Genomic DNA, 72,089 nt, shown 5'->3' with positions numbered 1-72,089 from the left:
GAATTTGAAGAAACCTATCCCGGGGCCGTGGAATACACCCCTGAGCGTGCTGAGATGAGAAGTACATGAAAAGAGCTGATGGTGTCTGGTCAGGATCTCATGCTATGTGTTGGCGTTCTTGTATGTCCTGCTCGGGTATCATCAGGTGACAGCAAAAAGCAGGTGAGGGGTGGGAAAACAGAGTTATTCAGAAAGGGGACTGATGACTGGAGCTAACACCATACTGAATACCAAAGATTTGCCAAGACAGTAGATTTCAGGTGCTGGCCTCACCAAAAAAAAAAAAAAAAAAAAACAAAAAAAAAAAAAAAAGGTAACTGTATGAGGAGATGATATGTTAATTTCTTTGTAGTAATCATTTCAATACATATATGTATATTAAATGACCACACTGTATACCTTTAATATAAACAATTGCTTTTTTTAAAAAAATAAAAGGAAAAAGGATGGAAAGGAAGCAGTCAGAGGACAAACGTGTCTTCCAGCCCCCTCTGCTGCTGACTATCTGAGAGGCTCTGCCAGGGCCCTTCCCAATGTTTTCTGTTAAATAAAGGGCAGTGGGCAGCATGGGGAGGGGAGAGCCCTGAGGAAGAGGAAGGGGAGGGGAGAGGGAGGAGAGGGAGAGCAGAAGCTAGAGGAGAGGGAGAGAAGAGGGAGAGGAGAGGAAGAAGAAAGGGAGAGAAGAGGGAAAGGAGGGGAGCAGAAGGGAGAGGAGAGGGAGGGGAGGGGTAGCGGGAGGGAGAGGCGAGGGAGAGGAGAGGGAGAGGAGAGGGAGAGGAGAGGGAGAGGAGAGGGAGAGGAGAGGGAGCTGCTAGATGCTTTCAGCTCAGAGTCTCAAGTCAAATATTTGCAGTATTCTCTCAAACACGGCTGAGAATTCAAGAAGGATATCACCTAAAAAGGATTCATTCTTCAAAAACTGTTGGCAATTTAGTCTTCTGAAAGGCAGTCTTTTTAGTATGAAAAAACATTCAAGCTCACAGCCTCCACAGCTTACCGGGAAGGAAACTTTTCATCATGCTCTTTCTGCTCTTAATTGATTTAAGCATCTGTCTGTTGTCTTCAGAAAATCGTCTTCTGGGAAAGCAAGAAAGTTGATATTTTTAAGCCCAATTTTTCACCTCAAATCACCTGGAAGATCATAACAGGAAAAAAGAGCTGGCCATGTTCTGGAACAGCTAGTTCAGGGGGATAGAGCATAGGATGGGAAGGGGACAGCAGAAGCCAGGCAAGGGTTAAGAGAAGGTCAGAGTCTGAACTCTCTGGGCCACAGTCATGCACGAAGCCAAAGCAGTGGAGCTTTTTAAGAAAGGGGACAACCGGTAGAGGTTTGAGCAGGGTAAATCCAAATAAGGACGTCAGAGGCACACACTCTGAACACTAACAAATAGCCAGACACAAGAGTTCCCGCACCCCACCCTGGCCTTGGTGGTGGATCCCTTTCCAGATGCCACAGCCAAGAAGGAGGCTGGAGCAGGTGTGGGAACCCCCCTCTCGGCCAGGATGAGAACAAAGGCAAAGAGGCATGCTCTGTGCATGGGGTACAGAGAGGACTCCAGCTCATGCCCTGACCTTTTCCACCTCTGCATTTCTTGTGTAGAGCCATTAATACAGCTTTTAGTGTTCGTGTTCTAGAAGGACTTCTCAGCCTCAGCACTATTGACATTTTGGGTCAGATGACTCTTGGTTGTGGGGCTGTTCCGTGCACTGTAGGATATATAGCAGTATCCCTGGCCTCTACCTAATAGATTCCAAGAGCACCCCTCCCTCCCGGTTATAACAACCCAAAATGCCTCCAGATATTACTGATATCCCCTAGTCAAGAATCACTGCTAGGGGCACCTGGAAGGCTCAGTCGGTTAAGCATCTGACTTCAGCTCAAGTTATGACCTTGCCGTTCATGAGTTCGAGCTCTGCATTGGGCTCTGTGCTGATAGCTCGGAGCCTGGAGCCTGCTTCAGATTCTGTGTCTCCCTCTCTTTCTGCCCCTCGTCCGCTCGCTCTCTCTCTCGCTCTCTCTCTCTCAAAAATAAATAAACTTTTTTTAAAAATTAAAAAAAAAAGACTGCTAGAGATTATGTGGGTCACCTAGCCTCTCAATTAAGAAGTAGAATTCCTAGGAGCAACAACCACAGCCATTTCTCCTTTATCGCTCCTACTCCCTTAAAAACCTAGTTTTGAGTCTCAGATCTGCCACTAAGCCTCCACTCTATCATTTGATTATAAATATAAAAGAAGAATAGCATTTCGATATGTTTTCATACAATTTTATAGGTTCTATACTAATATACCAATTACTGGCAGTCAAAAAGTATGGAGAATCAAAAGAAAAAAAGCATTAAGAATCTCATGCTTGGAATTTATGATAACTGATGTGAGACTGAGAGCTACAGAGGTTGTTACCAACCAGGGATCTCACGTAATTAACTGCAGGCCCTGTCACTAAGCAGCTGTGTGGGCTTGGACACGTTGTTTGGCATCTCTGAGCCTCCGTGACCTCATTTTTGACCTGAATTATTTAAGGACCATAATCTCGAACTTTCTACAGTCTGTTAACGAAATCATAGTCAAGCTGCATGACATTCTCAGTGAATGTTACCTGGAGCCCCTCCAATCTTACTTCTGGCTGAGGCCCCCAGACAGTGAATGCCAACTACACCCGCAGGGCATGGTGAGGTAGAAGACTGGGCTAACTACCCACGCCAGCCATATTGGACGTTAGATAAAGGACGGGGAACACTAGAGAGAGGATTTGGGACAGGACATCAGTGTTCGATAGTTCTTCCTCCTCCCAAATTCCAAGCCTGTAACAGGGGCTTCAAGACCACCGGGAGAGCTTGTCCCACATCCCCAGAGTTTGTGGGACACAACACACTCATGCCTGAGAAATCTGAAAGTCAAGGGCACTGTGGCTGACACCTGCCCACAGGACAACCTAGCAAAGAGAAGCTGTGGCCCAGAACCAGAAGAAATCCCCACGACACAAGGTGTGTGACTAGATGGGAACACCATGAGAGAAAACTGGCTGGGAGTTATCCTAGAGCCTGCCCAAAAAGACCTCTTAAAAACCCAAGGATACCTCAGCCAGAAAAATCGTAGACATGTATCCCCGAATGGCCAGGATCTTCACCACTGGTATCAAGAGCCAACCAGAGAAGGGGGCCGGAGGTCAGTGCTGGCTCCACAGTGTGGAAAGAGTTGGCTTCTTTCCTGTCACACTCCACATGGCCCATCGGTTACACGGGTAGTCTGCACCCAGACATTACTGTCCTCCTGGACTGCAGCCTTCACAACCAGCAAATGGACGTCCTCTACACTCAAAACAGCCTCCACATCCTAGCCTATACCCCACTCGTCTCAAATAATTAGACTCTTAACTCACTAGTGCCTGGTCACATTTTTTTAAAATTTTTCTTTACGTAAGTAATACATGAATATATCTACTTGTTAAAAATTCGGACAAAGCTTATTAAGAAAAATACTCTAGGGCCCGGTGAAACCAGCCCTTCCTCAGGGAAAACACTATTACCAATTTGGTTGTTTTCATTCAGCTTTTCCCCCTGGCCAATCACATGCACAGAAACAGAAACAGAGAGTATGGTTTTCTCGTCGTTGTTGTTGTTGTTTTTAGCATAAATGATACATTGCTCTACATTTTACTTTTTCACTTAATAACATTAGTCCAAGATCTTCCCACGTCAGCATGTATGGATTAATTCATTCTTTTAAAAAAAAAAAATCTATCTGTAGTATTTCATAGTATGGTTGTACCAGCATTCCCCGGCTGATGAGTATTTAGGCTGGTGTTTGTTTGTTTTCTTCCAGGTTTTCACTCATAAACAATGCTGCAATGAAAACTCTTGCAAATGTTTACAAGAGTTTATAGATAATTTACGTGTTTAAATGTTTCCTTAGAGCAAATACCCGAGAGGTTGAATTGCTGCATTAAACGCGCATACGTATTTTAAATTTAGGTAGAAGTTGTGAAATTGCTCTCCAAGAATTCAATTCATACTCCCACCAACAATAAATGAAAGGAGTTGCTTTTCTGTGCCCTTTCTAATATCTGAAGTACCAATATTTGGGCTTCAATACGTTGTATTTTTTTCTAATGACATCTCATTTTTGTTTTAATTTGCATGTTCTTGGCTACCGATGACCTCAAGTCCTATTCACGTTTGCATCCCTAATACCTAGCAGAGTCACGGACATGCAATCAATACCGGTAAGCATTTTTATAAGGTTTTCCAAATGCAATAGCAATGGCAAAAACCACTTACTATATGATATGTTAGGAGGTATGCTAGGCACTTTATATGAATTCCTCATTAATTCCCTCAACTCAATTATTTTTCCTTCCTATTTTATAATGAAAAAAACTGAAGCCCTGCAAAATTAAATACATTTCACAAGGTCAAGATAATCAGACACTACAAATTCCAGCCCAGGTTGGACTCCAGAAACTGAGTCACATTTCACCTCATCACCCCCAAATCTTGGTTGAGCACCTGCTCTCTGCAAGAAGCTGCGGGGGGGAGGGGGGCCTCAGTTCATTAATGCTGTGCCCACTCCAAGCATAACTAGAAGGGCCTGGCGTAAGTACTGAGCATCAGCATACAGTGGAAGTTACCACACAGCAGAGAGCTCACAGCCACCAAATGCTCTCTCCCCATGCACACTTGCTACTCACTGTAATTCCTGACGATGAGAAGGCAGCGCTCCATCCCTATCTGACAGATGTCTGAGTCTCAGAGAGGTTGTGAGCTGTCCAAGAACAGTAGTAGGAGATGCCAACTGTCTGTGGAGCGGCCTAGGGCGGGAAAACATTTGGAGTAGCTGAGGGAGGTCCCTGTAGGCTGAGCAAGCAAGGAAGGTTCTGGAAGAACTTGACAGAGGCCTAGAATACGGGTAGGCTTATGAGGGGACATGGAACACAAAGAATCAGTTTGAGGCTTCCAAATGCCAACATCAAAAAGGCAGGAGTATTGGTTCAGATTCATGAAGGTGCTTTGTTCTTCTCTATGGTAGGAGCTATAATCCCTCTTTCCTCCACTACCACTAAAGTCTCTGGACACGTCCTGAGATCTTGCCCTCAAGAACCCTCATTGATTTATTTATAATATAATATAATATAATATAATATAATATAATATAATATAATATAAATTTTTTGTCAAATTGGCTTCCATACAACACCCAGTGCTCATCCCAACATGTGCCCTCCCCAATGCCTGTCACCCATTTTCCCTCTCGCCCACTCCCCCCATCCACCCTCAGTGTGTTCTCTGTATTTAAGAGTCTCTTGTGGTTTGCCTCCCTCCCTCTCTGCTTGTATCAATTTTTCCCCTTCTCTTCCCCCATGGACTTCTGTTCAGTTTCTCAAGATCCACATAGGAGTGAAAACATATGATACTTGTCCTTCTCTGACTGACTTATTTCACTCAGCATAATATCCTCCAGTTCCATCCATGTTGCTGCAAATGGCATGATTTCATTCTTTCTCATTGCCAAGTAGTAGCCCATTGTGTATATAAACCACATCTTCTTTATCCATTCATCCGTTGATGGACAGTTAGGCTCTGTCCATAATTTGGCTATTGTTGAAAGCACTGCTGTAAACATTGGGGTACAAGTGCCCCTATGCATCAGCACTCCTGTATCCCTTGGGTAAATTCCTAGCCGTGCTATTACTGGGTCATAGGGTAGATCTATTTTTAGTTTTTTGAGGAAACTCCACACTGTTTTCCAGAGAAGAACCCTTATTTTAAAAGGTTGGCATTTGGGCCATAAGAGGGCAACATGGGACCTGAGGCATACTGCTTTGGCTCTGCTTTGGCTTTGGGTCTCTTTCTCTGATGACACTAATCATGGAGTCTCACTGGGGCCTGTCACCCCCCTTTATAAATTCCATCAGAGTAGGGACCAAATATTCTTCGTACCTCCCCACCCCATCCTGACTCTCTCTGCCTACAGGATCCAGCATCACTGCTACCAACACATGCACAGCACTGCATAGTCACAGGCTTGCTCTCTAGCCAGGAGTGGATATTATTTACCTGATACCGGGAACTTTTACCATATGAGGGACCAGCTACTAAAAAATTAGTATAGAGTAACTCACAAAAACGAGGTGAAAATGAATAATGATTCGGAATTGGAAATAAATTATTCCAAATTGCCAAGTTTTACAAGCAGACGAATACGATAACTATCACAAGATCTAGAAAGCAACATAACCATCTGCCTGATACACCCCAACAATCTTTTTTTCTACATTTTGTGGCTGCATGCTGTCTGATCCTCCTTTCTTTTGACAATGGTTGGCTACACCTATTCATATAAAGACCAAAAAAAAGCTAATGCAATCTCTCTTCCAGCAGGGTTAATTAATTTTTTTATTAGTAGTAGTTGGGGCGCATAGAACATGGGACTTTATACACAGACATACTTGCTGATTTGATATTCCTGCAGATTAGTATTCTACAAATACAGTTATTCTGTGAAATTCCACTTCACGTGATTCTCATCAAAGTAGAGTGAATTTAAAATTAGACTATATTCTCAACAGGAAAACTTCCCATTTGGTCACTGAATGAAAACCGGACATCCCACTTAGAGTTTTACACATCTCATGACTGGAAGAATTTCCCACAGCTTCCAGCTCTTTCCATTTCATGTCTGGTTTCTCCTGTGCCACTCACACAGGTCTGATGCCTGCTGCCACGGAATGTGTTCATACTGCATTATGACCTCTGACCCCACACCTTTGTGTTCTGATCCCAGTTGAGTCAGCATGGGAACCCAAGGAGGGTCACTGGAAGCCCTGACCACCCCCCCCAGGGCAAGCAGCAGTAATTTATCCCTGAAAGTGACCAGGATCATGTCAATATATCCCACTGAGCACAGCAAAAGCATCCCCCAAATCAGTCTACTTTGGCCAATCCCACAAAAGCCTGCCGCCACTCCATCCCCGCTCCCGACCTGAGGAGAAGAGATGAAACGGAAACCAGGGTGGAGTAAAATGATGGGCTTAACCAGTTACAGGTATAATATCTTACTTTTGCAAACTTTACAGAAAGACCTGATCATGTGACCATAGGGTGAGGGGCCCTGAAGCTTCCTCTTCATTGGCCTCTTGGTAAACCCACCTCTGCTATGGCACCTGGTTCCACGGAAAACGTGAGTAAACCTTTGTAGTAATAACCGACCTCTTGTGAAAACAGAAATAGTGGAAGCAGAAGACCTAAATTTGAATACAGACCCTGACTCTGACTAGCCAGGTGTCTGCCTTAGCCAGGGCAGGCGACTTATCTTTGTTGAAACTTAAGTTTCCTAATCTATAAAATGGGAACAATAGTACCAGTCCAAGGAGCCCTTGCACAGCGCAATGAGAGAGCCAAGCACACAGTGGGCATGCTCACTTTGCAATAGTTGCATATTGAACGAACAGGTTGAAAAGGGACAATCAGGAGGCAAGTCTCGGCTTCCTGTGCTAACAACCTCTTAAGTGCCTTCAGCTCAGAAGCGTTCTATGATTCAAAATCCCCATAGAAATAAGCCGGGGAAGGATTTAAAGAAATGGTTACATATGATTTTTCACAGGCTAATCTGTGGCTCCATGTGGGTCAAAGAAGATTAAGGGCTCCTGGAAATTCAAAGGCTGATTACTTCAAATCCCATCCCAGGAGTCAAGGGGATGCAGTCCAGCTCAATATTCTGTGCACAAGCCAGAATTTTTAAGAGAAGCATTTCAGGGGAAGCTAACATAAGGTGAAGGGTTTCCAGAAAGCTGTGACTTTAAAAAAAAAAAAAAAAAAAAAAAAAAAACCTCCACTGAAGCAGAGAGCTGCTCACGGCCTCCACACCACACCCAATCAATCGGTTCCCTCTCTGAGCCTGTGGCCAGGTCCCAACTCCAGCTCAGGTGCCCCTGCTACTGAAAACCAATCTCTCCCTGCAGCCTCTGAGGCCCCAGGGAAGGCAGAAAGGGCCACCCTGGAAGCCAATCATGTCCTGACTTCGTCACTTCCTACCCAGCTCCTCCTCTAAGCTCTGCCAAAGGTGAGGAGGTAAGGATGTGCTGCCCGTAGAATGGGGAACAAATTAAATGGCAGTTTCAATCTTGTAATGGTCAGGCAGGTGGTGACGTGAGTAATGCCTCGTCAAGAAGGTGATCCACCTTCTCTGTCTCTGGGGAGGAGGGTAGATCCACAGAGAGGGACAGAGGGGAGTGGTGAACAAGCAATCAGGGAGGGCCTAACCAGCGGGTAGGCATCACTCAGCTGCCCTGCAGGCTGGCCCACCTCAAGGCTTCTGGAAGACTCCCTGGAGCTTGAAGTACCTATAAGGAGAGAAATCTGATAGCCGAGAGGGGGCTCGACAACTCCTTCCCCAGGGCACAGTTCTACTCATCACCAGCATTTCCTGCTGGCCCACCGTGAGTCGGACACATTCCTTATCTCACTGAATCCTCAACGCAGTCCAACAAGCATGACCACAGGTGGGAAAATGGAGGCTCAAAGAAGATAGCAAGACTGGTCCAGAGCTCCACAGAGCCCAAATTCACAATCAGGAAAGGATCTCTGATGGGTCTAAGGTGGCAAATTGGCTTGTTTGGTTAAGCAAGTCTTTGCCCAGTCTTAAGCATGCGCCCATGTATGGCCTTGAACCCTAAGAGGCTCTGAGGAAGGGCAAAACTTCTTGGAAAATTGGTCAGAACCAGCAAAAAACAGCGTGATGGTGAAGTTGTGCTGGCCAGACTCAGCAAACAGACCTGTACTCACAACAACCAGCCAATCTTCAACTATCACCTGAAGGTTTGTATAAACCCACCATCCACGCTTCCTTCTCAAGCTCTGAGTTGCTGCCTTTATAAGCCCCACCTTTGCCTTTGACCTGGGAGACTGTCCACAGGGCCACTCCCCGCCAGACCTCCTCTCTACTAATCAGTCCTAGGTCTCACAGCTGTCCCTGGTCATTCTTTGAGGTTGAGTCCAAAGATCTCTATCCCGTGGTGCCTCATCCCTCTGAGGGTGATGCTGGTCTGCTTTGCCTGGAGGTAAATTCAGCTTAATACTCACAGGTCTCAAATTCTGCTTCTCTTTCATCAGTGGGTTTTCCTTGAACTACTGCCTAATTAAGCTTTCCTCTCCAGGCTTAATCCCCTCCAATCTAACCTACGATCCCTGGCAGATTAAATGTACCAAAGCTTAGCTTTGATCGTGTCAGCTTCTCCCCAGAACCCTTCCACGGAAGTCCCCTTTGAATCAGGTCGGACTCCCAAAATCAGTATTCACATCACTGTGTTCAAGCAGAGCGGAACTGCCTAATGTTCCTTGAGCAGAGAGCATACCTCACGCTGTTGAGATGCTCTGCTCCACACACGTGGTCTCGCCATGATGGCACTCCAGGCCTGGGTGAAGCTAGAGAGGCCTTTCTGGAGGAAGGCATTGCCGAGTCTCCGTGGTAGGAGTTTCAGGAACCTCCTCAGGAATCAAAGAAGTAGACGGGTACCAATGCGGACATCTGGGTCTGTCTCTGGGGGAAGCAGAAACCACATACAGGGCAAATAACTGAGATCCAGGAGCATTCTTGCTCTCCCACATTTGTTCTCTGTGTCTGTGCTCTTTTCCCGTAAAAACCCTTTCAACAAAAGTAGCGACAGGGCAGGGGGGCCAGAGGGATGATGTGTCAGTATCCCCCTTGTAGGAGGTGGAGGAATCCCCAAGGGAGGCGGTGGTGTTAGGGGAGATCATCATGAAGATGTGCCTGCTGGTCCACCCATGAGGTGGACCTAGGCCATCGGAGGCTCCTCATCTCCCCTATCCTCAAGGCTGTACCAAGGACATAGCCTTGAGAGAGTGATGTGGTGCTGAGACCATCTAGGTGACATACATGACTGAACCCAGCTAAAGTCTTGATATAAACTGCTAGGCTTTGGTGGGCAGGTGCACAACCCTACTCACCTTACAGCGCCCAAGCCAAGCCTCAAATATAAGTTCCCTTGCTTCTTAAATCTGACCCCTCCCCATCTGGAGTGGCCACCTCCTTCTTTCTTCTCTCTGCTCTCAGAGCCCTCAGGCGGGTTACAGGTTATTCCTGGGAAGCTCCCAAAACCGACAAGTAGCTGTTGAAAGAGGAATAAACCAGGGTGAATGGCTTGGGTGAGCCAGAAGGGAAGGCGTCTGGGACAGGGAGATGTCCTAGTGGCTGAGACATGGGAGGGGCGTCCGGATCTGGTAATTCGTTCAGGACAGCAGCAGTCAGTATTCTTTGACTGTACACCAGATGAAGGAACAACTGAATCGTGACCAGAGGAAGAAATCCTCTGCTGCCCAGCACCTGCCCAATGGTAGACCTGTGCAAACAATGAGCGTGGCACATTGGTGCCCTTGGTGCCCCTGCACCATCATGATGGTGAGAAACATTGATGACATTTCTTCCAAGGGCGCTACCAGCATCAATGTGCTATACCTTTTTCTTTCTTTCTTTCTTTCTTTCTTTCTTTCTTTCTTTCTTTCTTCCTTGGACTATCTCACCATATGCACAGATTTCTTTCTTTCTTTCTTTCTTTCTTTCTTTCTTTCTTTCTTCCTTCCTTCCTTCCTTCCTTCCTTCCTTCCTTCCTTCCTTCAGTACTAAATAGAAATAAGCCCTGGGAAGGTGGGATCATTTTCAGGGCTGAAAGCACACGTTGCAAAGTAGGCTTTGAAACAGACTCTATTTTAGTGACTGAAAGTGAAGTGAGAAACGAAGGTGATTTGTGTTTGTGCTTCGTATGTTTCTCTATTTGCTTTAAACATGGACAGTATTTAATAGCACATGCAGCTTCTAAATCCTCCTGATATTTTTGGAGCTGAGAATTGCTGGAGGCCTAAGCATAAAAACTTTGTCCAAATTGGTTCCTTTGGTAAGAAGAGGAATAACAAGGAAGGGAGGGGACCCTCAGAGGCTGGTGGCCTTTTCTCTGCATTCTTGTTGGTCTCGAAACAGGTAATTACCATCCTCAGGGTGAGAAAAGGCAGAAGAGACAACGTCATGCACCAGCTGGAGCTGAGTGCAGCATTAGTGACCGCTGGGCAGTTTGGTTCCTCTCTATGATTACACAGGGTGTTGATGAGAATAGAAGAAAGCAGAGTGTGCGGAGAGAGGAGCAGAGAAACAAAATCACTCCAGGAAATCGGGAGAAATAAGTGACATGAGCAGCAATCAGGCTAATGACCAGGGAAAAAAGGAGAAGGAAGGAAGTACAACTTTCACAGGGAAGCTGTTGGCACTGGTCTCATTTGCGTCTCTTCCGAAGGGATGACCCAGGATGAAACCAACTTAACGCCACTCACCAATGCGCTGCGTGTTCTCCAAGGAGAGGAGCCCCGAGGGGCTGTGACCTTGACCGCACCCCCTGCCTCACCAGAAGTCATCCCACACCAGGTCCAAGAGAAGCCAGATACCCACAGGAACTCTGGCCTCCTGCCTGATAGCAGTCAAATCAGTAAGTGGAAGAGATTCTGGAATCTTCCTGTGTCAATTAATAATTAAATTTGGCAAACCATAACCGAAGGCTTAACCCAGAAGCCAGAAGTCTTTGTCAGAAAAGGGCCAGAGAGTAAATATTTCAAGGCCACACGGTTTCTGTGTCAGCTGCTCAACTCTGCCATCATGGCATGAAAGCAGCCAAGACAATACATAAACAAACAGGTGTGGCTGTGTTCCAATAAAACTTTATTTACAAAAACAGGCGGCAAGCCAGATGTGATCCACAAGCTGTCGTTTGCCAACCCCTGAGTTCAGTGATAATAACGAATCCTATTTGACAGCACTTTACCATCTAGGCAGTGTCCTTGCCTCCTCACTGGCTCATCTCGGTAAGTTGTAAAGAGGCAGAGTAGGGATTGCTAGACTCATCTGACACACAAGGAGCTTGAGGTTCACAGAAACCAGTGCAGGGCACAAGGTCCCACAGTCTAGAGCTTTCTCAAAGTCAGATGTTAGCATAGCACGCACTGCCAAGGGCCTATGACCTACAGGATAAGTCCTACCTTTCTTGGCTCAGGCCACAGGGGTCCCCCGGCTCTGGCCTCTGCCTCTCCATCCTCCACCCTTTGTTGAGATCTCCTAAACCCCAGCAACTTCAAACAGTATGGCATGCCCCCAAGTCATCGCCCTGTGGCAGTCCCCTGGGCCTTTGCACATCCTGCCCCTGACACATGAAAGCCCAGCTCCACTCTCCACCCCTTACTCCAGGAGTTCTTAGGCAGGCCGATGTGCTATCTAGAGAGGACCCAAGAATTCCCCCAAGAGTGACAAAACCTGGCTTCTCATTCTAGTTCTGCAAGGGGGTACATGGCCCTCTACTGGTGAGCCAGCCCTCCAGCACTCAGCTCAAGGTCTCTGCCAGAGGATGCCTCTGACCCCATCCCACAGGGCACCAGGGCTCCTGCTCACATCTGGGTGATGATCAAAGCCCTCTGCACCCCCAAGTGTCAAGTCTTACTGTTCATCACCTGCAAACTTGGGTGTTCAGGCAGAGACCCCCATGTCCACCTGTGTCCCCAGCACAAGGCTGAGGGTCTGGGACGGAGCCAACCATAGTGAATGGTGGTTGACTGGATGGATAGAAGAATGAACCAGAGGACAAGGGTCACAGATGAGGAAATGGAAAAATTCTCACACAGACCATTTCTAATAAAGGGTGAGGCTGAACAGAGGGAAAAATTTTAAATTTCCGGAGTACTTGGGTGTCCTGGTTGGATGAGCAAATGACTCTTGATTTCGGCTCAGGTCATGATCTCACTGTTCGTGAGATGGAACCCTGTGTCGAGCTATGCGCTGACAGCAAAGGAGGCTGCTTGGGCTTCTCTTTCTCCCCCTCTCTCTGCCCCTCTCCTGTTTGCGTGCATGTGCTCTCTTTCTCTCAAAATAAAAAAACATTTAAAAAAATTAAAAATTTCCTTTGCTACGACATAAAATTTAGACAATTCCCCAGTGGTGTTTCCGATGACTTAGATTCCAAATAATAAAATGAGCATTCTATGAGACTGCCTGTTAATATGCTCATGTTGCATGATTTGTAGATAAGGAAGGGGGAGGGGGGAAGGTCTGTGCATGGTTGAGTCCCCACATTGATGAAGAATCGGTGACAGCTGACTTGACAATAAACTCCCGCTCCGAACCCCCGCAGTCCAATTATTTCAGCTATATTCAAGCCTATTGGTGCTACACATGCAGAAGAATGAACAGCAAAACTGTATTAATGAGGTTCTTCATAAGATAGAAAAATAAATGCAATGTGCAGCAAAACATACTAACAGGGGGCTCAGTGGAGTATAGAATTAAGATTTCACAAAATAACTACAAAGGCAGGGTTCATTTCTGGTGTGGCCAGGGAGAATATGGAGGGGAAAAAAATTAACCTAGGAGTCAGAGCACAAGCCTTTGTCCTGACTCCCCATCTCTAGCAAATGACTTTACTTACATAAGACTCAGATTTCTTCATCTGCACAATGTGGGTAATGATCAATGCCCTGCTCACCTCAGAGAGTTGTGAGGGTTTTAACAAGATGACCTCATTTTCTGAACTACAGATAGCTATAAAGAGGCAAGGTGTTACCCAATGGCCCAGGCTTGCTTCTATTCAACCTAGCAATTACCTTCACTGAAGGACAGCAGGATGCTTCCCGTACGAGAAGAATTTGGCCCATGTTTTGCTTTCAACACTGAGACTTCTGTTGGAAATGAAACCTAAATGCACTGGCTAGCACCAAAACATAATTGGGGAAAGGCTAGCATGCCACAGTGAAATGCCACATGTTAACAGGAGCTCCCAAAAGGATGATGTATCGAAATCAGATTTCAAAAGAAAGAACCCATTCTGCTCAGTTAGCAAAGACTGATCAATTCCTAAATATGATCTCCCAAAATAAATATCAAAATCTCAACCATGTATTTTCCAGCTTTCCAGAAGCATTCCAATTAGACAAATCGATCCAGGCAGCGTTAATTGACCAGCCCCACTGGGTCAGACCCTGTGCTGAGACTTGAAAATACAATATGCTCCACTCTTGAGCTCCTAGGCGAACAGCAAACCGGTCAGGAAGAGAAAGTATTCTGGAATGGCGTGACAGGAGCTAATGCTGAGGAAGCACAGAGAGGGAACCCATTCTCTGCACATGTGTGGGCAGTCATCCTAACCACCAGGAACACCGATCCACTGGAGTGTCCCCACTGTGCTTTGTTTATCTGAGATCATGGAAAGGTGCTACCCACACCCCCACTCAAAAATGCCCTTCCTGGCATCAGATGCAAGGGCCTAAAACCCATTACTGGATTTCAGATAAAAAATATTGCCATTTCTAATCTTTTCAAATCCCTGCTGGTCTTGGGCTGGGGAAGAGAGGATTGTTTCTCTTTTTTGTAACGTGAATTCTAGTTAGTTAATATACAGTGCCATATTGGTTTCAGGAGTAGAATTCAGTGATTCATCATGTACTGTTTCAAGAGAACTCCAAGTGCATAATCTCAGCCAATCCTCATTGCATTAGAGTGGGATAGGCTACATTAATCCAGTTAGAGAGGAAGGCACTGAAGCTCAGAAGCGTTAAGCAGCTTTCCCAATGTGGCACAGCCAGCAAATCCTGAATCCTCCCCTCTCGAGTCTCTTCAAATACTGCACACCTCAAGCATCACAGATTCCATTCCATCCTGGGATCCCCCCCACCACCACCACCACTCTTTAGGGTGAAGGAAGTACAGGTGAAGCAAGTGCCCTTCTATTCCTAAACTGCTGATGTTTATGTCAGAAGTAGGTGTTAAGTTTTGCCAAATGCTTTTCATGTCTCTGTTTATATGATCATATATTTTTTCTTCTGTCATCTCTTAGTAAATTAGTCGGACTCGAAGTGTTAAGCCAACTTTGCATTCTTGACACGATTTCCACTTGGTGGAAGACTGATTTACTAAAATTTTCTTGAGGGCTGTTGCATCTATGTTCACAAGGATTATTGGTTCTATTTTCCTGCAATGTCTTTGGCTTTAGTAGTAGAGTGATGCTGACAAGGAGCTCGGCGGAGTATAGAATAGAAGACAAAGTCCCTTCTATTTTCTGGAAGAATTTGTAGAGAACTGACATTATTTCTTCCTTGAACGTTTGGTATCATTCACTAGTGAAACCATTTGGACCTTTAGCATATTAATCATAGTTCTCCCTACAATTCCTCATCAAATAGTCTCTCCTTCTGTGCGGTATCTGTGTTGGATTCTGATGGTTGCTCTGTTTCTTGGGAGCATGTTGCTTTTTCTTGCCTTCTCTTGCCTTTTCACATACCTCATGATCCTTTGTTGAAACCAAGATATGAGCGCAGGACAGGACAGACTGAGGTAAATCATTGTACGTCTAGAAAAGGACACACCTTTCCTTTGGCTGGGGCTCTCATGTGAGGGTTTGCGTTAATCCAGTCAGGTGCCGGGCTGGGCTGGAGCTTTGTCATTGCGTCTGTCTTGATGCTGAGTTTTGGTCTCCCCGTTATGCTGTGTTTCAGAAAGCCTCTCTTTCCATACTCTTGGTCCTCTCCTGTCCCTCCCCAACAGTACCCTGCTGTCATTTGTTACTGAAATCTTAGGTTGGTGGGAGGGATGGGGGTGGGCAGACCCATCTCTGTAGTTCTGATTAGCCTGTACTCAGGCCTGGGTTCCTGGAGTGTGGCCTTCCAGGAGCCCCTGCCTCCTCCCTTCTGCAGTTGTGGGCTCCACACTGGATCCTTCCCTTCCCTGAGGACGAGCAGAATGGCCTTGCTTGGGGCCCCAGATTAGGGCTGTGACTCTGCAGCAGACATGGAGGGAAGGGTGGGGCCCAGTTCCTGGCCCCTCCCACATGGCTGCCGTTTCTTTCCTTCACACCTTGTGCCCGAGTCCCTCATACAATAGTCGGGGTTCATAGGGCTGTGGGAAAAGCCTGCAAGTGGGTCTAGACCCCTAGTGTCAGCAGCCTCAGAGGCTTGGCTCTGTCCCTCCAGGGCATGCCCAGCCCTCACCAGTGTGTCCGCTGCTCTTGGCCAGCTCATCTTGCTCATGGGGTGCCTGCCCCACGGGGGATATGTTCTCACACCTCCCCCCGCCCCTGAGGCACAGCCTCTTCTTGGATTTCCCCCAAGTCGCTACCCCCCCATGACCTCGGTCAGCTCTCCACTGGGTTCAAAAGCAGTCATGAGTTTGAAGGAGGCCCAGCTGTCTCTCACTGCAAGGGCGGTAGCAATACTCTGCCCCCTCTCTCCATCCTGGGATAGAGGCCAGATTCAGTATCCTTCTACGGCTAATCTTTATTTTAGTTCTAAGGTTTAATTTGAATGAGCTGAAAACCTACCTTCACTGAAATGTCTTATTCCAGTTCACACAAATCGTAAAACTTAAAAAAAAAAAAAAAAAAACTTTAAAAACTATCATCATATGTCTAACTCAGAGAAATATCTTTTAAGCACGGTACTCACATAATTACAGAACTGGGGGGGGGGGGGGGGTGGATGATCACTTAGACCCAAAAAAAAAAATCTGAACATTCTGTATTCTTTAGGCTCCTGAAGCAATTAAAATGAGAATCATTTGAAGGCGGACAGAAAGCAAGTTTCCTTTCTGGAATAACAAGAAGGTGGTGCTCCTGCGTGGAAATAGAAAAAGCGTTCTATTTTTATTTATTTTATTGTTTGCCCCTCTAATACTGGCAGTGGCTTTATTTTTAGTTCACTCCTAATTAGTCGTGCAGAAGAAGTCAGACTCAGTCCAAGGCGGAGAAAAGAGTGATTCTAGGCAACTCCACACTCACGATAACCTGGACGGTACTGAGCGAGAGATCTAACTCCCAGTTTGCTCAACGCCAGGACATCGGTGAGGGGTCGCCAAGGAGGTGACTGGGCCCTGAAGGGTTGGGTGCTGAGAGGCAACGTGAAGGCAGGGCAGAGGCCCAGGATCACAGTAAAGGGTTCCAGAAAGACCCATGAATCAGTGAGGTGGGTGTCGGCGGGGGCAGAAGAGAAAGCCAGGGGTCCGCAGGCGGGCGGTGTGGGGAGTGTGCATTCCGTCTGCCGGGTGCTCTAAGGGGCTGAATCTGTTGAGCAGGATGGATGCTCAAGGGGCGAGGCTGGCGGTGAAGCAATCAGGGTCTCCCCTCAGTGCTGGCAGGACGATTGGGAGAAAGGTTGGAGAGCGATGACACAGGCAGAGGAGCAAGAATGGCTCGCGCCTGAACGGGGTGAGCAAGGAAAGGAGGAGTCAACAGCGGCTGAGGTTCTGGGCCTCACATCCGCCTTAGCAAAGATGTGGTGCTAATGGGGGACAGGTGGCTGAGGCAGGCCAGGCGGCGGCTGAAAGGGCTGGGCACGGGCCGGCGAGGCGGATGCTGTGCCCTGGGAGGGAGCGCACGCCCTGCAAGCAAGAGACCTGGGCTACAGCCTCAGCTCTGCCCCTTACCAGCTATGTGACGTCGGGCAAGTTACCCTACCTCTCTGTCCTAGCTTCCTCATCTGCAACATGGGGATACTGGTCTCTGAGCATTCTGTATAGCCGAAATTAGAAAACTGCTAGAAGAGGGGCTCCTGGGTGGCTCAGGAGGTTCAGCGTCCGACTTCAGCTCAGGTCATGATCTCACGGTTCGTGGGTTCGAGCCCCGGGTCAGGCTCTGTGCTGACAGGTCAGAGCCTGGAGCCTGCTTCGGATTCTGTGTCTCCCTCTCTCTGTGTCCCACCCCCGCTCCCACTCTGTCTCTGTGTCTCTCAAAAATAAATAAACATTTAAAAAAAAAAACTGCTAGAAAAGGCTTAGCGTGGTGCCTGGTCCAGAGCAAACAGAGATTGTTCTTTAATCCCGTGCCCTGAAAATGTCTATGGAAATCTTCCATGTGGCCAGTACTCTGCCCAGCAGTGGGGCCACGGCAGGGAGGAGGACAGTCATTGTCCCCGCTCTCCGGAGCTCGAAGGCCCCCAGAACTGTCGGTGCAGGGAGAGCTCTGGGACTGGGAAGGAGTAAGCTGGTGCACAGAACAAAACCACCCCTGCAGCGGGGAGAGGAGGCAGAGGAGGCGAGAGAGCAAAGCAGCCTGGGCGGCGGGTGACGTGTCCCCTCCGTCCACGCCTGACGCTGCCTCCCTGCCCTTGAAGGCCCTTGTGCAGGGCAGGCCCAGACCCTCGTGAGAAGCAGCCCCATCTCTCTCCACCCACCTCCGAGCACAGGCTACCTTCTCCATCAGCCTTCTCTCCGAGGCCAGAAGCGCCAACCGCAGCAGGCTTTCCAGCATCAGGAAGCAGGATGGATCAGCTTCAGGCTCCGCCTGGTACTGACTTTGGCTCCCTTACTTCTCCCTCTCTGACGGCCACTTGCAGCCTCAATCCTACATCAAGTGCTAACTCCTGTTCAGTCCCAGGTCAGACTGAAGGGAGCCCGGCTCAAAATCCAGAGACCACCACCATTTCGAGGCCGTGGCCCCCGCTCTGCCTGGAACTCGGTTCAACACCACAGCTACTCCCTTCATCCTAAGACCAGCAGCTCGGCCCTGCCCTACGCTGGGCTCTTTGCTGGGCATATATCCCGAGTCTTACACAGACTGGGCGGTGTCCTCATGCTAGGGCTCAGCCAGATAAGACACTGCCTCCCACCACGAGCTCTGTCTGGGACGATAACAGGCCACCAGAAGGCACTGTGGTCAATGTGCAGCAGAGAGAAGGAAGTGCTGGGGGACACAGAGGACAGGCTCCCAGCCCAGCCAGGGGAAGGGCCTGGCAGGCAGGGAAAGAAGCCGAGAGGACGGAGGATGGGTATTTAAGGAATTGCACCCTTCTCAGTGCAGCTGAGCCTTTCTCCAAAACCTGGAACGTCGCCTCGAACGCCAGTTCCATCCGGGACTCATCGTCTGTGCCCACGGCTCCCAGATGCCAGTCGTCTGCCTGCCAAGAGCTCAGGTGTCACCTGCTCTCAGACTTGCCACCATGCGTCAGCCACCTGCAGGGGCCACTCTGCTCCCCCGCCCCAGGCTCTCCCAGGCCACCACCTGCTTGGGCGGCCTTGTCTCACCTCGTTTGTCACAGTGCTCTCTGGGGCACTGCCTCTGGGGCTTTCCTGTCTCCTGCAGACAGGAGGACCCCTGCCACTCAGTGGCTCTCAGCTCAGCGCACCAGAACCCAGTGGACCTGTCCGCTCTGTGCCGGCCCCCAGGACATGGCCCCCTGAGCTGCGACTAGGAAAGGTCTGCCAGCTACGGGTGCCTCCCGGAGGTGGGGGGTGGCTGGAAACAACCCTCCTCCCAGCACTTCGGCACCTCGGGCCTGTGGACCTAAAACAAGAACCCCTAAGCCATTTGCTCTCCAAAATGGTGCTGAACTCTCCCGGTGGAGAACCTGCAGAGACACATGTCCTCCTCCGGGGCTGCCATCGGGCAAGGGACATAAGTGCCCACTGCCTCGCCACACGGGACTGCAAGGCTGGCCATGCATCCAGCTGGGGGGGGGGGTGCAGGTGAGAGGGGTGTGCAGACAAGCTGGTGACAGAGCCCAGAAGCCAGCAGATACCTGGGGAGCCAACAAAGAGGGACACACAGAAGCTGGAAGAAACCTTTGTCCATGTGTGTGTGTCAATACCAGAGGCGCTGGGGACGCCCTCCCAGCTGCCTGCTCCTGGCAGCCCCAGCCCCAGCCGCAGGGCTGGACGCCTCAGGTGCCCTGGCCTGGAGCCCCCACACTGGATTTTGCCTCCTCAACTGAGACTCTAATCGATGTTCCCTCTCCCTGCACCTCGGCTGTGTCATCCATGAATAACCCAAGGCTTCAGCTCTTTCCACAACATGAGGTCTCCGTGACATGCTTTCCACTTCACACACGTCACTTCTCTTCACTAGTGCTGTCCCGTCACCAGCCCCAGCATAACCCCCCACAACACTCCCTCTGAATGCCTACTGAGTTTGATACGTGCTTCCTAAAAATCTTTCTTTCTCTCTCTCTTTCTTTTTTATGACTAGGCTTGATCTCTGCTATAGGTCTACAATCCTTTCTCTGAAACCCGAGGGGGCTTCAAAATTCAGAGTTTTCCACATTTCAGAAAGGGGCAGAATGAACATCATGTCTACAGTATGCGTGGCACCAGCTACGTTTTAGGAGGCGCCTGGCCACTCAGCATTAGCGACTCCGCAGCAAAGCATACACATGGGAACCTGCACCCAGAATGGGATCAGGGTGACTCAGCTCAGCTCAGAGCAAACACCAGGACTGCTGCTACAGGGTTGAGAGGCTGCGGTAGGCGGTGTGGGTCACGGCAACACGGGGTGGGCCACACAGCCCCCTGGAGCCCTAGAGGGCTACAGGCCAGTGGCACAGAGAGTTTGTACAAACGGGGCTGCTGGTGACGGGGCTGCTGGACAGAGCCCAGCCCGGGCATCCGGATTGGGCTCCGCTAGGGTTTTCGCCTGCCCCGTGAGGATGTGGGCAAGTTCTGTATCCTGAGCCTCGTTCTTACGTTCATCAAGAGACCACGATACTGCCCACGGGCTCATAATGACAGGAACGAAGGAGGCCGAGAGCGACAGAAATCTAAGGAATGGTGGGAGGGTCCTCTGGGCCTGCCCAGCCCTGGTTTTCTCCACTGGATCATGTTAAGTGAGGGTCTGCTTGTCCCCTCCTAGGTAAGCCCCTCAGGGCATGTGTTGAGCTTTTTCCATCCCTATTTCCAGTACCTAGAAGAGAGCTTTGCAACAAATGAGGATTCCATAAATGTTTGTTGAATGGATGAATGATAGAATGAGTCATGGAGGATGTACTCAAGGGTTATTTGGTGGCTGAACAATGAACACATCCCACATCCTCTTGTCCCCCTCGTGTTCCACCGTCCTCTGAGCAGCCACCCTTGGCCAGTGACAACCACCGTGTCAACACCTGCAGAACTGACTGTGCATCAGTCAGCAACCTCAGCAGAACTGGGTGATGGGCACCCTGCCAGGTGAAACAGGTGCAGAACGTAGAGCCACAATGGGATTTCATGGAGACATGAGAGAGAAGAAAGCCAGTTACAGACTGCGGCAGGAACACTGATTCTGAGTTGGACGCACCTGCTTGTAAATTCCAACTCAGCCCCTGGCCAGCTGTGGTCCTGGGGCAGGAGCCCTGATCCTTGAAGGGCCTCAGTTTCCTCTTTTCAGTGAAAATAATAACGAAACCTGCCTCCCAGAGTTGTTGTGCATATTAAAGGCACAAAATAAGCAGCCAGAAGGAAGGTGTTATTATTTTACACTGCAGACAACTGCTCTTTAGAGTGAGATGCAGTCTCATACCATCACCATAATTAGGTTAATTGCTCTAATATATATTGCAATTAAGGCACCATATTTGTCTCCGGCATTTTATCACATATCAGTTGATGCCATTCTGAATGTCACAGAGGGACTTTGATCAAGTCAGTGATTGACAGATGGCAAACATCAATTAAGGAGCAACCAGATTTATTTTGTCCTCCTTGCCTCCTTCTAGAAATACTTTTCGAACCCTTGCAGACTGTTCAACCCCTACCCACTTTTTCAAGGGCCAATTAAAATGAAACATGCCCTAGGAAAACTTTCTTTCTTGTCCCCCAGCTGTAAATACTCTCTCAGCCCCATGCACCTCCCGTAAGGCCCCATCACTGTATTACAGTGACCGTGGACTTCTCTCATCCCCCTTCTTGATGTGGGGCATCTGGAGGCCAAAGGCCAGGTTTGACTCATCTTTGTCTCCCTGGTGCTCAACACAGAGACTGGCTCTTAAAATACCCCCAGCAACTGAGCAACCCCATTATATGAAGCTGGGAGAAGAAAGAAAATTTCCAGATCCTGAGTTGGGGAAAGCAAACTAACTAAAGCAAACTAAACACATCGCCTCTCAACGAGAGAGAATGAAATCTGGCCACTTGCAGCAACGTGGATGGAACTGGAGGGTATGATGCTGAGTGATAAAGTCAGTCAGGGAAGGACAGGTATCGTATGTTTTCACTCCTATGTGGATCTTGAGAAACTGAACAGAAGTCCGTGGGGGAAGAGAAGGGGAAAAATTGATACAAGCAGAGAGGGAGGGAGGCAAACCACAAGAGACTCTTAAATACAGAGAACAAACTAAGAGTGGATGGGGGGGTGGGGGAAAGGGAAAGTCGGTGATGGGCATCGAGGAGGGCACCTGCTGGGATGAGCACTGGGTGTTGTACATAAGCCAATTTGAAAATAAATTAAAGAAAGAAAAAAAGAAAGAAAGAAAGAAAGAAAGAAAGAAAGAAAGAAAGAAAGAAAGAAAGAAAGAAAGAAAAATTTAAAAATAAACATATTGCCTCTGTCTTCAGTGGGACACCTAGGACCTAGCCTGTGCCCATGTGCTCACCTTGACGGCCATAGTTTCTGAGTCAGGTGCGATGGCCCTGGAGATGCTGGGGACTTTCCACAAAACCCCAGGACATGGAGAATGTTGACACAATCAACTTCTCAATCCTGGACTTTTAAATACTCTTTCCTCCAGTCCGACCTAAGAGAACAGTTGTGGTAGAGGCTGGCTTCGCGGTGCCTCTCTCTACCTCCCCTTTCATGGGCACCCTTCTCCCACCTCCCACCATGCAAGAGAAAGATACACCTCTTCCCCACCTGAAACCCTCCCAGACTGTGCTACCTTGAAGCACGGAACGAGGAGAGTGGAAGCTCCCCGAGTTCAGAGCCTCCTCGGGCATGGGACAACAACCACCTGATCCATCTCGCAAAGACATAGCTTCCAACAGAGTTTACTTTTTATGTTTAGTTAGTAAGTATAAACATTTGTAAGATGCAGCTATATATAAATGGCAAATTAAAATTATTGTAATAGTAATCCAGGGCAGAAGAAAATGTTGACACTTAAGAGCCTTAATAATTAAGGGAATTTATAAATTATATTTCAAAGCATGTACATATCTTTGTGGCAGAGATGTACGGTAGGGTGATTAATAAAAGACTTTAGGTGTAAAAATATATACTATGTTCACTTAAAACCCTGAAGGGGAAAAGGAGTGGAAATTCAATATCAAGGATAAAAAGGAACAGTATAAATCTGCAGCCGTTAAAAAATAGTTTACTTGTGTTGTAGTTTTAAAGATGAATAATGGTGAGTTAGAATCACTACGGTTTTTATATTCCGTTAAATACATTAAAAGAAGGGATGGGACATTTTTATTATAAAATGTCAATAGTTTACAGTAAGCCTGAAAATTACATCATTTGTAGCTCTTTATAAGTATGATTAAAATGTTTAGATATATACATTGATTTTAAAATTGTTTTAGGGCTATGGCATGTTTCTCTGATCTGGATTTCTACATTTTAACAAATAACTCTGTTGAAATCTGAGAAAGCAAAGGTGAAATGAGGAAAATACTTCAATAGGCGATGTCCCACCCCACCCCCTAGATTTATATGTTGAAGCCTAACCCCCAATGTGATGATACTTGGGAAGGGGGGGCCTGTGGGAGGCAACTAGGTCATGAGAGTGGAGCCCTTACAAATGGGGCTGGTGCCCTTATGAAAGAGATCCCAGAGAGCTCCCTCCTCCCTTCCACCTTCTGCCACCCCTGCCACTATGTCCCTGAGGACAAAGTGAGAAGGTGGCCATCTGCGAATCAGGAAACTGATCCTTACCAAACACTACCTCTGCCGGTGCCCGAATCTTAAACCTTAAATTTCCAGCCTCCAGACTGCGAGAAATAAGTGTTTGTTGTTTAAGCCCCCCATTGTTTTTTTTTACTGTTTACTTATTTGAGAGAGAGAGAGAGAGAGCATTCATGTGCACAGGAAAGAGGCAGAGAGAAAGAGGGAGAGAGAGAATCCCAAGCAGGGTCCATGCTGTCAGCACAGAGCCCGACAGGGGGCTCGATCTCACAACCATGAGATCGTGACCTGAGCTGAAATCAAGAGTCAGATGCTCAACCCACTGAGCCACCCGGGCACCCCTGGGCCCTGCATTCTGTAACATTCCATCACAGGAGCCTGAACGTACTAAGATAATACCCATGAAATTAGAAAGTCAAAGAAGTTAATATGGCATGTGTAGGGGCCGGCCCCAGATTCTTACCCTGGCGAACACCTCCAAGTCACCGTGTGACCTTGAACACCTCCCTTCCCTTCTCTGAGCCTCTGTTCACCCATAAAATGGGAGAAGTAGACAGGAAGTTCTATAAAGCTCTTTGAAGGTTTAAAATACTTCATCACCTAATTTCCTAGAAAGCAGGCCCAGCTCAGAGAGGTAGAATAAAGCCTCAACAGATTTAGTTTGAATTCAACTCCTCGGAAACAACTCTCCCCAGTCCTGGGTCCTCTGAAGGAGACCTGGTGTCCTTCCTCCTCATGGTGTGGGGCCATCTCGAGGTCTAGTGACCAAGAGGAAGGAGGCTGGGGTGCATGTGATGTCCTCCAAGCCTTCCCAGGCGGCACATTTGCCTCAAGACCAATTAGCAAATGAAAGGGAGAGAAAGAGCAGAAAGAATGGACCTCTCTTCTTTCTGAGCCCAACTTCAAATCCAAAGCAACAAATGAGGCCGATTTACCTGTCTCCTCACAGTTAAAAAAAAAAAAAAGCTAGCTGCTGGAGTTTGGAGGCCTTATGGTGCAGTGGCTGAGTGATGTCCCCAAACCAGCCGAGACAATGGCTGTGTCCTGGGGGTCAGTCCCCTTAACACTGGACTCTTCAACGTATGCACTCTTTAGAAGCCTTCTGCTCGATATTTACTGATTCTACAAGCTCAGCCTCTGCGCTGAGCTCTTTACACAACTTCTCTTTCCATCATTTCAGCAAAGCTTGAGACAGGTGTTGTCTCTCCATTGCACAGATGAGGAAATGTTTGTTCAGAGAGGCTAGGAAAGGTGCCCCAGGGGGTCAGCTCCTGCAACCTGCAGTGTTGAGGCCACATCTGCTGGTTGCTGAAACCTGGGTTCGAGTGCAGTTCCACGATTGGCCACTTGGGGACGCACTGACACTCCCAGAGCCCCATCTCCCTGGAAAAGAGGGTAGGCGGCCACCGCAGCTGCCTGTGGCAGAGGGGTGTTCTTTTCCAGTAATGAGAGGATAACACACATAACGGAGTTCTTGTCTCCCATCCGCCTTTGGAGTAGGAATTTTCTCCTGTGCACTTTCCAGGTAGGGAAACTGAGGCTAGGGGCGCAGAAGTAACTTGCGCGTACACAGCAAGGGGCCTAACCTGACCTTGAATCCTGCACAGCTGTTATGATAGATGTGTGGGGTGCCCAGTTTAAGGGAACAGATGTGAATTTCACATCGGCATCTCCGCATCATTCAGACGGACAGATGCACACTTCTGATCCTTCTTCTAAGGAACCTCCAGATGGTCCAGCTGAGTATGACATGTCAAGTGCGCTCCCGGATACGTCTTCCAGAGCACCCATTAAACAATGCTTGAAAGCAGCAATTTCTATGCTGAGCTCCACTAACCGCCAATGTGTTTACAAAATGTTAAAACTGACTCCAAAAGGAAAAACAAAGGAAAATGTGGTAGAAATCAAATAAACGTGGGACCGGGATTATCACCCTCGAAGATTCACAGTGTCCATTAAGATGTTCAGAGGCTTTTTAAAGCCCTGTAGCAAAGGGATTTGTTTAACTGAGATACTGCCTCTGGCTTTGGCCTATGTCATTCATTATGTCCGGCGTTTGGTAAATGACATTGGTCGATGGCTACCTGTGTGATCTTGGGGTGAGATCGCCTGAAACACTGATATAAAAGGAAAAGAGAGAGACACTACGGATGGATCATAAGCAATCAGCAATGTTCTAGGGGAGAGCAGAGAAAAAGACCAGTCAAAAGTTTAAGAACCTAGTGGAGATATGATAGAAGAAATAAATACTAAGAGAGAGTGGAGGTTTATGAATCAAAGGAGAGAGTTTCAGGAAAGATGCATTAGCACGGTATCTGCCATTGAAGGATGGAACGTCAGACGGACATGGGAACACCAGTGGCTCCCCAGACAATGGGGGTGAGATACAATCTCACCAGCTCTTCCTCTGCCTTCTCCTGCTCCTCTTCCTCTCCTCTTCCCTTCCTGAACAATTCAGTCCTACAGCCATTGGGTGGAACTGAGCCAGGTGCTGGTGGGGGGGGGGGGGAGGAGCCACTGTTCCCAGTGAGGGGCACAGGAGCCAGAGAAGGAGGAAGAAGCTTCCGTGAGCCTGGGACCGGGTGGGAAGGGATGCCCGGAGCAGGGAGTCGGAGCCTGAACCTGGGCAGCAGCACAGGCTGGGATGCCGAAGTCTGGACAGGTGGGGGGACTGTGTGTGTGGTAGACACAGGTGCAAGGCTGGTTACCCACGGGGCAAAGATGAAAAAAGATAGTCCATTACGAGAGTGGGAGTCAGATTTCTCACTTTCAGGGAAGGGAGTTACAAATACGGAAAGGATGAAAACCAGAATGAACTTTCTGTCTTAGACTGAATTACACCTGTTATGTGAATTTATGGTTTTCAATATCCAGCATGTCCCGAAATATAGGTATAGTTTTAAGCTTTGATAACTTCAGACTATAAATACTGCAAAGTTACAGAACACAGCATTTGAAAGATTAATCATTTACGTTTCTTTTTTTTTTAATTTTTTTTTAACGTTTTTATTTATTTTTGAGACAGAGAGAGACAGAGCATGAATGGGGGAGGGGCAGAGAGAGAGGGAGACACAGAATCGGAAGCAGGCTCCAGGCTCTGAGCCATCAGCCCAGAGCCCGATGCGGGGCTCGAACTCACAGACTGTGAGATGGTGACCTGAGCCGAAGTCGGACGCTTAACCGACTGAGCCACCCAGGCGCCCCATCATTTATGTTTCTTTTACACGTATTTAGTTTGTGAATTTTGAGCTACAAAGCGTCCGTTTTCTCAGTCCTTCTGAAGATGCAAAGCAAAATTTTATAACGTATTCAAAATTTTCATAATTAAAAGAGTGTGATGGAAAGTTAAAGAATTAAACTTTCAAATATTGGTTTTTTGTGTGTGTTTGTAGTCTTTATGCTTCTGACATTATTAAACCTTAAAATGCCACTAAAATCATGGCACACTATATACAAATGCTATTGGGGTGATACAGAGCTAAGGAATGTGCACGTGTATATGTGTATTTATAAATACACATATACTATTATACTATACATGTTTGTATTTTTCATCTGCAGATATCAGTGTTCTACATGGCAGAGATGAACACCACTAACACCCAAATCTTGGTTTGTAAATACCATTCTCCATTAAAAGGAACACTATGTATACATAAGATGCTTGAATAAATTAGCCTTAGAAAAACACAGCTTCACCTCTACTATATTCTTGCCAAAGATGCATAACCTGAACATAATCAATCGCCAGAGAACATTAGAAAAACCTCAACTGAGGGACAGTCGCCAAAATAACTGGCCTGAAATCTTCAAAAGTATCATAGTCACAAAAGTCAAGAAAAAGTGAGGAAGTGTTCCAGACGGAAGGAGACTAAGGAGACAGGACACGAGACATACGAAGCAGCCCTAAAAACAAGGCATCTGCTCTTAAAGACATCAGTGGAGCTACTGGCAAAATGTAAAAGGGATCAAGGGTTGGCGACTTTTTCCAGTCTTTTTCAAGTTTAATTCAAGTTTCAAGTTAATCGATGTTAATTTCATGGTTTTGTGTGTATGTTGCGGTTATGTGCAAGACTGTCCTTGTCTGTAGGTGTGACAGGGCACTAGGCGGGCAACCTCCCCTCAAATGATTCTGGAAAACAGAAGTGATCTGCACTGCACTTACAACTTGTCCATAAGTTCAAGGCTGACTTAAAGGTTTTCCCAGTGAAATGAAAAGGAAATATTGATTCTGAAGACACTCCATTTATTCACCTGCCAAATGAAGTGTTGGTGGCTGCCGAGGCTTAGTGAGAAGACGATAATGTGCTTACGTTTTTCTGTTGCCTAGGAAAACACCTTGCAGACATTCAATATGAAGTACAGAATGACTGGAGGGACAGTGGAATACAAAGAAGCCTTGGGGAAGGTTGGATGAGCCAACAGCAAGAAGGAGGAAACAGCAAACCAGTTCTGGAGCAAGAAAGACCTCACGGAATTTGAAGGCAAGGGACTAAGGATGCTGCACTCACTTCCCCATTTTGCTGGCATTTGCCAATATCGGCAAGGCCAATGTAGAATAGTTTCCCCCCTACCTTGTGAATGGCAGGCCCCTTGGGCAACCAAAGAGAAACCACTCACCTTTCTGCCTCCTTCCTTCCCTTTAGGTTCCCATATGCAAGGTCAGTGTGCATTCAGAAATGAACAGTGTACCTTTGTTGTAAACACCCAAAATACCAAGTTAAAAAAAAAATTGGTTGAGGGCTGCCTCAATGGCTCAGTTGGTTAAGGGTCGGACTCTTGGTTTTGGCTCAAGTCCTGATCTCATGGTTCATGAGTTTGAGCCCTGCATCAGGCTCTGTGCTGGCAGTGAGGAATCTGCTTGGAATTCTTTCTCTCTCTCTCTCTTCCTTCTCTGCCCTCTCCCACTCACGCTGTCTCTGTCTCTTTCAAAATAAATAAATAAACTTAAAAACAAGTGATGGGGAGCTGAGTGGTTGGGCAGAAGAGGAAGAGAGACTATTCTTATACCCTTTGTTATCTTTTCAATGGAAGATCATGTCAGTAGATCAGTGATTCTCAATGGAGGGGGTAGCAGGCAATGTTGCCCCCTATAGAACATTTGGCAATGCCTGGATTCATTTGGATTGTCACAACTGGGGAGCAGGGGTGGGAAAGAGAGGGCATGGCTGTTACCAGAATCCAGTGGGTAGAGGTCAGGGGTACTGCTAAACAGCCTACAAGGCACAGGACAAGCCACAACAAAGAATTATCCAGTCCAGAGTGTCAATAGTGTGAAGTTTGAGGAACCCTAGAAATATACACAAATTAAAAAAAACAAAAAACAAAAAACAAAAAACAAAAAATTTTGGGTACTGCTTTGAAAAAAAAGTTTTTTAATGTTTATTTTTGAGAGAGAGAGACAGACAGAGCATGAGCAGGGGAGGGGCAGAGAGATTAAGAGACACAGAATCCGAAGCAGGCTCCCGGCTCCTAGCTGTCAGCACAGAGCCTGACACGAGTCTCAAACCCACGAGCAGCGTGATCATGACCTGAGCCGAAGGCAGACGCTCAACTGACTGAGCCCACCCAGACTCCCTGGCTGCTACTCTGAATAAAAATAAACATACCAGAGATCACTGAGCAGATGGCTATTGACGTTTTAATGGGCTGAACCGTAGAGAAGACAGAGGATGTAAGTTCCTATTCACAAGGCGGGCATGACAGGGTACTTATTGTACATACAGCCACTTATTCTAACCTAGGCCATTGTGGTTGGGAGGCAAGATGAAGTCCTTGAGGCACAAATGGCACTGGGTAAAAGGAAGCGGCTGGGATTAAGGGGTCAGAGGCCAAAACTTAATTTGGGTTCTATTGATTACTACTTTCACAGCCAGCCAGGAACTTCCACCTTTCCCCATCTGTAAAAGGCAGCTAATATCCTCACGCGGTCATCCGCTGAAGCCTGGATTCCGGTGGCCCTCACTCCACACACAGGCACCACATAAAAGCAGACCTGGAAGGCTGGCATTTGTGTTAAGCGGCAGCCCACATCCCCCAGGATTCCTTCGCTCTTGTTCCTAACAGCTCCCATTCTCCAAGTCCTTGCTTCAAAGACCAGCTGAAGTGTCTGCTGCGGGCCTGTGTGCCTGAGCAACGTTCTAGCCTCCCTGCGGGCCTCCGAAGCCTGTTTCAAACTCTCCGTGCTTGACCCTGTTTTGGAGCATCCCCCGATCTTTCTGAGCCCCAGCCCTTGCAAAATCTGTCACGAGACTGGGGTCGGTGCTGGTTGCACTAATACATCGTGTTGAGGTGCAAGAGTCACTATGACATGACGGAAATGGAAAGAATCTGTAGACTCAAATATGCTCCACATGTGGGGAAGTTATTCTTGTTAAGACAACCTCTCACTGTGTCCCTCACATCCTTAGAGACCGGCACAAACCGATGCACAACTGATGTTCAGTAAATGCTTCCTGTTGGTGAAGGTCATGGGTGCAGGGTGGGGAAGGAGGGGAGAAGTTGAAACACAATGGCCAACCCCTCAAAGCTTACACACAGTGAGGAAGGAAGACAGAAGGCTCCAGAACCAGCAGAGAACCCTAACTGGAAATGGACAGGTGGGACAGGTGGACATGTCCCCTTCAGAGACTGTGTCCCTGAGAGTGCCAGCGGCCCCAACATAACCAGCAGAGTCCTCCCTGTGCACGGACCTGATTAGATCCACCCTGGAGTACTGAATTTGTATTTCTCATGATACACATATCCAGAAATCATCCAAAGAAGGCAAACAGGGCTGAGATACTCTGGACTTCTTCCTAGAAGAACAGACTGAAGAAACCAAAGATGGTGGCCCTAGAGAAGAGAGGCATGGACTAGAAACATTCCGTGCAACCCTGGGGCCTGAATTGGAATGATGGGGAGGATTTCAGCTCAACGTCAAGAATTTTCCAGTAATTAGAGTCTGTCCGCAGCAAGAAGGCTGGGCTACGGGGAAGTAGGTACTCTTAGATGTGGAGGATTTCAGCTCAACGTCAAGAACTTTCCAGTTCCTCAAAAAATTAAAAATAGAACTACCTTATGACCCAGCAATAACACTACTAGGAATTTATCCAAAGGATACAGGAGTGCTTATTCGTAGGGGCACACATACCCCAATGTTTACAGCAGCGACTTCAACAATGGCCAAATCATGGAAAGAGCCCAAATGTCCATCAGTTGATAAATGGATAAAAAAGATGTGGTTTATACATACAATGGAGTACTACTTGGCAGTGAGAAAGAATGAAATCATGCCATCTGCAGCAACATGGATAGAACTGGAGGGTATTATGCTAAGTGAAATAAGTCAGTCAGAGAAAGACAGATATCATATGTTTTCACTCATAGGTGGATCTTGAGAAACTGAACAGAAGACCATGGGGGAAGGGAGGGGGAAAAAATAGTTTCAAACAGAGAGGGAGGCAAACCCATAAGAGACCCTTAAATACAGAGAACAAACTGAGGGTTGAAGGCAGTGGGGGGTTGCAGGGGTGGGGAAAATGGGTGATGGGCATTGAGGAGGGCACTTGTTGGGATGAGCACTGGGTGTTGCATGTAGGTGATGAATCACAGGAATCTACCCTCAAAACCAAGAGCACATGGTATACACTGTATGTTAGCTTGACAATAAATTATATTAAAAATAATAATAAAATAAAATAAAATAAAGCAGGGGCGCCTGGGTGGCGCAGTCGGTTGAGCGTCCGACTTCAGCCAGGTCACGATCTCGCGGTCCGTGAGTTCGAGCCCCGCGTCAGGCTCTGGGCTGATGGCTCGGAGCCTGGAGCCTGTTTCCGATTCTGTGTCTCCCTCTCTCTCTGCCCCTCCCCCGTTCATGCTCTGTCTCTCTCTGTCCCAAAAATAAATAAAAAATGTTGAAAAAAAAAATTTTTAAATAAAATAAAGCAAAGTAAAGTAACTTTCCAGTAATTAGTGTCTGTCCGCAGCAAGAAGGCTGAGCCACGGGGAAGTATGTACTATTAGACGTGAACAATGATAATGGAGAAGGACGATGGAGCCGCTTCAGAGGTCCATGCAGAGGCTGGTCACTTAACACATCAGACAAAGGCCTAATCACGGGTAGGTCCCCAGGACCCCACGCTTGCTGAGTGATGCTCAGTGAACCACCTAATGCCCCGGGGCTCTGCTCCATCCTCCATGAAAGAAGGATAATTGTATCTGTAAGCATCAAAGTGAAAGATCTGCAAGTTCGCTCGCCCTGCACAGGGTGTGGACTTGGGTTGCAAGTCTCCCTCCCCCATGAGATGTTCTCCGGAATGCAGCTCTGCCCCACCAGTGTCCCTGGGGGCTCACATCTCAGGGCCACCATCTGTGCAGAAGTGAAATTTTCTGCGGTGAAAACAACACAGAGAGAGCCCTGGATTTAATGAACTCAGTGGACTCCCCGGGCTGTCTGCATGAAGATCAGATTTTATTGAAAAGAGGGACATAGTATAGGGCCTGCAGAGCCCTTGAGCCCTGCTCTGACGTGGGCATTCACAAGGCAGGTGGCTTCCTTCCCGCTCAGGGGGTCTGCAGCCATCCCAGCCTTCCAGGACCGGCTGCAGGTCAGGGAGCACGTCCAGCCAGGTGGGGTGGCGGAAGGAGGACAGCCTTCCAAGTCAGGGGTCCCAGGGACCCTCTCTGAGGCTCAGTGTTTCACCTGTCAAACTAGGGAGAGCATCATAATCCTCTTTGAGGCTACAGGGAGGGTTACGGGAGACAGTGCCGGGCACGGAGGCACGTGCCCACTCCCCCTGACTGCCCAGAGACAAAAACAGTGTAGCTGTGCCACATGGGACAGGAGCCTCAAAAGTATAAGACATCGGCTACATGTCACGTAAATCAGGTTCAATTATTCATGTCACGTAAATCAGGTTCAATTATTCATTCAATTATTGTACCAGTGTAACAAAAATTACAATTATTTCACCTATACAGAACCCTGAGTACTCGCTTCTGAGAGAGGCTGAAGAGGACAGATATGAGGACAGAGAGGGATATGGTGATAAAACTGTGTCCTAGGGGATTTGGAACCAGAGACACAGAGCTTGCTCCCCTGGTATAAAACCCTGCCTAGGTATAGGTACTTGAAAACACACATATGGGCACAGACACCCACACATGCACACTCACACACACTTGAACCCAAATAGATCTAAAATGTTCACTGAGAGGCAGCCTGGTGTGGAGAAAAAGCAAAAGCTTTGGAGTCCAAACTACACCCTGGGTTTGGAGTTTTCTTATTAGTTTTATGACTTTGGGCAAGTTTACTCCTCCAATCTTCATGATAACTAATTTTCAAAGTCATAGAGAGTAAATTAAATCATATAGGTAAATCGCCCAGCCTAACATGTGATTCGTAGTATTTGGTAAGTGGTAGTTTTGGGTGGTAGTCCTTTATTAATGCATGTGATTGCATTAAATGCACTGTGTGTTGAAGAGCCCCCCACTTGGGCGGACAGCTCCGAGGTCACATGGGACACAGTGGTTGGAGTAAGAACCCATAGGTCCCGCTCCCAGTCCTGAGCTCCACCCACCTGCTCCTCTGTGAGTGTGGCTCCGCGGGAGACCCACCAAGTGAGAGGAGCCCTATCAGTCTTCCAGCTCCCTCCAAGTTATTTGCGCAGAGACAATCCAGCAGGAAGCAATCTCAAATGTTTGTTTATGGAAACCATTTGTTTGCAAAATTCCTTTTTGTGTACATCACTAAAACTCTTCATTTGTAATTCCCCATCTGTGGCTTCCAGAAAAGCAAACCTTAAGGAAACCTTAAAGAAAAGTGTCACATGAGTAAACCTGCAGAAATATACATGAATCAAGAGGGCCTGGCAGGGAGGAAGAAGAAATCCAGGGGCCCAAGCGAGACAGGGTCCACCAGCACCCCCTAGGATGGACAGCGGAGACCCCAGGAAGCCCCTCCAGACCTCTGCAGCGAGAACAGAAGGTACCATCTGCTGGGCGTTAGCGGGGCCATCCACGGTTCTGGCTACCACTGCTGTCACCAGTAGGGATAGAATGGGTCCTCCGGGGACTCACTGTAGAAGAACAAACCTGTATTGTTGCTGTCCCAGCTGCTGGCACCTTTAGCATTTCCCCAAGACTCAGGTTTTGCAATCTCACCTGCCACAGCTTTGAACCAGAGAGAGTATCTTCGCCATTGAGCTTGAAGGCTACCTCTCAGACTATCACCTATTATCCCGTGTTATCACTACACAGACTATCACCTATTATCCCGTGTTATCACTACACAGAAAATGGACTCAGTCAAACCACACAGAGCAATGAGACACAGGGGCTGCCAGTGGGGCTGTTTATACTGGAAGAAGGATATTTGAAAACCCATCTCAGAATGTAACCCAGCATGATCCTTTTATATGCAATTATCCCCCAGTTTGGCATGAAATTCAAATAAATGTTTAGAAATGCTCCAACCTCCGGATGAAAGCTATAATTAATGTATCAATGATTTTTTTTTCTAAAGGGCATGCAATCAAAAAGAGGAGCCAGCATATTAGAGCAATTAATGGAAATTATACAGAGTTGTGAGGACAATGGGTTTGCATTCTGGTTTTAAACATTTTCAGGATTTAGACACTGTCAGGTCAAAATCTGTTGTGGCTGGAACCCAAACTCTGATTAATGTCTGTGGCTTATGAAGGGCAAATGGCACAGGCAGGGTGAACTTTACAAATAGTAAAAAACAAAAGACAAGGTCCTGCCACATGGAACTCAAAATCTGAACAATACGTAAACTAAACAGCAGATGGAAGCTGAGTTTTCAATCAAAATAGTGTGGACAGAGAAAGGACACTAAGTCTAGGCAGGGGTGGGGAGCTTCTGGAAGGACCTAAATGGAGCCAAGGTTATCAGCACAAACAACACCTTGTTGCCAACATTGGGTCCCTGAGCCACACGTCTTTGCTGTTCCCCAGCAGCCAACTTCCGATGGCTGAGCTGTGCCACAAACATTCCTGTTTATTATATTATCAATGCTCGAACTGCTCTAAAATCACCCTTCTCCTGCCCTGCAGGCAACTCAAGGGCAAATGCCTGACTTTGTATTGTATCCCTCAGCTCAATGCCTGGCAGAGTAGATTCCCAGGAAATGCTTATGAAATCACATTAGATTGAGTGCTCACTTCTCACATCTATTTAATTTTTAGGCAGGGTCTTCTCTTGGGGCTTCTAGAAATGTACATGCATCTTCCAAGACTCCCTGTATGTTGCCTCCTCCCAGATGCCTTCCTGAACTGCCATAGCCCATGGTAACTTGACCCACGTCTTAGCTCCAAAATAATTCATCATCTCTATATTTCTTTAGGTATCTCTATCTGACCTGAAAGCTCCTGGCAGATGAAGAGAATGTCTTTTTCATCTTTGCATCTTTCACAACTGATTTTTTAAAATATATTAGATGTTATGGACTGAAGTGTGTCCCCCCAAATTGACATGTTGAAGTGCTAAGCCCTATACATCTCAGAACGCGTATTTGGAGGTGGGGTCTTCAAAGAGGTCATTAAATGAGGGTCTTGAAATGAGATCATATGGGTGGAGCCCTAATCCAACAGGACCGTGTCCTTAGAAGAAGAGGGAGAGACACAGGACTGTGTGCACAGAGTAACGGCCACGTGAGGTCACAGCAAAGACATGCCTGTCTGCAAGTCCAGGAGAGAAGCCTCCAAAGAAATCAACCCTGCCGGCACCTTGATCTTGAACCTCCAGCCTCCAGAACTATGGGAAAATAAACTTCTATTGTTTAAGCAAAGGGAGATCAGAGAAAGAGGGATAGATTCAGCCTCCAACTTCTGAATTTGACAAGCACATCGATAATTTCCAGAATACTCCTAGAATCATGGATATGCATAAGTTAACTGTGAACACCAATTTAGGACAAGGCAGAAATGACTTAAAGTTGACAGACTTTGGAAGGAAGAGAACTGGGGTTGAAGTGTAGCTCTGTCCTTTATAGGTCATGTGTCATTTCAAGTCCCAGGACCTTTGTTTGCTGATATTTTTTTCCTCAGGTTTGAAAAATCGCGTCTAGTGTAAGCCCGGGACTGCTGTGAGCATTACTGAGTTAATGTGGGTAACATTCCAGACGCTGAATTAAATAGCAGCCATAATTAAGAAGGCACCCAAGGTGGGAAGGAAAACAGAAATTCTGGAGACACCGAGGATGATACGTGCTCAGTATATGCTTCCTTGGAAGGTTCTGGGCCCACATCTCTACTGAGAGCCTTCACTCACGCTGGAGTAAGAGGCAGAAGTGATGAGTCCTGACGAGGACTCTCCTTGGCCAAACTTTTGCCAGGCTCCTCCAAGACCTTGATCCCCCAGGCCCCATCCTGGGACCTTGTCCTCAAGAGCAAGAATCCTGCTACATCAGTGCGGTGAGATTCTCCTACCCTCAATATCTAGTCATCCTTGATATTTGGCCAAATTCCTCCTTTCCCTTTATCCCCCCTAAGTGACATCCTATCACTCTGGCCTGGCTTCAGCAAGAATCCAGTATGGTCAGTTTAGCAAGAGTTCCCCTACCTTCCTGGTAATTTTCCATCCACTGACCCCCCTCAACTCCATCCCTTGGCTATAAATCCCTTACTTTATGCAGAGGGGAGCCCCATCTCTCTCCCCTATTTATAAAAACTCCATGGCAGCGGTCCTTCCAATAAAATCTTCCTCACTGTCTTTAACAAGGGTCAGAATAATATTTTCTAACAGTCCAAAGCTCACTGTGTGGGCTTGAATACAGTCTCCTCTGGGGGGCAGAAATAGCATCCTAATCATCATTTGAACCCCTGTAACTATCACATGGCAGTTCTGATAAACTATACTCATAATAGTAGCAGTTGGTAAGAATAGGAAGAGAAATCGTCATTCCTACTCAGATTCGCTTTTCTAAACAGCATGCTGAATTGTTCTGACCGCCCCAGCCAGAAACCACCCCTCAGGAAGGTGCCTGCCCCTGGCTCCTGTCGATTCTGGATACATCCCCGTATCTCCCAATGAGAGAAGAATGTGAGGACACACACACTTCGCCTCTTTCTGTCTGGCTTGTCAAAACTCTTGCAGCAGAATGCTCAGGCCTCCCTAAAATAGCTCCTGATTACCATGCCCAGCAGAAAAGCTGCTCTGGAAATTGTCGGGTGGCCCAGAGAAGCGATTCCATCGGTCATGACAAAAGCCTATGTTGTCCCTCAACACTCCAGCTTGAAATGGTTACCTTCAGAGCCTCCTGCGTCACGCTAATGAGTTCTTTCTCTGAAAGATCTCCATCTTTCACACCACCAAGCTTGGAAGTCATGCTCACGGTGGGAACTACAGCTCTTATGGTTTCGTGAGGCTCAAGAAAAAAAAAAAAAAAAGCAGATGTGGGAAAGAATTAGGGAAGATGGCAAATGTCACCATTGACACCGTTTTCCAAATTCTGAAGGATTAAAAGCCAGGAGGCTTTTCTCACCTCATCTCTGTAAAATCTCCAGTCATGCTCAGGGAGAAAGATAAATAATAACTTTTCAAGGCTGTTTTTCCTCAGCACCTACATACAACTTGGATCCAAGCGCAAAGACAGACCAATGCTTGACTGAAAGTAGAGAAGCATTATGACAGAGAACCAGGGGTGATGCATGGAGCGGGAGTTGGAGTTACCTGGTTCTTGATCCAGATACACCTGGGACCCCTTGGATGACATCGGCGAGGAAAAGCGCTCCTGACCCAGGTGCACCACCTTTGGTGAAGACCTCCACCATGAGGGGTCAGAACTCTTTATTTAAAAAATGAATTCACTTGGAGCAGTGGCTGGCTCAGTTGGTTAAATGACTTCGGCTCAGGTCATGATCTCGCAGTCTGTGAGTTCGAGCCCCGCGTCGGGCTCTGTGCTGACAGCTCGCAGCCTGGAGCCTGCTTCGGATTCTGTGTCTCCCTCTCTCTCAGCCTCTCCCCTGCTCATGCTCTGTCTCCCTCTCTCTCTGCCACTCCCTTGATTGCTCTCTCTCAAAAACAAATACACATTAAAAAATTTTTTTAGTGCATTCAGTTTTTAAAGTGGAACTCGATGGTCTGTTGAATTGCTATCCCCCATGGGCCTGCTAGCAGTGCAGTGTCCTGGTTTTTTCTGTAGGTTTCCCATTTGAGGGAAACCAAGGACCGGGAAGAATGGTTCCACAGCCCATCTCACTGGTGCCCCACATCCCGCCCCCAACAGACCCAGTTCTTCCCTCAGATGTCCACCGCTGAGGCCCCTAATCAGGCCTTGGTTGGCTCTTTTTGTGTGCCTAGGCTCCATCCTGGCCCCTCTTGTAGCATGGATAAAGCTCAAATGCATCCACATTTAGACTAGAGGACTCCACAGTGGCTGCACCTGCTGTTGGCTCCTTGCTGCTCTACCAGCTTCATGTGTCAGCTCCTCAACAAGAGCAGGCACATTCTATGGCTCCCCTGGGCCTCCCAGCCAAAGGCCAATCAATCTTCCTGCCCTAGGTAACGGCTCTGTACCAGGACCACCAATCCCCTGCCGTGGAAAACTCCATCCCCCCTCACACCAGGGTGTGCCCTTGTCTTCAAGGCCCGCGCCGCCATCACAGAATAGGCACCTTAGCACATTTCTCAGGGCACCGGTTCATCACACCTCTGCTCCATTACACCATGACAACATTTCTTTGGAAGACCACAATGGAAAACAGATCAAGTGAAGCTCCTTTGGGAAAAGAAAAAACGGTACCTTCCTAGCCTGCTCCTTTATCTTGCAGCAGCCCACACAGGGCCTCTGATGAGCAATTTAAAAGCCAACGAATCTAGCTCTAATTCTTCACTTTGGCAGAAGGAGAAACGGAGCCTCAGGAAACAACATGACTGGCACGAGAACACACAGTGGGTTAGTAGTGAAGTGGGTGTGGCCACAGCATCCAAAGTCGCCCACTCCAGTGTAAACCCACCCCGCATGCTCTTCTGATGACGTAAGATCAACACACCTCCACTGAGAAGAAGGATTTCTGTTCCCAACCCAGAGGAAGAGGAGACAGACATTCCTAGTAAGACTAACTCTTTAAACCAGAGGCAATTTGCCCCTCCCCCAGGGGCAAATGTCTAGAGACATTTTTGTCACGACTATTCTCCACTGGCATTTTGCGGGTAGAGGCCAGGGATGCTGCTCTCCACCCTGCAACATACAAGACAGCCCCCATCACAAAGGATTGTCCAGCCCCAGACGTCAACAGTGCTGAGGTCGAGAAACCCTGCTTCAAGCCATGGCAGAAAAACACCAACCAGAAGAAGGAAGACACATGGCTTCACGGCACACTAGAGGGAGAATGTGGATTGGTCCCGTCTAAGAGGACAGTACAATACACATCTACACGGTGTCTTCGTCAGCTGGCAGTGAGGGAGAGAGCAACAAAGATCTAATGAAAACATTATCAAGGACAAAAATGAAGTGTACTGATTAAATCTTTGTAATCTAAGAGTTTGTAGAGTAAATAGACACACAAGCAAGGATGGATATACATACGAATGAACATTTGCATTTTTCTGCCTCATTTTTCAGATGGATCTCTAGAAGAGATTCCTGTTTCTAAGGTCCTGGCAATATTTCCTCATTACTTTCCAAAAGTGTCCCCAGATAAAACCCCCACCAGCAGTGTATGAGAGTAGCCACCTCATGGCCCTTGCCAATATTTTTTTGCCTTATACTTAATCTTTGTTTATATAGCAAGTTAAACGGTCACCTTGTTGTGTTGTTTTCATTAACGTTAGTAATGCTAAGATTGCTTTACTTGTTTATTGGCCATTTGCATTTATTCTTCAGTGTATTTCCTGTTCAAGTCTTTTGCTCATTGTGTTCATTAGAGTTTTAGCGTTTTCTCATTGATCAGTATAAATATTTTTATATATAAATGTATGAATCCTTTACCGTGACCGTAAATGTTCTTCTAATTTCTCATTTGCCTTTTCAATTGTCTTAGTAGTAATGAAGCTTCTTAAAATTTGTTATTTAGTCAAACCATTTAATTCTTTACCATTTAATTCTTCTAGAGAGAGGACTGCCTCTTTTAACAGTCCTTAACTGCCTCTTTTAACAATCAGGTAAATAGTTTCCTATTTCAACCCTGGTGTTGTCTTTATAGTTTTACAAATATTTAATTATAAATATTTAAAATTCTCAATAGGAAGCAATAAGGGGAATGGTAACTATATTGCCAATTGGAAGTCACAGAGAACTGAAAATATGATATTGATGTTCCTCATCTACAAATGAGTATGTCTTGGGGAGCCTGGGTGGCTCAGTCAGTTGAGCATCTGACTCTTGATTTCAGCTCAAAGTCATGGGATCAAGCCCCCCATCAGGCTCTGTGCTCAGTGTAGAGCCTGCTTAAGACACTTCCTCACTCTGTCTCTATCTTTCTGCCCATTCCTTGCATACACATGTTCTCTCGAAAAAAAAAATTAATTTTAAAAATTAAAAATTAAATAAAATAATAAAAATAAAAATGAGTATGACTTCCCATTGTATTTATGACTTATTTTACATACTCAATAGACCTTTTTAATTAAAATAGAATTGTAAACATCTAAGACATATAAAAATGTATAAAGAATAATATAACAAAGTCTCCTGTATCTCAGCTTTAGGAAATAAAACCATATCAATAGACAGGGGAAGGCACTGGAGTCTGCCCCCAGCCATACCCCCTCCCTGCCACACTACAAGTAACCATAATCCTGAACTTGTGTTTATCATTTCCATGCATTTCCTTTCACTTTTATTGCTTAAAAAGTAACAGACAAATCAACAGAATAGTTCAAAGAACTCAAAAATAAATCCAAGTTCCTATGAAAATTTGTGCAATGTCATAAGAGACATTTTAAACCAATGATAAAAACAATGATTTAATAAAAAATGTTGGGATGACTGGCCAGCTATTTAATAAAACTAGGCTGGATTTCTATCTCATTCCAATATAAAAATTAGTTTCATTTGGATTAATAATATAAACATGAAAGAAAAAGAAGGAAAGAAAGGAAAAGAAAGAAAGAAAGAAAGAAAGAAAGAAAGAAAGAAGGAAAGAAGGAAGGAAGGAAGACAGGCGCTGAGTGGCTCCATTGGTTAAGCGTCCAACTTCTGGCTCAGGTCATGATCTCATGGTTCACGAGTTCAAGCCCCACGTCAGGCTCTGTGATAACAGCTTTGGATTCTATGTCGCCTCTCTCTCTGCCCCACCCCCGCTCACACTCTGCGTGTGTGTCTCTCTCTCTCTTTCAAAAATAAATAAACATTAAAAAAAATAAAAAGAAAGAAAGAAACAAAGATGAAAGAAAGAAAGAAAGAAAGAAAGAAAGAAAGAAAGAAAGAAGAAAATATAGAAGAAAGAATATGTGTATAATCTCAGAATGAAGAAAATCTTTTTAAGAAAGCTATGACCACAAAAAATTGTAAGGAAAAATACCAACAAATTATATTTTGTTAAACAAATAATTTTAAAGAATCCATGGGGGTGGGAGAACCATAAAGTCAAAGACAAAGATCTGTGGAGGGAAAGATCTACAACTCGTGACAGATACAGGGCAAATTTCCATAATAAATGAAGAGCTCTTACAAGCTACTATGGAAAACCTGAAACCCACAACAAAAAAACAAGTAACAGATTTCAAGGAGTGTGCTCACACACACACACACACATATACACACACACACACACAATCAATGGATATATAAACAGGGTCAATAGAACTCACAGTGAAAGAATCCAGTATATCTCTTTTTACCTACGATAATGGCAAAGATTAAAGGATGGACAATACCCAGTGTTGGAGAGGGTGTGCCACCTCTGTTAGACCCAGGGCCCTCGGAGTCCAAGCCTGTAAGTCTTTCCCCTCCATTCCACGCCAACAGCAAAGGCCAATGTGCCTTCTCTCTCCTGATGATATACCATTTCACCCATGCTAATGTGGAGGAGGCTGAATGGTAGAAAATATAAAGAAAATGTCTGTGAAAATGTCTTCCAGCATCAGACTTGGATGGGACCTCCATACCTGAGGTGACTGCCATTGTACTGTGGCATCAGGTTCCCGGATACCTTCACCACTGTTGGCCAAGTTCTCAGTTGAGCTGTCCCCAATGGATTCCTTCAAAATGGCTGTCGCCATGAAGCAGGCTAGTGGAACACTCGTGGCTGTCCGTCAGCACTGATTTAGAGGGCCAGTGCTTGTGCACCCATTCGTACATTTGGATGTCCTACCCATGATTCCATACTTTGTTAGTCCCTGTTTCACGAAGAAACAGAGCAATATTTCACAACTGCTCAGAGCTTTTAATAGGAGCTGGTAGGATTGCTGTATCATAATTTAAACAATCAAGAATGAAATTAACAACCTTATTTATGCTATACAATCAAATCACAAATTACATAGAGAAATTCTGTATTTTTCAGTCAAGATGTCTCTCTTTTCTATATGTTATTTCACAAGGCTTACACCACTAGACCCTGATGTTTTTCCAACATGTATGTGGTCCAAGCATTTAGTCCAACAAACTTCTTTCTGTGTCAGTCATTTGCTAGGCCCTGGGATACAGTGATATGAATAGGACACCACCCCTTCCTTCAAAGGTGTTTCATGTAATAATGGGAGCATGGATGAGGTGCTGATATGGTCCTGAAGTGTGTGATGCCTTTGGGAGGAGAGAGAGGGGCAGGAAGGTCATGGAGGAAGTCTCTGGATCATGACTTTGAAAATTGCATGGGAGTTTTCAAGATGTACAGAAAGAGAAAAGGCATTTTGGACATTGGGCCAAGCATGTGCAAAGGCCCTGAGATATAGTTGGACTCTCAGAGGCCTAGTGCTCAGAGTAGATTGTCAGTAAATCATCTGACAGAATCAAAGTTTATCTTGCAGGCAATAGGGAACCCTGAAAAAGTTTCCAACAGGGAGTAACAAGGTCAGATGAGTAGTTTCCCTATGGTGGCTGGGACAGGAACAGAGCTAGCAGGGGTAACACAGTATTACTATTATGAACAATAATGGGAATATCAATGAAGCTAGCATAACACATTCTCTCTCAGGGCACCTTCTTTTACGGCTAGAAATAAATAACCCTCTGTCCTACATTGGGTCTTTCTTTTAGGAAGTTCAAAGAAACTTGTTGACTTTGCCTCTTTAATCTTTTCCAAACTCTCTGAGAGATAGGATGAGGAAAATAACACTTCGATTCAGGCACCCACAAAGACTTTTTGAGTCTAGTGTGTGTGAACTACACACATGAAGGGCTTTGATCTCTTTCAATATCACCCCACCCTCTTCAGGGGAAGAGGCCCTAATCCCTGGACCTTTCGGGTGAGGACAGAACTTGCAGACTCTAGATCTGACTGCAGTAACTTTCCCAAAGCTTTTCCTTGTAAAAATTTGAGACCCCAGAGAAAAAAGAAATGAAAATCACAGACACAAAAATCAGTAGTTATTCCATAACCCAAAGATGATTACTTTTCACATTTGGATGTATTTCCTTCTGGTCGTCTTGGCCACATAAGAAAATCAGGGAGGATCCAGAAGAATACGTAATTTTGTACCCTAATAAATTTAGATGTTACACAAAGTAGAGTGGGACACAAGAAAATGTGCATTATATAGGGAGGAAAAAGAGGAAAATGTACTGTAGTTTAAGATGACCCAGCCCTGCCAGACAGGAAACTGCACACAAGTGAAGGTCACATCCACAGTAGCTTTGCTAGACTGCTCTCAGCTAGGAAAAGTGCAATGAAGTTTTAAGTTACAGGGGACTAACGAGGTGGCCTCAGAATCCCCTCCAAATCCTGGATAATCTGACTATGAAACCGTGAAATGACAAAGTACCAGATTAATCTCAGAGGCTTTAACCCTGATTAAGTTTGATTCTTCTGAAAACAGGAAATGTGAAATTTTGAATCAAACCAGGGTGAAATGAACTAATTCAGCCGCTTAACCAATGACCTTGATCAAAACACTGAGCTTCTCTAACCCTCAGTCTCCTCGTCCATAAAGTGGGAATGATACTTCCTTCCTCATGAATGTTTAGGAATTTAAAAGAGAGAATACTTAGGCACGCAGTAAGCACTCAATAAAGATACTCCTCACCATCCTGTCACTTTCTGGTCCCTAAGAAACCAATCAGAAGCCACCACCCACTTTTGAGTCCTCTGGTGGGGGTCTATTGGGTCCACCACCTTCATTCCTCCTTTCCACACACATTCCCAAGGACGCAGGACCTTCACGTGCCCACTACTCACCTGGATCCCTCCCTGTCACCCCTGCCACCACCTCTGGAGCAGCAGAGCCTGAATTATGCCATGTTCACTTTCTGAAGCTCTTTTCAGGAAGACCTCCATTGCGCTTCCATCTGAGTGCCCAATCCATTCCCAAGAAGTTCTTGGCAGATGTTGCCATCCTCCCCTGGGCTTCTGCTGTCCTCGGCATGGTCCCCCACGTAGCACACACTGCTCATGTTGCAATTCTCCTATTTCTCAGCCCTCCGACAGACAGTGAGCTCTTCGAGGGCAGAGCTGTGTCTTTGTCATCTCTGTAGAGAGCTGGTCCCCATCTCCAAGGGCCAGACACAGAGTAGATGGCCAATACCTGCTTACAGAAGGAGTGATGCTTATAATCACTCAATCTGTATGGCATGACTTTTTACATCAGCAAAGTAACAGCCCTTCTCTTTCCATGTTTGACTTTGATATAGAATAAAGGAATAGAAGAACTCAAGCCTACCCTAGAGGTTCATAGTAGATGAGGGGACCAAGGAGCACAAGCCAGATCCTCTGCCCCAGAAGCCAGTCCTGTCACACCACAGACATGCTGGCAATGCTCCAGGCAAGCAAGCAAATAGGTCTTCTCATGCAGCACTAGTGGATTAGCAGGCTCTTAGCTGGAAGAGGACAGCACATTCTCCTCCAGAAGACCTGAACCATCATGGTTAATGCCATCTTCTTTAAGCCCAAAGGGCTCCCATACACCTAGACATGTTTTATTAGATCTGAGCTGGTGAGAATAAGGCCTGGGTCCACACAGATTCAACTTCAGAGCAACACCATCCTTAAACACTCTCATGTGCCAATTACACTTCCTGTTGCTCTCCACAAACATTGGTCTCATGACTAACACTTGAAGCCCTCCCCAGTTTGGACAAAAAGAGATCTAATTGTTCTGGTTGTCTATTACTGCATAACAAACTCCTCCAAAGCTCAGTGTCTTAAAAAAAGTGCGGGGGCAAAAATTGACTATATCTCATGATTTTATGGGTCAAGGACTTGGGGAAGGCTCAGCTGGGTAAGTCTTCTGCTCCATATGGCATTAGCTGAAACTATGCAGTGGAATCAGCTGGCGTATGGGCTGGTCTGGAGGACCAGATGGCTTCAGTCTCATGTCTGGCACCTTGGTGGGGATGGCTGGAGGGCTGGACACAGCTGGGCTGAAGGGTCATCGTGTGACCTTTCCAGCAGGATGATCTCAGAGTAGTAGTCAGATTTCTTACCTAGTGGCTCAGAGCCCTTAGAAAGAGAATTCGAGGAACCCGGAAGTATAAGCTTCCAATTTCTTAAGGTATGTAATAGCATCACTTCCCTCCTAGTCTATTGGTCACAAAGCCCACTCAGATTCAAAGGGTTGAGACATAAACCCCGTATGTTGGTGGGAGGGCTGCCAAAGAATTCACAGGCAACTTTAATCCTTCAGATGGAGAAGGACTATCCTGCAGAGGCGGCCAACTTCTTCCCCCCGAATTCTCCCTGTCTCTCAGTGATGTTTTCACAGCCATACCCACGGTCATCTCTGTGGAGCTGGTCCCTCACTCCAAGGGCCAGCCACAGAATACACAGCCAATACATGCAAAATCCATTTCCCTGTGAACCCAACATCCCCAGGCCTCACTGGCCTGTGAGGAGCAATGGGTCATGTTAACTTCAATGTAGGATTTTGACTAGCATGACATCCCTACCTGTACAGTTGTTAAACCTTCACGGTTCACTCTCCACAAGCTACTTCTGGGAGCTCTGAGGGGCTTCTCCAAGAGGGGTGTGTCCAAGATGGTTTATTCAGAAGTAAGTCCTCCCAGGTTGTTCCTTACCCTTCATTGAGCAACTCAGCCTAGACACAGAGATAGAGAGACAGAAAGAGATCTCACATGCCACATTCACATACCTCCTACCATGTTACTGGGACCATCCAGTGGACCCCAACAAGGCCACTAACACTGCACAGCCAACAGTCCACAGGCTTCCCGGACACTCGTGCCCTCTTCTGTCCCATGACCTCTTCATCCACAGGTGCTACCCAAGAATCCCATTCTGTAGAGAGCTGCTCACGAGGCAGCCACATCCTTCTTCAGGCCTCCTCACCGGAGAGAAGCTCTGTGGGCCCGCAGGCTCTCTCTCTTCCCCATCCCGTGTAGCTACGGCCAGGGGCCTTGTCCTTATGGACCCGAGCCCGAACTGCCCCACTCAGTGTGTTAGATGACTGCCCTCATCAACCGGAGTGATACAGGTATGGCTCTGACTGGTTGTGTCCTGAAGCCTAATTGTTTGCGACTTTGGAAGCCACATCAAAGGCCAGCTGTTTTTGTCCACCCACGGAGGTTGCATTTGCCAGAAGGCACAATGCCACAGCCAACAGGGTAGTTGGAGTCAGGCACATCTGGGTTTGAGTCACAACTCCCTAGACGTGGAACCCTCAGAAAAGTTTTTCACCTCCCAGCCTCGGTGTCCACGCCCGTGAGACAAAGATAGCGACATCTGTCCCACGGGGGGATTGCAATAATTAAATAAAACAATTTAATGGAGAATCTGGCTTTAAAGAGTGCTCAAAAATAATAGCTATTAAGAAAGTGAGGGCAGTGGTAGTGGTGCTGGAGGTACGATCAGACCGATTTACCTAGTTCTGACTCCAAGCCCTCTGCCGTGCCCGGGGCCTAGGACCATCTGCGACTCTGTGTCACCCACCTCCTGTGCCCGGCTCAGCTCCATCTGCTGTCACAATGGTCTGTGTGCCAACCTTCACCCCCTCTGCCACTCATCCACCAGTTCATTCACACACAACACGTGCAGAGAGGTAACGGACAACGTGTCCCCCCCTTTTGAGGAGTTTCTCCTCCTCTGGAATATTTCCATTCACACAGGCCTCCCTGTGGTGGGCACAGCAACCCAGAAATAGGGCAGCAGATATGTGAAGCCTGGGGCAGGTACGTGGGGGAGAGCGGAGGGGAGGTGACAGGTGCCACCCGAGGGGCAGGGGCCAGCCACTCCCCAGTGCTTTCCTCCCAGTACCCCACTGTCCCAGAGCCCTCCCTATCTCCCCAGCGTGAGCCCTGAGAGGACCCAAAGCTGATGACGGAGTACACAGCAGCAGCCTTTTAGCGTTTTTTAACCAAAAGCTGGGTTTTTGTTCTCCCCCACCCCCGGTTTGTCTGGAAGGAACAAAATGTCCTAGTCTACTCCACATAAAATATGTACCTCCTTCAGCACCATTTGCAAAAGTGTTCTAAAATTGAAAACTGTTGTGGGCTAAGATGGTCTGCCCTCTCCTGCATTTTTTATTGTGTCTCAGAATTCTGCCGTGATGAAGGAAGCACAGATGTTCAATACAGGTAGAGTCCGCTTTTACCAACATAACACACAGGATCATCAAGCCATTTTCACCCATCACGACAAGACTGGTTTTTCCAGATCTGTACAGATGCATCCGGGAGGGGAGGGGCATTCAGGGGCCCCTGGAATGGCTGAGCAGTTTGTAAAAAACCAGCCTGTTCTCCTGAAGGTGAGACTAGAGAGATGGGAAAACATGAGCCTTGTAAGGATCAGCGTGTCAGCCTCGGCTCTGTGCTTCCCGGCTCCGCGACCCAGGACAAGTGGCTCAAGGTCTCTGAGCCCGGTTTAGCATCTACAAGATAGGAAGCAAAATGCACACAGTGGTAGGTTTGCCGGTTAGATCGAATAAGAAAACATATAAAATAGCTACCATGGTAAGTAGTACATGGAAGGCACTCTACGATTGCTTTTGTTGTCATGATAGAAGGAATGTTCAATGAATTACAGCTCTCGTTACATAATTAATCTATCATTCCCATGATTTATTCTCTGAAGAGCCAGCATTAGAAATAGCCCCGTGTCTGATATGAACTCTATCCTGCTGACTCCAGATCACCTGCTGGGAGGCCCCATGCTTCTTCAGTTCCGGTCCCTCCAGGCAAGACAGAGATCCCAGCGCTCGTTAAACTAACGCATCGTACCCTCTATCTTCCTGTACTGGTCTCAGGAAAAGCTCACACACACACACACACACACACACACACACGGGAAGAACTCTCACGGAGGACTGTGTGCCCCTCACCCCCACATCACCCACCCACCTCTCTTTCTCTCCCATTCACGGTAAAGATAAAATTGCAGAACACTTAGATACTATAAGGCAGAACACATCATGCTCAGGTACTGTAAACCACTTTAAAATTATTCACTATATAAAAATCTATTGGTTAGTTTACTATAAAGATTAATTTTATGTGTCCACCTGACTGGGCTACATACAGGGTGCCCAGATATTTGGTCAAATATTATTCGGTTTCTGTGAGGGAGTTTTTAGACGAGATTAACCTTTACATCAGAAGACTGAGTAAAGTAAATAGCCCTCTCTAATATGGGTGGGCCTCATCCAATCAGTTGAAGGCTTCAAAAGAACAAAAAGGCTGAGTAGGAGGAAACTCCTGCCTGATGGCTTTCAAACTACAATACCTTCCCCCCATCCCGTCTTTGGACTTGAACTGAACTGAAACTTGGCTCTTCTCAGGTTTCAAGCCTGTCGTCTCCAGCCTGGAACTAAACCATCAGCTCTCCTACTTAGTCAGAATTTCTCCAGAGAATTCTGACTAATCCATCACTAGATGTTGTTCTTGTCTGTGCATTAAAACGGGTATCTGAGTAACTTCTAAGCAACACTGGTCACATACTAAGAGGTAGTTAAAGAAGATAAACTGAGGGGTTTTGGAACGTGATGTGTGTAGTCAGGCTTTTCTCCTTCCTCGCTCTGCCCTTCATCCCTAACTGGTCAGGCTAATGGTGTTTGGCTACAGATATTACAGATAAGGAAGACAAAGTACCCAGCTCGCTTCCCCTACAACAGTGCCCCTAGAGGAAGGAAAATAGTAAGTGTCCTCGGGAACTCATCAGCCAGTCACTCTCTGAGGCACCAGAAAAAAAAAAAAAAAAAAAGACAATCTTGAAAATCAGATCCTTTTCAGAAGGACGCTGGCCAGAGCTGCATGTCTTGGTAGAAGGACCGCCACCAGCCAGTGATAGCAAAGGAAAGGAAATGCCAGCTGGTGTGACATTGACGAAAGTGAAGACAGAAGCCATGTCACGTGGAGCTGGCACACACTGACCTGGGTGACACGTGTTCCCAGCTTTTCTTTTTCTAGCTCACCCCTTCATTCACTCCTTCATGTATCCACAGGACAAATACTCACTGAGCTCCCATAGTCCCAAGCTCCTGCAGCAGGGACTCAAGAGGGCCTGACTCTGGCTAACTAGGTGGCACAGGAGCGGGAGACGCAAGGGAGGGGAAATCCTTTAGGACAGGAGGCAGCGTGTGCCGGCCAACAGTGGGTGAGTCAAGGGCAGGGAGCGGACAAGAAAGAGCACTGATCCGGGAAGGCGTCGGGAGGGTGTGCCCGCCTCTGAAAGAAGGAGAGGTGCGGTGGGCGGGCGCAACAGGGATAGGGACAGCTCTCAGGCTGAGAGTCACAGTTTCCCTGGTCCAGGAGCAGCAGAAGGTAGCCATGCTCTTGTCTGGAGCCAAAGGGGAAAGTGTCAGTCAAAGAGTTTGGACCTGATACATGACTCCACAGGGACGAAGAATTTTGGAGTGTGTCCTAAGAGCTGTGTTTTCAAAAAATCAGTCTGACAGGGGACATATTTTTTCCCAATTTCCTATTTTTCTGTTAAATTCTTTCTTTCTGTTTCTCTATAAAGGCCCTGATGCTGAACATGCAAGACCTTTAAAAGTGGAGAAAAAGGTGACAAGAGGCAGGTGTTTCCCTCCTATGGTAGAGTCTTCTGTACATGTTTCATGTTTCCCACTGGAAGGAAGGTTTCTTGAGACTGGCGGCCAGGGCTGCACATGAGCCCCCGCAGAGTCTACGCCGTGCCCCTGACACGTTGCACAGTCGTCTGCAGGGGGGCCCAGCAACTTCCGTGGGCTTTCCCTTGATGCTTCCTATGCAAGCACAGGATGAACCTTAGGACCACAGGATGTTAGATCTTGAAAACATCTCTTCCAATCTTACAGAGGTGGAGACAGAGAGTGGATGTGAACACCACCAAGCAATGAGTCCATGTTGGATCCAAGACAAGAATCCAGACCAGCTAACTTCTGGTTGAGTGTTGTCCTCACTCTAGAAACTGACTGGGATGGGAGAGAGGACACCTGCATTCAGGCCGATCGGGGGGCCTGTAAGACAGACGGGGCTCTACCGAGCTATGACGGATCTACGCGGCCAGCACCAGACAAGCACAGAGCAAGGGGCTCCACCTCCGTCCCCACAGCCCCGTCCCCACGGCAAAATTACTCTCTCTCTTCTCCCAGGAATGTTCCCAGCCTCTGGAAGGCTGGATCTCATTATGCCAAATTACAAATGGTTTTGTAGTGCTTCGTGAATGTTAGAATGTTTCAAGGTCGAAAAAATGTAATTGCCTCTCAGTATATGCCCAAATAATTATTTTAAAGTCCCTAATCATCCCAGAGTCACAGAATACTCTGGACCCTCTCTAATCCAATTCTTCATTTTACGTATGGGAAAACTGAGGCCTGGGGGAAGACAAAAGACTTGATACCTGCCCAGAGTGGTGTTCCCAGCAGTGTCTTAGAGCTGGGGCCACCGGCTCAGAGACCCACAGACAGCACGTGGCGGGGCATTCAAGGCTGGGGTGCGGGAGAACGGGGTGTGCTACAGGGTGAGAAGGGCCGCAGTGAATGATCCAGCATTCGTCCTGACTCGGCTCCAGAAATTGATGTGGGGACACGCAGGCTCAAGGTCACAGGGAGTTCTTTCCCAAAAAAGCTGAAAGTCAGATTTTCCTGTTGTCAAGAGTGAGGATTTTTTTTAACCTTCTGTGGGCCAAAAGCACGTGTCTGTGGGCCAGGGGTGGTAGGCACACCGGGTCCAGCCGTGGCCGGTCTCGTGGTCTCTGCTGCCTTGAGCGCTGGTCTTTTAAGCCTGATTGAGGGGTGATGTCACATCTCTTGAGTCACTGGGGACGCAGAGGCTGTGAGTTTCTAACTTCAGCTCTCTCCACCGAAGCTGACCCCCTCAGTACAGGCAACTCGGACCTCTGGGTGCATCACTTCGGCTCTGTAAAGAATGGCTTCCCAGGGATGTACAGTCTTAAGTAACCTTGACATAAGACATCTGCCTGGGGACCATAACGGAATGTGATGGGCTGATCCCAGCATTAACATTCCGGTATCCATTTAGGGCCCTGGTGTTTTCAGTAGCATAGCTGCAGGACAGTCACCCAGCTCGAGCAAGCTATAAAAACCCAAAGAGAAACCGTGAGAACATCCCTTTACACTTACGCCCAAACCCCACTGCTGAAAATTACCAAGACATCTTTGAAATTGTGCTCCAAATTGAAAAGTAATTAAAACAGGAAAACATGGCCTCATCTCATTATGTTTCCCTCACTGGGGAGAACCCACCTGAGGCTATAAAATCCCTCTGGGTAGGTAGCCAGCTAACACACCTGCTGCCCAGATGCAGATTTACGTTGACGTTTCTGCTGACAAAATGCCCCTTTCCTTATTTGGAAAAGCCACAGGAAGCCAGAAGGCTTTCATGCCAGGGCTCTGCAGCCCTGTAGTAAAGGCATTTCAAACAGTTTTCACCCTGTAGCCTTAGGTAGCCTACACTGTGAGATTTGAGGGGGATGTCGTCCTTGGCAGTCTCCTCCTGCACAGAATCCTCTAGCTGACGCTGTGTCCAACTAAGTCCTCAGAAGCCCTGAGCTCTGAAAAGATTATGGTACCTGGTGCCCAACCCTCACCTACACCTGTAATTCAAAACACACTCCAAGCCCTAACACAAACAAAACTTAAGCAGTGATAAAGTCAAAATAGCCTTTTCCCAGATAACTATGGTTAAAAAATTCTGGATAAGTCCATGAAATCGGAATTTTTTTTTTGGTGCCCCAAAATGTCCAGGATACCTGTTGAGCGACTAGCGACTGAGTTTTGCAGAAACTCAGGGTCTCAGTGAGGAGAATAAACCTGGGCCACCCTCTGACACAGATACTGCCACGAGGGCTCCCTTAGGGGTCATCTAGTTCAGTGACCTTCACCTTTGGCAATGGAAACAGTGGCCCCCGTCCCAGTAGCGAGGTGTGAACTTGATCTCAGAAATTTCCAATACGCCGTACTGCCTATTTTGATTGCCAGTGAGTAAAATGCCCACCCAACAGGAGATTTAAAGATTGCCAAGTAAGGTACGCTTTGGATGCTTCTCATAGGAACTCCTCATTCCATCATTGAATTGCATAGCTGGTGGTGAGTCAATTTGCATACATTTCAAAAAACTTACCTGCTCTGGCTTCAGGAGCCCAGCGTGATAAATTATGCACCCTTGCCAAAGTAGGGAAGTGCATGCTCCAATTAGTTAGGAATGCAAAACACAATTAATTAGGTATGCAAAACGCAGTGAGTCCTGGACCTGAAACAAAGGAAGAGAAAGGGAGTTCAGGGTAAAAACAGAAAAAATATGCTCCCAAAAAATGAAGTCATTGCTTCTGCTTTTTGTCCCCTCCCCACCTGGATGTGCTCTGCAAATATGTTACAAGTCTTAGTTTTCTTTTTAGCCTTTGACTCGTTGACATTCCCTGTTTCTGCAGTGATGTACTTCCTTCACCAGGTTCAACGCTCCCTAGCTGTGGATGCAGTCAGAACTTCCTCCAATGTGTCCAATTCACGGATAATTAGTCCAAACTAAAAACATAATCTGTTCAGGGTAATTGACTCTATATGAAGTCACGTTTAAAAAAGAAAAAAGGAAACATGTCTACTTTGGGCTTCACAGATGTGCGTATGGCATGATTATTTCTTAAACCAAGTTGAAATCATATGAGGTCTAATCCCCTTTTAGATCTGGTGGGTCACTGCTGGGGGAGGAAGAAGCAAGCTGAGTTCCATAAACAGAGCACTGAATCTTTACGCAAAACTCAGAATTTACTTGGAATTATTCTAACATGTTTTGGGGGGTTACAGTTACTCAAACACAGCCAAGTGTTTATTCCTGGCACCAGAGATGTTCAAGGCCCTCCACGGGCTGGCCTAGCCACCTTTAAAACCTCAATTACTGATAGTAATCCAGGAAATGAACTGAAATTAAGAAGGTACTCTTGTATTTCTGCCTAGCGATGTTCACAAACATGTTCAAAACATACTTTGTAAGTTCCTATAGGAAATATAAATTGGTACAAACTTTCGGGAAAGCCAATTGGCAATAACACTTGGACCAGTAATTTCACTTCCAGAGATGACTCTAGGAGACTAATTGGCAATACTGACCAAGAGTTTCTATAAGGAAGTTTATCATAGTGTTATTTACACGTATGAAAACTTGAAAAAATTTAAATGACCAACATTAGAGAATTAGGTAAATAAATTATGTTACAATCAATGGTTAAATATTATGAAGCCATTTAATATGGTGTCTACCAGGCTCCAGGCTCTGAGCTGTCAGCACAGAGCCCGACGCAAGGGTCGAACTCACGAACCGTGAGATCGTGACCTGAGCCAAAGTTGGATGCTTAACTGGCTAAGCCACCCAGGTGCCCCTTTTTTCTTTTTAATATAGAGAAACATTGTATTTTTCCAATTTATTACAATGCAAATGTTTTCCTCTTATAATACAAAAGAGTTTTTAAAAAGAAAAAAGACAATTCTTTATACTTTACAATACTTTATAAATGTAAACTGTTTTTTAATTATAGTAGATGTTATAAGTCAGTTTCTAGCTAAATTAAGAGATATAGAAAGTGAGCCATGTTAATTTTAATAATAGTTTCAGCAAGATATACAATCTATGGAACCTTCGTTCCTAGCCAAACTGGAAAATCAGTTTCACATTTGATGGATCTCATTTTAAAACATACAAAAGGAAGCTTCTATAAAGTAAAGCCCGTAAAAAAGTCATTTGCTGAGACCTGTCATTCCTGTCCAGTTCGGCCCTGGCTAGCTATTAAGGTAACTGTTTGGAAAGAACATATTCCCCTCTCTGGTAATCAAAATGCATCTTTTCCTCCATCTGTCTCATAATGAGAAGTCATAATCTTCTTTTTATGACATCACCATAAAAGACATCAATGGAACAAAAAAATACCTTGCTCCTGGTAATAATAGTGTTTGTTATGGAAATTGTAAAATGTTCCCATATAGGTGCAATCCACTTTAATTAAGCCTTGTCAAAGAATACATTTTCAAAACATCAAAATCAGATATCGCAGAGCCATGAACTTGCTGTCTTGGAAAAAAAAATGCACCTCAGGGATTAAGCTTGGGGTTGAATCAATTTTCTTATTAAGAGGCTGCATGGCTCAGGACGTTTGCAACAGAAGCCAAGCCAAGCCTCTCACTTTATGTTTAGCCTAGCAGTCCAGAACTGAGACTCCTTTGAGCTTACAATCTGGGGACTGATGGTCCCAAAGACTGTGCCAAGCTTCCCTCAGCAGGCTGAACCCTGTGGTGCCCCCACCAGCTCCCTCTGCAGTGCTCTCCTCCAGACTGAGCCCTAATCTGACCGGAGAGACAGGGTAAGAGACCCAAAGGACTCCCACTACTGACTCCGGGATTCGGGAAGTTCCCAGAAGAGGGGAATGAGGCAGTCGTGGACCCAGCCACATTCTAAGAAGAAACCATAATTTTCTTTTCATGTTATCTAACCCTTTTATTTAAATTTTTTTCAAAAATTTTAAGAGTGACATGTGTGCCCCATGATTTTAAAAAATTACTAAAAGGTACAGTAAAAACTAATCTTCCCTATGGCCTCTGTGGTTCACCTTTCCCACCCCTCTTAGGTAACCAACGGAGATAGCCTGGAGTGTATCCTTCCTCACTTTCCTCCCATGCTCATAAAACATACACGGGGGGGGGGGGGGGGGGGGGGGGGGGTTGTTTTTATTCAAATAAGGGCATTCACTTAGTCCTCCAGGCCAATAGCTATAGATCTAGGAAAACAGCATTTTCTTTTTTTTTAATTTATTTTTAACATTTATTCATTTTTGAGAGAGAGAGAGAAAACATGTAAGTGGGGGAGGGGCAGAGAGAGAGGGAGACACAGAATCCAAAGCAGGCTCCAGGCTCTGAGCTGTCAGCACAGAGCCCAACGTGGGGCTTGAACTCACAAACCATGAGATCACGACCTGAGCCGAAGTTGGATGCTTAACCGTCTGAGCCACCTAGGTGCCCCAGAAAACAGCATTTTTAACCATTCAGTTCTGATCTCCTGAACACTCACTCTGTAACAGGTGGTAAGCTGCAGATAGGACCTGGGTGGGGGCCCCTATCCTGGGTGTTCCTTTGTAGGGGGACAGACACATGCCTGCAAGAATGCCTCAAGGAGGTATGAAGTCAATGCCAAGGAACATCCAACCACATCACCCCAGACAAAGTAACAATGACAGCTAGGTCCCGAAGGATGAACAGATCTCACCTAGTGTACAAGGATAAAAAGAGCAGTCCAGGATGTAGGGACAGCATGTACAGAGGCATACGGGCATTAAAAGAAACAATAAGAAGTCTGGTATATCTAGAGCTGGGGTTTGCGGTGGGTAGTGGGCAGAGCAGTGATAAGAAATGATAATGGATATTTAAGCTAGAGTCAAACTTAGGAAAGGCTTTTTGTAGCAGACCAAGGAATTCACTTTTTATTCGATAGGTAATTGGGAGCCACTGAAGGTTAAGAGCAAGGAAGGGGCCGTTGCAAAGGTGGAAGTCAGGAGGAGGGAGGACCCTGGGTATCTTCCTCCCCATCTCTGCTTCCTGGGGCATCTTTGGATGTGACTCGTCTCCTCCAGGGTCTCAAGGCCTACGTGACATTTCCAGACCTGCTGAAGCTGCCACCCTCCAGTCCCTGCTTCTAGATAACTGCTAACAGCATCACCCCCCCTGTTCATCCAGCCCTTGATCTAGAAAGGGATTCCCGCCACTGCTAATCTCTGGGTCGTTCCCCGGATCTTCTGCTTGGCTGTGGGTTCTGTCACTTCCTTCGCCCGTGTAACCAATTCCCTGCTGAAAATTCTACTAAAATACTTAGAGTGGTTCCTATTTTCTGCCAGACCTTGACTGATACACAGTACTTCCATTTTCTCAGGATATTATGAGGCCATTAAATTTGTTTCACAAAGGGTTTTAGTAAAGTGAAAAGGCATGTTATAATATGAAAAAAATCACAAAATACAGAACCATCTAGAGTTATCACCTCAACTATGTTTTTAAAATGAGATTTTTTTAAGACCGCAAAGGCAATGTTAAAATGTTTATAGTTGTCTCTGTTTTAGGAAGTAGAATTTTTTTTCTTCTTTTCACTTTTCCATATGCTCATAATTTTCAACAATGAGCATATTTCAAAGTTGTTTTTTTTTTTTTTTCTGAGTTGTTTTTTTTTGAGTATTTTTCCTCAGGATAAAAGTAGACAAGATTTTTTTTTTTTTTTTTTTTTTGTAAACAAGTGCCTTGAAGTTTAAATTTGTGGCTTATGTTTCTCCAATAGTTTTTAGATAGGTTTTTGAAAAGTTGATTCAGAAATGCTCAAATGGTACAAGACCTGTGGAAGGGGATTTGGAATATCCAACAAAGGTAAATGAATATTTGCCCTCCAAGTTTGTTTATTTTAATGTTTATTTATTTATTTCCAGAGAGAGAGAGAGAGAGAGAGAGAGCGTGCACAAGGGAGGGGCAGAGAGGAGAGGCAGAATCCCAAGCAGGCTCTGTGCTATACAGAGCCTGAGGTGGGGCTTGATCCCACGAACTGGGAGATCACGATCTGAGCCAAAATCAAGAGTCGGATGTTTAACCAACTGAGCCACCCAGGTGCCCCAGCCCTGAAAGTTTATTTTGTAAAGCTGTCGTCTCCTGGACGGAGTCCGACTGGGAACCAGGCACATAGCCCGTGACTCCCCGCTTCCCCAGCTGTGCGTGAACAGGCCGGAAGGAGCCATGCCGCCGGTCCCCTGCCCCGGCCAGCCCTCTCTCCCGCCACCTCCCGCCCCCACCCGGAGGTCTGGAGCGAGCAGGACCTTCCCTGTGCACATTAATACCCCTCCCCCTCCCCTGATGAACATGGCCCGTGGTTCAGTCGGAGGCCATGTGGTCCCCTTCCCCCAGGCCCTGGTGGGGAGCCTAAACTTCCCCTGAAAGCTGGACGTTATTACCTCGTGGGTGGTTCTTCCCATCTGCTGTTCTGCATCCCCACCGCCATCAGAGGGCAGAAGGATCACAGTGTCTGCGAGCCCATAGGAGGCTGTCCTAGAGGACGGGCCTGGAAGCACTGCCCGGGTTCCCCAGCCCTGGAGCTGCCCTGACCCAGCACAAGCACAGGCCACGTGAGGCTTGACGGGGGGCAGACACTCGGGTCTGGACTTAAGGCACCTGGGCCGGGTGCCAAGAGGCCTAGCAAGACACAGAGCCTGCGGCCTACCTTTGGATCTACCAGTTCCGTCAAACCAGCTTTTCTCGAGACGCTTCGCTTTAACACAAAACAATAGCTCGGCTCAGATGTACAAATATGAGCAGTTGCCCTCAGCCCCAAGGTTTTCCAAGCCCCACATTCACTGCTTTGCCTTTTCCAGGTCAGCTGGTCCTTTAACATGAGATGGAATACTGCCCCCCCCCCCCCCATTCACCAGCCGATCAAAGAGAGACAAAGACAAATTAGGTAATTAACAGCCCTTCCTGCTGTGATTCAAAGCCACAGCTGACATCCAGACCCAGCCTCCTGGGCCCCCAATGCAATCATTAGTGGCCCTCATTGAGGCCATTCTGGGGGCCACAGAAAAACTCTCTGCAAAACAAGTAAAAAACGAGAAAGATCTTTGGACGCTCAGAGACAGTCCTGCAGCCCAGGAACCCTTCTTAAGGCCATCCCAGTGCTACACCCCCAATCCTCCTTGTGGAACCCACAGTCTCTGAGACCAAGGACTGTCTGCCACCCACAGACAGCAAGATGCCATGCCACCAAGCACCTGTGACACCCGGGAGCCGTCAGCAGAGCAGGAAGGAGCAAAGAAGGGACTGGGTTTGCATCAGTAGGTCTGAGGCTCAGTCTGAGGGTTTGTTCCCTGAGCTCTCTGTCGTGATTCTCGTAGGCCATCAGCCACTTCACCCATGATACAAACTTGCTCTTTCTGACCTCCCTAGAATCGATTTATTACCATCGCAACACAGACAAAACCAGGGAGATAATCTTCATTGAGAGTGAGCATGGGAGAGAGATGCACAAGGAAAGAAGAAGGAAAGAAGTGGAGCCTAAAACAAGGGAATGGGTGAGATTTGGATGCATAGCCATTATTATACAGGTGATCCATCTACTCTGAACATACATGCCTTTGGCTTTAAGAGTGAAAAGCGTTGGGGCGCCTGGGTGGCTCAGTCGGTTAAGCGGCCGACTTTGGCTCAGGTCACGATCTCGCGGTCTGTGAGTTCGAGCCCCGCGTCGGGCTCTGTGCTGACAGCTCAGAGCCTGGAGCCTGTTTCGGATTCTGTGTCTCCCTCTCTCTGACCCTCCCCCGTTCATGCTCTGTCTCTCTCTGTCTCAAAAATAAATAAACGTTAAAAAAAAATTAAAAAAATAAAATAAATAAAAAGAGTGAAAAGCGTTCAGAATATGGAATTTTTAAAAAAGTCTCTTGTTCTTCCTGCCGCAGCAACATAACCAATATTACACACAGCTACAATATGGCAACACGGTGGTAAACTAAATTGCATTCTTTGTCAGAAATAGCTTTTGGAAGATACACCAAAATTTCCGTGTAGGAACATTTGGGGGAAATGACATTAGAACACATTATATAGTATCAATGTTTTTCCAGGCAGTTGAATTAAAGTGTGGATGTCTCCAACATGTCCCGTTTTATGGATTTGGATTTGAGGTGTTTTATTCCAGTGCCGCGTGCCTCCTACAGTTGCTCGGGTTGTGCACTGCACAGTCCAGAAGGCATTGTGCACATTTTAGTCTATGGGATGTGTGCCCCTGACACTGTGCAGTGCACATTCTGGGACCATGATGTAGTGACCTGAAATGACACATGGAAAGAACTGCTTTATATAAGCCATGAACGGAAAGTTGTATTGGAGAAGATACAGTCTCAACAATCAATTCTGTAATAGTAACTGTGTTTTATGGGAACACTACAGAAACATAACCAGGAGAATTGAAAAACAATTCCAGAGTGAGGTTACAGAGATAGCATCACACATGAAATTTATCCACAGCATCATTTACCAGCAGGCTATCGCAGCAAGGAAATATAAGACACTATGTGCACATAGTGTCACAGAATACCATTCACATGATTATATATAAGGGGAAAAGGATATTTGAATAGTTGAATTTTCACAAATCTTCATAACGATGTAAGGTATGACCATGAACTTCTCTTGGAACGCACGATGTACTTGAAATAGTAACTGAACTAGAAGATGGGTTATGCATTTTTCCTTCACAAAGAGTGTCAAATTTGGCGACCTTTTCTGTGATGATTCAGTGGCTCTGAGCAGTGTGCCACAGGTAGTTATTTTTTTTTTTAAATAAACACATTTAATCTGACCCTTTGGGGTGAAGAGTGAGTGATGAAGTAACTGCTTTGCTAAAGGAACTCAGACAGAGAAGAATACTTTTGAAAGCATTTCCATCCCTATGTGATTTTCTTACCAATATACTTGATTATCAACTATAACAACATTCACATGTGCACACTTAAACGGATGTCTGCATCCTGCTTAAAATCTTCCAAATGAAGTTTCACTGGGTTTTGGACCCATTTGTTTAAAAAATGTAAAAATGAAATATCTTCCAATTAGTTTGCAAGAATAACGGCCTGACATCAGGAAGACGGAAATTTACTAGCCCAATTTCAACAAAAACCTTTGCATAATTGGTGGATGGCACTGAAAAATGAGAATCATGATTTAGTAAACACAGCCACCAATGCCCTTCTTTCATGTGGATGGACGCCTCTTTGTAAGGAATCCTTTTCAACTCTGACAGCCACTAAAGCCAAGTTTTTTTTTCTTTTTTTTTTAAGTTTATTTATTTTGAGAGAGAGAGAGAGCATGGGGGAGGGACAGAGAGATAAAGAGAGAGAGAACCCCAAACAAGCCCGGCATTGCCAGTGTGGAGCCCAACGCAGGGCCTGAACCCCCAAGCCGTGAGATCATGACCTGAGCTAAAGTCAGGTGCCCAACTGACTGAGCCACCCAGGCACCCCAAGCCAAGTATTTTTTTTTTTACCTGAACTTAGAACTTTGCTACCTTGCTATGTCATCTAATGTTAAAATTTTGAAAATGAAGCATATCCAGCCTCAATACTGGATAAAATATCAATTCTAGGGGGAGCAGGGTGGCTCAGTTGGTTAAGCATCCAACTTTGACTCAGGTCATGATCTCGTGGTTCACAGGTTCAAGCCCCACATCAGGCTCTGTGCTGACAGCTCAGAGCCTGGAGCCTGCCTCGGATTCTGTGTTTCCCTCTCTCTCTGCCCCTTACCCACTCATGCTCGCTCGCTCGCTCTCTCTCTCCTCTCTCTCTCTCGAAACTAAATAAACATTAAAAACATCCTTTTAATAAAATCAAATATTAATTCCAGTGCAGAAAACAAAAAGTGGCAGATAAAAAAGGATTTTATAAGGCAGAACCCCTGTAGAAACTCATTTCCCTGAAAGATGATAGAGGGTGGAAGAAGAAGGTTCAGGAAGGAAGGTGGACCTCAGTCTTCAGCGAATAATCTGAGGGCTCCTGAGTACACAATCCATCTGTGAGAGTAGAGATCACTGGGGCTTCTCCCTAACCCTCCAGAGGATGCCTCTGCGTGGCTTTGGGGCCATTTCTCATGCTCCCGTGCTCAGTGACCTGCCCTTCAAGACCCATCTCAAATGTCCTTTCCACGACGTTCTCTAAGCCATGAGTTGGAGGTGAGTTCCGCTTCCCTTCAACCACCCTGTTCAGCAGCACAAGTATGGCCTGTTAGGGAAATTCCGAAAGAAGAGGATCCTACGTATCTAAGGGTAACTACCCACAGTGACATGAAGGAAAACCTCAAAATCGTGAGAGAACACGTAGGTTCAAAATCAAGGAGGCAAGAAAAGGCATCAAGGTGGTGGGCTGATCCAGGTGCGTGGTCCAGGACTGCATCCATACACGACACTCTCCACCCAGGCTGGTGTGCTCCCGTCCCTATCACTCAGTATGGCGGGGGGGGGGGGGGGGGGGGATCAAGTTGTAGCCACACATCCATTTAACAATATTTAAGAAATATTGTCAGATACTGTCAGATGCAGGGCCAGGCTGGGCACTTTCTACCTGATGATGTAGTTATTTCTGCTCCTCCCTGAATTCCCCTACCCAACAGTGCTCCTATAGGGCAGACCTCTGTTCAGATCCGAAACTCCATGGGGTCTAGGATAAGGGCCCTCGCAGGTTTGATGAAGAGAGAGGGGATCTGTGAGCCAAGGGACTCTCTCCAAAACGAGAGGCAGCTGGCTTGATTACAGGTTTCAGCTACCCTGGATAGCTCTCTCTGTTTCCTCCCCCCACCAAGACTAGTTTTTGTCTTCATGTCAGACTAACCTAGAATAAGTAGAAAGAGCAAAAAGATAATGCGGTAACAATTCCAAAGTGTTTTCCTTGTCTCTACCCTTGTCTGGACCTCTGCTCTGGCCGGATAATCCATAGGCCTTGAAACAAGGCTCAGTCAGACTGTTTGGAAAGAGGTCTTATTTGTTGAGGCTTACAGCTTTTGGAGGGTTGCATGTGGAACATTGAGGAGGAAGGAAGGAAGGAAGGAAGGAAGGAAGGAAGGAAGGAAGGAAGGAAGGAAGGAGGAAGGGGAGGGAGAAAGGGGGAGGGGGGGGGGGGGGGGGGGGGGGGGGGGGGGGGGGGAGGGGGAAGGGGACGGGGAAGGGAAGGGAAGGGCTTGCCCAGGCCAGCCAGCAGCCAGTCAGTCAACAGAATCACCCTGATCGTGGGTAAAGAGGAAGAAAATCAGTCTCACATGGGTCTGCTCCCAACACAGCCATGTTCTTAAGCCTCCCTCTGAACCTTCAGTCCAGTTGTCTGTGAGTCTAGAATGTTCTTCTGCCCTCTTTCACTGTTGTGATGGTTAACTGTATGTGTCAACTTGACTGTGCCATAAGGTGCCCAGATTAAACACTATTTTGGGGTGTGTCTGTGAGGATGTTTCCAGATAATATCAGCACTTGAATCATGGACTCAGTAAAGTAGATTACCCCCTCCCCCAATGTGAGTGAGCATCATTCAATCCACGGAGGGCCTGAATAGAAACAAAGGCAGAGGAAGGGAGGATTCCTTCCCTTCCTGTCTGTTTCTTTGAACTGAGACATTAGTCTCCTCCTGCCCTTGGACTGTGAATTACATCATTAGATCCCCTGGTTCTCAGGCCTTTGGACTAAAATTACACTCCTGGCTTTCCTGGGTCTCCAGCTCACTGAGAGCAGATGGTGAGACTTCTCAGCCTCCATAATCTCATGAGCCAATTTCTCATAATAAACATATGTCTGTATATCTACCAGTTCTGTTTCTTGTGGAACCTTGACTTATATACATGTCAAGCTTCCTTTTGAAAAATTTTACTGATGCCTCACCCTAAAAGTAAGGTCCATATTCAACATCATTACTATCACCTGAGGAACATCTTAAAATCCAGATTCCTAAACCTACTGATTCTCTGGCAGGTGACACATGCATTGAAGTTTGAGAAGTTTTATTCTATTCATTCAAAAGGCATACACTAGGCACTTAATCTTTGCCCTCACTGTACTAGGTTTTTCCTGAATGTCTTCACTTTGTATAATAGTTCTTTATCTTCCCCCACTATTATATTGCGAGATACTGGGGAAGAAGGACCATGTCTTACATTCCTTTGTATCATTTGGGATGTCTGGCACAGAAAAGTTGCTAACTAAATGATTTTAGATTAAATTATTAATCAAAATAATGTTTCTATATCTCTAGAGAAGCTGTATTTTTTCACCTGAAAGTTTTATGTCAAGAGTTTAATTCAGGGAGCCTGGCACTGGTCCCAGAAATGAAGGAAGTACAACAGTTATGGTCTGGTCAGAACAGAACTGTCACCTCCATGGTCTACATGGCTTACATACATCACACGTCCAAAAGAAAAGTTAGCTATTTTGAGGACCATATAAGTTTGTTATTATGAAACTGACTAGCAACTGAAGATCATAATGGTGTTCACGAAGCAGCTAAGTCCAGCCTTCCTATCTCCCCCATTGTGCACCAGTGAGAAATTAGCTTCTGGATGGAAGGTAGGACTTGTAATTATGCATTCATTTAAGAATCACTTATTGTCCCTCTAACCTGCACTCAGCTGTCTGCTACACTCTGAGATACAGAAATAAAAGACAGGCTTCACTTCCAGAAGCAAACTATGTCACAGGACCACTTATCTGCTACATTTTTATTAGACTGAGGATGTCTCAGCATAGAAAAATCTTTCTGATACTGCACTGATTCAGTCACCCAAAGTTTTTATGGTCCCTCCCCACTTTCTAGAGAGTAGGAGATGTCCTCTATGGCTCATTGAAGACACCATTTAAAATCCATTAAAGAGTTCAGAACCAAGGACAGAACTCTCTGGCACCTGGAGACAAAAATTCAGGTCTAGTTTAATGCAAACATTTAATTAGCCTCTACCTACTAGGTAATTCAAGCTACTCGGGATTCAGGGATTAAGGAGGCACAACCACAATCCTATAAGAAGCCCCCAAATATGGCTGTGACAGGGACACAGCACACATGTACAGTGTGATGTGACAATGATCATCAGTCATGTTCAGATGATATTTCTCCCCTTGTCCTCCAAGGTCGTCAGAACTTTGTCAGTCGTGTCCTTTTCCACAGAAAAGGCTAGGGCTTGTTTGGAATAGAAGTTGGCAAAATATTTCACAGATTACGATTGCCTTTTGCCTTGGGCTACATCTGTCCAAATTGGATTTACTTGAACAACGGGATAGCTATTACAACGGCAGTCTTTCAGCACTGTAATCTAATGAGATGGCTTTGGATACTATTAAAAGTTAAATCAGTCGATAAATGAAATATTAAAACCACCAGAGAATTGGCCCAATGTACAAAATATTAACACTGCAAGCTCTAAATCAAGTGCTGAACATGAATTTTAGCCGAAGCCATTAAAAGAGTGTGGACTCTGTCCTGAATTTTGGAGCTGTGCCTGAGGAGAGTTTTTCAAAACCTCAGGTTCTCCTCTTGTTGGAGCCTTGGTGTGAGAGAGCTCCACACTGAGGGCCCTCTCAGGACACTTGACACTGGAAAATCTCTGGAGCCCACAACATTTGGGGAATGATGCATCAAATCATAGGGCAATGTGACGAGTGCTTTATCTATTAATCATCACATTGCCCCACTAGACCATGATGGCCTTGAGGACAGGGGCTGGGTCTCACTCACCTCTGTATGCCCTTCTCTTAGCACAGTGTCTTTCAGAATACAGGTGCTCACCAAATGTTAACTTCAACCTCCTTCCTCTGATTCCTTCTCTCCCTTCCTCTCTCCCTCCCTCTCCCTTTCTCCCCTTTCTCCCTGGGTGCCATAAGAGTTCCCTGTCAAAGCTGTATGTACCCTTTAAGGCTCAGTTCAAACCCCACCTCTTCTTTGTGTCAGAATCACACTCTCTTCCACAACCAACCCCTCCTCACATGGCTTGATGTTTGAACATTTCTTGCACCATTTTTTTTCCATTGAGTTACAGTTACCTGTACAAACACATATCGCTGTCTTTTTTCAGGTTCTCCTAGACTCAGGCCCTGAGATAAGGATTCAAGTTCAAATGGTTTACTTGGCAGATGGAAGGAACACTTGAATGGGAGCAGCCTAGAAATACAGGAAAGAAGGGTGGTAAATAAAAAGTGTGGTACCAAGGCAGTTACCAGTAGGTGACCGGTACTTTATCTCAAGAGACAACTCTGAAGAGTGGTACAAAAACCATCCCTCCAAATTATCCACCTAAGGGGCAAGATAGCTGGGGTATTTATACACCAGCTTCCAGAAGTACTTACTTAAGGACTGCTCCCAGAGATTGCTCCCCAGTACATCTAACCTGCCACATTACAGCCTCCTTCTGTAATTCCAGGGGGAAAAATTCAAGCACAGGGTAGGCTAGGTCTCTTCCCCCTACCACCTCCAAATTCATATGTTGTAAGCCTTAACCCTAATGTTACTGTATGTGGAGATAAGGCATTTAGGAGGTAATTAAGGTTAAATGAAGTCATAAGGATGGAATCCTAATCCAATAGGATTGGTAGCCTCAAAAGGAGAGAAAGAGAGAAATCTCTCTCTCCAAGTGCATGCACCAAGGGAAAGCCATGTGAGGACACGGTAAGAAGGCAGCATGTGCAAGCCGGGAAGAGAGCATTCAGCAGAAATGAATTGGCAGGAACCTGAATCCTGGACTTTCTAGCCTCCAGAGCTATGAGAAAATAAGTTTCTGTTGTTTAAGCCACACAGTCTGTGGTATTTTGTTACAGGAGTCCGAACGTTTGGAGGGTTGTACACTGAAAGGTCAGAAGAATATGGGAGGGACACTGAAGGTATCTCTTCTGTCCCATGTACAGACCGTGAGTCCAAGAGCTTCGACCATGCAATGTTGTCTTCCCTGAGTACAAACCAGAGAGAGAAGGGAAGCAACACTTCTTGAGCCCTTACTACATGTCAGGCACCATGCCAGACATTTAAAAAAATCTACTTTATTAAGGCATCATTCAGATACAATAAAGTGCATACATTTAAAGTGTAAAATTTGGTGAAATTTCACTAAGGTGCATAGACATGTAACTCCCCCCACAATCAAGATATGGGACTCCTTCTTTCACCAAAGATTCTCTCGTGCCCCTCCCCAGTTAATTCCTACCCCACCCCTGGTTTCAGGTTACCATTGATCTTTTTCTTTCTTTCTTTCCTTCTTTTTCTTTCTTTCTTTCTTTCTTTCTTTCTTTCTTTCTTTCTTTTTCTTTCCTTCTTTCTTAGGGAAAAAATGTGTATGGAGGAGGGACAGAGGGGGAGAGAGAGAGAGAGAGAGAGAGAGAATCTTAAGCAAGCTCCACATTCAACATGGAGCCCAATGTGGGACGCAATCCCACAACCCTGGGATCATGCCCTGAGCTGAAACCAAGAATCCAGATTCTCAAAGGATTGAGCCACCCAGGCACCCCACCACTGATCTGCTTTCTATCACTATTGATCAGATTTCTCTTACCTAGAGTTTCATATAGAATCACATAATATGCAGTCTTTTCTGTCAGGTCCCTTCTGTCTGCATAATGTTTTTTGCGAATCATCCATAATGACTCATGTATCAACGGTTCATTCTCTTTAATACTAAGCAGAATTTCATTGTATGAATATATCATAATTTATTTGTTTCCCCACTGGTGGACTTTTGGGTTGTTTCCAGTTGAAGCTATTGTTAACAAAACTCTTATCAATATTTGTGCATAAGCTTTTCTGCAACAAATGCTTTTATTTCTTCTTGGGTAGCTTCCAAAGAGTCAAATTGCTGGGTCATATGGTAAGTAAGTACATGTGTAACTTAAATTAATTAATTAATTAATTAATTTTGGAAAGAGCGCATGAGTGGGGGAGAGTGGCAGAGGGAGAGAGAGAATCTTACCGGCTCCATGCTGTAAGATTGGAGCCTGATGGAGGGGCTCGATCCCACAACCCTGGGATCATGACCTGAACTGAAATCAAGAGCCGAACACTCAACCAACTGAGCCAGCCAGGTGCCCCAGTGCATGTTTAACTTTGTGTGAAATTGTATGCTAGGAATTCTTAATTTATCTCATTTAATTTTTTCACCACTCAACAATGAGGGTATAATTAGTCCTGCTTTTTGAGTACACTGAGGCTCAGAGAAGGGAAATACTTGCCTAAGCTCATACAGCTGGTAAGGATGGATTTGGGATACACACCCAAGTTTATCTAGCCCCAAATCCTGTGTTTTTTCATGAAATCAACCTGCTTTCCTTTACTGACTCAGCAAGGAGGACTTGACGTTGAAACCCCCCCCCCCCAAAAAAAAACAGATAAAGACTTACTTACATCCTTCTAATGTCTAAAATTACCTAGTCCAAGAAAGGTTAAATGATCCCATTGGGGTGAGGCAAGCTTGGGATGGAGAAAGAAAGATAATTACAGAGGCAGAGAACTTGGCTGGGCCAGACTTAGGACAAGCACAAAGATACTAGCAGCTACCACAAAAGCTGCCGAAACGGAGAAGACAAGCTTATACCTACCAGTGTAGAGCTCCTAGGTCTGAAAGCTATAAGTGATTGCCTACAGCCTGTCAGACTGAAAATATAACCAATGAATAATGAGGATGAAAGAACCAGTCCTTGCTTTTCAGTCAGCGTCTGAGAAAGAGTTTTAAAACTCTGCCAGTGTCGAGGCAGCAAAGTGATTGCTGACCAAAGCAATCTAATCAATTAAAACCTAGTGAATACTCCTCCACACAGGCTTCAGAACTCATAAATGGGAGAACCTATTCACTGGAACGAGGAAGTAGTTGGGGTCAAGTTCAGATCTCTACAATCTGTAAGGGTGGAATTGACCTGTATGGCAAATCTGTTACTGCTAAAGATGCATACTTTGGCTAAAGTCCAGAAATAGATACTATTAAAAATGCATTAGAATGGCCATGTTTACATCTCTATGGTCAACTGAAAGCCCCTGCTCATATAAAATGAAGCCCCCTCTGTATATTATAGTCTTTAGTGCCTGTCAATACACAATAATGTGCTTGAATTTCATAGAATTAGAGTTTTTGAAAAAGTGGGGAATATTCCTTGAGTGCATGGCCAGTATAGGAGATTAAACATATACATTACACAACAACAACCAGGAATCATACATTTTAGTGTGACCCAGTCACCCTGATGAATCACATAACTACTGGGGGTCTCCGCCTTGCCACTTAGAACTCAGGGAAACAACCTCTAGGCAACCTACCTCACGGGATGCTCTAATGTAGAAGTATGCCAGAAGGTACTTTGGGAATAAGTGGTGCTGTGTTAATGTAAGGTTTTTAAACATTTAAATTGCTTAGCTATTAAGTGCTTCTCTGTTTGTGTTAATTGTTCATTGTTAAGATGTATTTCTGGCAGATGGAACACATGTGTTAATCCCTTCCCCCTCAAAAGGTTACTAAAATGGCAGCAAAATCATTTTAAAAGTGTGAATCCACAGAGACGAAGGGACTAGTACAGGAAACCACTGGAAGTAAGAGAACTTGATTAATTTCCAAAGCTGGAGGAGAGGCTAAGGGAAGCTTCACTCAAGGACTGTATTTTTTTTAATATGAAATTTATTGTCAAATTGGTTTCCATACAACACCCAGTGCTCATCCCAACAGGTGCCCTCCTCAATACCCATCACCCATGATCCCCTCCTTCCCACCCCCATCAACCCTCAGACTGTTCTCATTTTTTAAGAGTCTCTTATGGTTTGGCTCCCTCCCTCTCTAACTTTTTCTTTTCCTTCCCCTCCCCCATGGTCTTCTGTTAAGTTTCTCAGGATCCACATAAGAGTGAAACCATATGGTATCTGTCTTTCTCTGTATGGCTTATTTCACTTAGCATCACACTCTCCAGTTCCATCCATGTTGCTACAAAGGGCCATATTTCATTCTTTCTCATTGCCACGTAGTACTCCATTGTGTATATAAACCACAATTTCTTTATCCATTCATCAGTTGATGGACATTTAGCCTCTTTCCATAATTTGGCTATTGTTGAGAGTGCTGCTATAAACATTGGGGTACAAGTGCCCCTATGCATCAGTACTCCTGTATCCCTTGGGTAAATTCCTAGCAGTGCTATTGCTGGGTCCTAGGGTAGATCTATTTTTAATTTTTTGAGAAACCTCCACACTGTTTTCCAGAGTAGCTGCACCAGTTTGCATTCCCACCAACAGTGCAAGAGGGTTCCCGTTTCTCCACATCCTCGTCAGTATCTACAGTCTCCTGATTTGTTCCTTTTAGCCACTCTGACTGGCGTGAGGTGGTATCTGAGTGTGGTTTTGATTTGTATTTCCCTGATGAGGAGTGACGTTGAGCACCTTTAATGCGCCTGTTGGCCATCTGGATGTCTTCTTTAGAGAAGTGTCTATTTATGTCTTCTGCCCATTTCTTCACTGTTTTTTGGGTGTGGTGTTTGGTGAGCTCTTTACAGATTTTGGATACTAGCCCTTTGTCCGATGTCATTTGCAAATATCTTTTCCCATTCCGTTGGTTGCCTTTTAGTTTTGTTGATTGTTTCCTTTGCTGTGCAGAAGCTTTTTACCTTCATGAGGTCCCAATAGTTCATTTTTGCTTTTAATTCCCTTGCCTTTGGAGAAGTGTCAAGTAAGAAATTGCTACAGCTGAGGTCAGAGCGGTTTTTTCCTGCTTTCTCCTCTAGGGTTTTGATGGTTTCCTGTCTCACATTCAGGTCCTTTATCCATTTTGAGTTTATTTTTGTGAATGGTGTAATAAAGTGGTCCAGTTTCATTCTTCTGCATGTTGCTGTCCAGTTCTCCCAGCACCATTTGTTAAAGAGACTGTCTTTTTTCCATTGGATATTGTTTCCTGCTTTGTCAAAGATTAGTTGGTCATATTTTTGTGGGTCTAATTCTGGGGTTTCTATTCTATTCCATTGGTCTATGTGTCTGTTTTTGTGCCAATACCATGCTGTCTTGATGATTACAGCTTTGTAGTGGAGGCTAAAGTCTGGGATTGTGATGCCTCCTGCTTTGGTCTTCTTCTTCAAAATTACTTTGGCTATTCGGGGCCTTTTGTGGTTCCATATGAATTTTAGGATTGCTTGTTCTAGCTTTGAGAAGAATGCTGGTGCAATTTTGATTGGGATTGCATTGAATGTGTAGATTGCTTTGGGTAGTACAGACATTTTAACGATATTTATTCTTCCAATCCATGAGCATGGAATGTTTTTCCATTTCTTTATATCTTCTTCAATTTACTTCATAAGCTTTCTATAGTTTTCAGCATACAGATCTTTTACATCTTTGGTTAGGTTTATTCCTAGGTATTTTATGCTTCTTGGTGCCATTGTGAATGGGATCAGTTTCTTCATTTGTCTTTCTGTTGCTTCATTATTAGTGTATAAGAATGCAACTGATTTCTGTACATTGATTTTGTATCCTGCGACCTTGCTGAATTCATGTATCAGTTCTAGCAGACTTTTGGTGGAGTCTATCAGGTTTTCCACGTATAATATCATGTCCTCTGCAAAAAGGGAAAGCTTGACTTCATCTTTGCCAATTTTGATGCCTTTGATTTCCTTTTGTTGTCTGATTGCTGATGCTAGCACTTCCAACATTATGTTAAACAACAGCGGTGAGAGTGGACATCCCTGTTGTGTTCCTGATCTCAGGGGGAAAACTCTCAGTTTTTCCCCATTGAGGATGATATTAGCTGTGGGCTTTTCATAAATGGCTTTTATGATGCTTAAGTATGTTCCTTCTATCCCGACTTTCTCGAGGGTTTTTATTAAGAAAGGATGCTGAATTTTGTCAGATGCTTTTTCTGCATCGATTGACAGGATCATATGGTTCTTATCTTTTCATTTATTAATGTGATGTATCACATTGATTGATTTGTGAATATTGAACCAGGCCTGCAGCCCAGGAATGAATCCCACTTGATCATGGTGAATAATTCTTTTTATATGCTGTTTAATTCGATTTGCTAGTATCTTGTTGAGAATTTTTGCATCCATATTCATCAGGGATATTGGCCTCTAGTTCTCTTTTTTCGCTGGATCCATGTCTGGTTTAGGTATCAAAGTAATGCTGGCTTCATACAATGAGTCTGGAAGTTTTCCTTCCCTTTCTATTTTTTGGAACAGCTTGAGAAGGATAGGTATTATCTCTGCTTTAAATGTCTGGTAGAATTCCCCTGGGAAGCCAGCTGGTCTTGGACTTTTATTAGTTGGGGAGATTTTTGATAACTGATTCAATTTCTTTGCTGGTTATGGGTCTATTCAAGTTTTGTATTTCTTCCTGTTTGAGTTTTGGAAGTATGTGGGTGCTTAGGAATTTGTCCATTTCTTCCAGGGTGTCCAGTTTGTTGGCATATAATTTTTAATAGTATTCCCTGATAATTGCTTGTATTTCTGAGGGATTGGTTGTAATAATTCCATTTTTATTCACGATTTTATCTATTTGGGTCATCTCCCTTTTCTTTTTGAGAAGCCTGGCTAGAGGTTTATCAATTTTGTTTATTTTTTCAAAAAACCAACTCTTGGTTTCATTGATCTGCTCTACAGCTTTTTTAGATTCTATATTGCTTATTTCTGCTCTGATCTTTATTATTTCTCTTCTGCTGGGTTTAGGCTGCCTTTGCTGTTCTGCTTCTATTTCCTTTAGGTGTGCTGTTAGAGTTTGTATTTGGGATTTTTCTTATTTCTTGAGATAGGCCTGGATTGCAATGTATTTTCCTCTCAGGACTGCCTTCACTGCATCCCAAAGCATTTGGATTGTTGTGTTTTCATTTTCGTTTGTTTCCATGTATTTTTACATTTCTTCTCTAATTGCCTGGTTGACCCATTCGTTCTTTAGTAGGGTGTTCTTTAACCTCCATGCTTTTGGAGGTTTTCCAGGCTTTTTCCTGTGGTTGATTTCAAGCTTCATAGCATTGTGGTCTGAAAGTGTACATGGTATGATCTCAATTCTTTTATACTTATTAAGGGCTGTTTTGCGACCCAGTATGTGATCTTGGAGAATATTCCATGTGCACTCGAAAATAAAGTATATTCTGTTGCTTTGGGATGCAGAGTTCTAAATATGTCTGTCAAGTCCATCTGATCCAATGTATCATTCAGGGCCCTTGTTTCTTTATTGATCCTGTGTCTAGATGACCTATCCATTGTTGTAAGTGGAGTATTAAAGTCCCCTGCAATTACCACATTCTTATCAATAAGGTTGCTTTGTTTGTGTTTAATTGTTTTATATATTTGGGGGCTTCCGTATTCAGTGCATAGACATTTATAATTGTTAGCTATTCCTGATGGATAGACCCTGTAATCATTATATAATGCCCTTCTTCATCTCTTGTTACAACCTTTAATTTAAAGTCTAGTTTGTCTGATATAAGTATGGCTACTCCAGCTTTCTTTTGA

The sequence above is a fragment of the Panthera uncia genome, assembly GCF_023721935.1.
Source record: "Panthera uncia isolate 11264 chromosome A3 unlocalized genomic scaffold, Puncia_PCG_1.0 HiC_scaffold_12, whole genome shotgun sequence".
In the NCBI taxonomy this organism is placed as follows: Eukaryota; Metazoa; Chordata; class Mammalia; order Carnivora; family Felidae; genus Panthera; species Panthera uncia.
The sequence above is the reverse complement of the archived record's forward strand: the minus strand, read 5'-3'. Positions refer to the sequence as shown.